Source organism: Cyrtonyx montezumae, unplaced genomic scaffold (assembly GCF_038088225.1).
Source record: "Cyrtonyx montezumae isolate F1298 unplaced genomic scaffold, pur_monq_1.0 scaffold_4, whole genome shotgun sequence".
Lineage (NCBI taxonomy): Eukaryota > Metazoa > Chordata > Aves > Galliformes > Odontophoridae > Cyrtonyx > Cyrtonyx montezumae.
Window position 1 is genome coordinate 25,264,254 of NW_027072045.1, and position 72,089 is coordinate 25,336,342.

A 72,089-nucleotide genomic window follows, 5' to 3' on the forward strand; every position below is an offset into this window, starting at 1 on the left:
CATGGATGTGCCGCTGCAGAGCATCCTGCTGCTCCACAGATCTTACAGGAACAGAACCGCAGGCTCAGCTGGGCAGAGGCCACAGTGTTGAGGACATCTCTAGTAAAGTTGCACTAGGTCTGAATTGTGAGAATCAGGGGTTTGGGGATGGGTGGGGGGTGGGGGGAGGGGGAGAGAATATGAGAATCTACAGCAAACACAAATGGGAGTGTGTGTGTTGTACAAAGCGAGCATTTCTCTTTCTTGTTTTGGTTAAATCTGTGTCCTGGGTTTGTGCATTTGTTCTTGCAGTATCCACTTTACCTTTGATTATGTCACGTTGGAGTTCAGTCGTAGCCTTTGTGAAGCAGAGCTCACACTGAGCAGGGCTGGGGAGGAAAGCAGGGAGGGAGGGCGAGCAGCCCAGGCCCCTCATGGCAGGGAGTCTCATGTGTGCTGGGTGAGACATCGGGACTAAGGGAAAGAAATGGTAGCGTAAGGCCCCAGCAGAAGGGGTGCGTTGTTTGTTTAAGAACTCTTCAGATAAATCTTGGAAATCTTTCAAAAGGCTATCGAATTCTCCAGTGGCTGACTTTTTTTTTTTTTTTTTAATGTCTTAAATGGGACTTTGTTTGCATTGTTTGAGTTCAAGGGGCCTTATTATTGAATGAAATTGCACAAGCCTCTCTTTGTGCAATCAAACCATTGTTATTGATAGGTTTGTAAAGGAAACTGCGGAATCTAATTGGCAATAGAGTCATAAACCTATTTACCAAGAACCACTTCCAAGAAATGTTGCAAGCCGAGCGCACTATGTCCAGCATTCATTAGGGATGCTAAAGGTTGTGAGATGAGGAGGAAACGGCCCAGCAGTGCGGCTCACGTGTGCCTTCTGGCTCCGGGCTGGGCCTGCCTTCACCGAGCAGATCTGCAGTAGCACCTGGCTGTCAGTGCAGCACACTCCCAGCAAGGCTAGAGGTGAGCGAGGACGTTTTGCAAGTCGGCCTGGCTGCAAGAGCCTTTTCCCTGGTATGACAGTGCCTGGGAAGTCACTTCTTGCAGCTCAGGACAAGCTGGCTTGGCAGCGCGTGGTGGCAGTGGGCTGTGAGGGCTGTGCCTCCCATGCTGCTGTGCTCCTGTGCAGCGCTCACCCAGTTGTCACAATTTTAGTGAGAAATAGGAATTCCTGCCCTGCTGCGAGGCCTGCAGCACGAGAGCTGTTACATGAGCACTTAACGGTGGTGTTTGCTGTAAATGTGGTCGATACTTCACTTGTTCTCTTCCTCCTCCCGCCCTCCTCCCCCCGACCCATAGTTTTAAATATGTTCTAATAATGGCAGCATACTCTACTAGCTGTTTATACTTTTTTAACTTTCTTTTGTTGTAAATATTGTATACTTTTTGTGATTCAAGTTATGTAGCCTATATGCTCTGTAAGGTGATGATTTGTATATATAAAAATGGCCCAGTAATATTATATAGTTTCCCATTTAAAAGGTTATTGAGTAACCTTTGTGTTAGTTTAAACACTACCAGAAATAAAGCTGAGCCAACTATAAACACTCAATTTTTGTATGTTTTCCAAATTGTACTTATTAATGCTTTTGATACTGTATTATGTGCCAATAGTTTCCCAATCACATAGCAGGCAAAAGATATTTTGTACTTTTTGATCCACTGTAATATTTAATAAAAAATGTTACTATCTGTTCCCTTTTGTGTTTGATTAATAATTCTGTAAACAGCCCTTATCACTGTGGATTACATATTATCCCATCTGACCTTTCAGCCCTTTTATATTGGTTTTTCTAGAGAAAATATTCCCTCCTGCAAATGATTAGATTAAAGAAATGGAAGTTTGCAATTTCCTAGAGGAGGAAGAGACAAGATCTTCAGTGCCCCACTATTTTCGCAGTGTGCTCGCATTGAAGCGTGGCTCAGTCAGGCTGAGCGCAGGAGCAGCTTTGGAGGAGACAATATTCACACTTAGGCAGTGGCTTCTCCAGAAAACGTGCTCCATTTGTATCTCAGAGCAGGGCTTTGTTTCCCACTGGTAGGCAAGCTCCAACTTGTGGCTGAAAATCACCGCGAAAATCTCAGCACTGCTCACACTGACGCAGCTGGAGCCCACCTTGGCTGGGCTGAAGAGCAGCAGCTCTCTGCTGCTGGTTTCCAGGAAAACATAACGTTTCTGCTGCTGGGAGGAGCAGGCAGGTGAGCCTGGATGGCAGCACGCTCCTGCAGGCCTTCCACGAACACCAAGCACCTTCCTGGAGCTGGGGCACACAGCCCTTGCCTCTGCTGCTGCTGGGCCCACCTGCTGCCAGAGCTTCCGCTGTCTTTCACTTCGCTCTTCAATTTGTCCTTCAGGGGTTTAATAATAAATTAAAAAAATATATTAAAAATGTGACATGCTCCATCTAGCGTCTTACCTGAGCCATGAGCCTGAAATGCCACAGGACGGGCCATGTTGGGGCAGATGGGGATGTCACCCTGCAGGGATGGCAGCAGCACTGTCACAGCCTCAGTGCCATGCGGGTTAACAAAGCTGCACTGCAGTGCAGGAGCAGCACTGGCGCGAGAACACACCTGAAGGACCTAGGAGGGCACTCCTTAGAGCACGCAGAAAATTAAAGGAAAAAAACAAACAGCTGTATCTGGGAATGGAGCAACAAAAATAAAAAATAGAAACCACCTTTCCCCTCCTCCCGCGCGGACGGAGCAGCTCCACACGCAGCTGCGTTACTGCCAGTAACGAGCACCGCGCTGGGCTTGTCCCCGCCCCGCGCAGCTGCAGTCAGGCGCTCATCTCAGGGCACGGCCTCGGCGTGGCGGCAGCGTGCGCGGAGCTCTCCTCGACGGACGAAAAAAGGTAGGCCAGGGAGGTTGCGAGGCTGCGCCCCGGCCGAGAAAACGTGCCCGAGCCGCCGGGCGGTGTCCTGAGCTGGCGTCAGGCCTTGAGGCGACGCGGTGACGGGATGCGGTGCCACGCGGGGCTGTGTGGCCACGCGGTCGGGCGCCGCCATGTTGTTTTCTGTAGTGAGGCGCCGTGGGCTCTGTGCTCTGCAGCCTGCTGGCTGGGCCTTCCCGCCAGAGCTTTCTGTGGCAGCACGTCTGCTTGGGAGCACCCCCCTCTCCCACGGTGTCCGCGGAGCTTTCAAATGAGGAATAAAGCCATTTGTTTCTAATTATATTTGGCAGATGCACAGAGAATTTAGGACTAAAGCACGCTGTTTTTTTGCTCCCGATTAAAGCACTTGACCTCATAAGCAAAAGGCAAAGATTTCAACACACGCCCACAAGTAGGCTAGGAACAAACTGCAGAGAAAAAGACCCAAGGAAAAAAGAATGCTTTGCTTAGATACGGAAAATAATTCATTATGAAACAAAAGGGAGAATATTTAGTGCGTAGCTTGAGCTTGCCTAGGGCTCATCTAACCACCCCAATTACTGCCTTTAAAGCGGAGCGCATTTGCTGTGATCTAACGCAAACACGACGAGGACCCCATGCTCCATTGAGTGCGTGGCATACACGTGACTGAGGCCCCGTTGCTGCCCGCAGGAGGAGAGCTGTGATGGGAGCCAGCGGGCACGGGGACTGCTTTGTTGCTGTAGGTTTTCCCTGTGTCGCTTAGATGAAATAGTTCCTGCCCATAGGAACGCAGGGGACGTAAACTGGTGTGTGTCTGTATATGAATTTTGAAACTGTGGGGCTGTTTTGCTATTATTTGGGCCTCCTGAGCTCAGGCAACTTAGGAAAAGCCTCAGGTTTCCCAAGGCCCTCCCTAATACCTCATCACAGCATAAGGTGCAGCATTGTTCCTCCCAGGGCGTGAGGGCCTGTTCCATCCCCATCCATCTGGTTCCTGTGCAGGGCAGCGGGATGCCCAGTTCAGGAGCAGGCCTGTGCTCCTGCCTCTCAGAGACTGCCCAGGGCAGGGCCACCAGCCATCTGCCCCATGGCCATGCCACCAGCTCAGCTTTCAGCTCCCATGTTTGCTGTTTGCCCACTTGCTAACAGCACAGGGACGTGTCGCAACTGCAGAGCAGTCAGCTGGCGCCCAACCAAGAGAAATAGCACTGATCTTGATGGCACTTTTTAAAATAGCAGAGAAACCAGCTCAAACAGAAATTAACTACCCTGCGAGGTTCTGTGGTCCATAAAATTCTTCCCCAGGCTCCACGGTTTTAAAATAACATGAAAGAAATACTTTCCATAAAATGTAGTTAACTAGCATACAGATTTTTTTTAGTCATAATTCTGAAAGTCATACCCAAACAAAATAGTTATACAGGTATTAAATTATACATTAAAGAAGGCCGATAAAGACAGTGAATTACAGAGTTACCGTGTTAGATTTCAGATATACAGATAGCAAGCATTATTAACATTTTTATTGAAGGTGACCTACAAAAGAGGTGCAAAAAAATCGGTGCCACTTTTGATTTCTTGTAATGCAGGAAAATGTGAATCTGCAGCAGCTCAAGCCCAGCAGCCAGCCAGTGCCCCATCAGGTCTGCCTCCCTCCACATTCTCCCCTAAATATCAAGTGGTGAGAGCAGAGGATGGCTTTCTGCTGGTGCTGCAGAGTGCCACTCTTTGTTTTGGAAGCTCCTTTGAAGAACACAAAGTGGATGTATTTCTCAGTGGTCACCTGGAATAGTGAGATGGTGAGTTTGTGGTGGAGAGAGGTTTTTCTCTGTGCTTTACAGAGGTGTGAACAAGCAAGCAAACGTGGAAACAAGCCATGCAGGCTGCGGAAGGTCACTTTCTGGTGGGCTGGCTTCTCATGGTGGGCTTGTTCTGCCATTTCAGAACGCATAGGTGCCTCACCCCTCTCTGAGCTGCACTGAGGGTGCTTCCCTGTCTGTAAGGGCACACTTGTGCTGCAGTTTGCTCTGAGTAGGTACGAGGTGTCCCCTCTCCCCCAGCTGCCTGGGCACTTTGCTAGTGCCCGTGCAACCCGCTCACCCTAACCGACTGCGTATGTCGCAGTTCCATAGGAAGTCAGCCTTAGGAAATGCAGTGGCCGAGCAGTGCAGCGTATTGCTTCGTCCTGCAGCAGCCAGTGCCCCTGCAGCGTTACAGGAACTGTAGCTACACAAGAGCTGAATTGCTGATGGAGAAAGCAATCGATAGAGAGTGGAAGATATTGATTTACATACGGCACTAATACACAGGGAGGGGGGAGTGTGCTTGGTGCTGCACGCATAGAAAGGGCCCTGCACCTTGGCTCACGCAGCTGGATGATGGGAAAACCTGTTTTCTAGACATCTCATAAACAAGAAGGTGAGAACAACAAAATAATGCAAAAAAGGCAAATTACGTGAACCCCTCAAACACTGAAGAGCCAGCATTTGCCATGAGGTGAAAAGGCCTTATGTGCCTCTGCAAAGGAGCAGTGCAGCCGTGAGTGGCATCAGTCCTTCCTGGCTGCCCTTACAAACAGAGCAGCACCGTTCCACCAGGGACATACCCAACTTTGGACGGGCATGCTGCGGGTTAGTGGGGATGGCTCTGTACCAGTTTTGTACCGGTGTGTTTGTGCAGTGCACGGTGCTTGAGCATTAACTTCAGGTCATACAGGGACTCCAGATTTCCAGCTGCAGCCTGTTGTCCTCTGCCATCAGCATCTGCTTTGTGAGCAGCACTTTTCAGATACTGTCATTAGTGGTTGTGGATTGGCTGTGGATGGAGGTAACCTGGGTGTAGAGCATAAAGTGAAACCAAAAGGCAAAGGCTTGTTCTCTGGCACTGCCTTTTGGTACTTACAAGAAGTTCCACCTATCATTAGAACCAGAACGTGCTGCTGAGTCGTTCTGTGCCTGAGCATCCACTGCTTTTCCATTACAGGCTTCTTGTCTCAGTATCTTACAATCTCACAGTAAAATTCTGTTTCTTGATGAAGAAGAACAGGGATGTATGGAAAATCAGTGCTGCACAGTGCTGTGTTTCCCTTACAGCAGCTTTTAAGGCAAAGCAGGTCATTCCTTCAGCTGTAGTTTTGTCTAATCTGAAAGAAAGAATGGATAGGGGCAGTGGATTGCATTCTCTCACTTGGAACTGTATTGCAACCTACCCAAATAGTGTCCAATAACGGATATAAAATAAACTTGAAATAAATAAGGCCTGACAATGACCTACTGCGTTATGAGCTTACCTTGGTGAGATCAGTCACATCCGTGTCAGTGTGGACAGGCTCCAAATCTGAACCAGGTTCCTGACGGGGCTGCTGCCAGTGCTGATCGTTTCACACTTGGACTAAAACAGCTGAGGAGCTAAACAGAGAGGTCTGTTCTGTAGCAGCAATGAAATAGACCTCTGAAGCAGAAATGGGAAGGCAGAGTAGCTAATTTGTATAGGTATTGTGTATGCCAATGAGATGGGGATTTTTGTTTCGAGTAACTTAAAATATGCCATGCAATGCATCCATGTTTCACTCTGCTGTGTATGCCCAGAAGGTGCGGGCAGACCCTGCACTCCTTTCTGTCCGTGGTGCTTTCTGCTGGCTTCCTTTGGCTGCATGTTTGTTTGTTTAGCCCCCAGTAGCTGAGGCGGGATGGCTCTGCTCAGAAGGAGCAGTTGTTTCCCACTGAGCACAGTGTCAAGCTACTTTTAAGCAGGATTGATGGAAGCAGAAGGAGGTCAAATGGTTTATCCAAGTTTGGGAGGAGGGCCGCTGAACAGCTCGCATACAGCACCTATTGACTGCTCATCCTGCCCACTTCAGGTGTGTATTCTGCAGGAAACATGAATGAAAAGAGTGGCAGCAGTAAGTCTGAGGTCAGTAGTCCCCAACCCCTGCCAGCTGTGGCTTTCTGGATGGGCCCTGGGAAGCAGGCATCCCAAGGAGGGCAGCAGAAGCTGCAAGGCTGCATCTCTGTGTGAATGACACAAAGGACTTAAAGCTGCACACTGAGCATTCCCAAGGTGTCATGGAGCCCTGTGCCAGCCAGCTGTGTTCCTGCCCTGCCCTCCCACTACCATGGCCTATGCCATGCCAGGACTGTGCCACCTCTGCTCTTCCAACCTGCTCTTCAGTCTGGAGTAGCTGTCTTTGGAGGTGTGCTTAATTATTCTTACTATTATTCTTTCCAAAAACAGTGGTGTTTTTTTAAATTCCACTGCACTGTTGTGTGCACAGCTGCTTTGCTGCCTCGTTGCTGACGCAGCTGTGCATGAGCTCTAGGCACATGTAGGAAGACCAGCACATTCTCCATACTTGCAGTCTGAGGGGGCATGGCAAGCTGCTGGTAGCCTCTGAATGCTGAGGAAGAGAGGGACAGCCACCGACACTGTGGTTGAAATGCTTCAGCAATGGAAAATAACTTGGCCCAGCTCCATTGGCAGTGATGATTTTCTTGCAGCAGTCACAACTTGCCCACACAGACACTCACTTACAAAGCTTGTGGCTACTAGCAATGGGAACTGTCTAGCAGGTTTGCAGCTGGAAAATCTTTTCTGGTAGCATCAGAGGCCGATCTGTCTGTCCACCAAAAAGAAAGTGCTCTGCAGTTTTCCTCTTTGTTTCCTGCACCCATCCACTGTGTGTTCCCAATGTGGTGCTAAAGCTATGTGCTCCAATGAGCCATAATTTCAAGCAGAGGGCTCCCTCGGTGCAGCTCTAGAGCCCAGTGAGGCTTTGGGGGTGTGGTGAGCACTGCTGAATGTGATCTCCTGGACTTTCCTGGTGCAACTTTGGCTTACCCAGTTATCAGTGTGAGTGTGGTGAGGAAAGAGAATTTTTACTTAGCCATGGCTTTGGTTGTGCTTTTCTTTTGTTGGTTTTTTTTTTTTTCATTTTCTGTTTATCTAGGTCTCAGTATCTAGAAATACGTATAAAGTCTGACCAGAGTAGGCTTCACTGATTTAGCTATTGAGCAACCTGCTGAGCTGCAGCTGTGTGTGTGGAGGGGCCCACCCCTCTAGCACACATCTCCACCTCTCACTTGTTGTGCAGCAGCTGAAAAGCCCCAGCTAACTCATCTGTTTGCTGCACACTCTTCCTGCAGCAGTGCTGGGGAGCTGCTCCATGGAGAGGCAGCTGGGCCTGGGGTCTGCTTGTCCCAGCAAACCAGCCTCCAGCACGCAGGTAGCATCAGTATGAGCCCAACCATGGCAGTGCTCATTAATGGACGTGCTGCAGCTTCTGTCATCCCAGGCTGAGTGAACGTGAGGAACTCATAGAGATGCTCAAAAATCGCCATCTTTTTGTTTTCATTGAGGTTTGTTATTACTCTTTTTAATTTTGTTTGCTTTTTAAGAAATTTTTGTAACCACGCTCTTGTTTCGAAGTTTCCTCTCTCTGGTGGGGAAGAATTATGTGTTTGGCAGTGGGGGTGAACCACACCAGCTGCATGCTAACCAGCACGAGAGCAGTGTGCAGGCACTGCAGCCAGCCAGTCCAGCCCTTGGCAAGCAGCTTCAGAGGGGAACTCCTGCTCCCACTCCTTGAGTGTAGTGCAGCTACCTGGAGGGGTGCCCTGGTGCTAGTCTGTGTTGAGCTGGCTTTGGGAATGTTTTTGCAAGCCTTGTGATGTTTGGTCATCTATCTCTTGTTGCTGAAGTCCTATAGCCACTGTATTTTTACATGTATGATTGTATGATGATATGGTTTTATGTATTTATACATGTTTATGCGTACAGTTTTGTGATGAGTTGGCTTATCTGCACACTTTTAGGACTGGCACCTTGACAGACTGTTAGGAACTAGGCTTGGCAAAAAGGTGTATTCCTAGCAAAGAGGAGTTGTACTTAAAAATCTGTTTTACCTGCAAGTACCTGCTTAGCCTGTAGGGCCAGTCAAACGATTAGGAAGAGCAGTGATGCAGTCAGGTTGAGCTTTGCCTCTCTCTGGCCTCCAAAAAGTGAACAAAACCGAGCAAGGATGGCACTACAAGCAGTGATGACCCCACAGGCTCTGCCTGTGTGTGGTGGCCCCAGCCCAGCCTGGCCCTGCCCATCATGGTGTGCCTTGCACCTTTCCTCTGGTAGCTAGGTGGTTAATTACTTGAAGGTTGCAAGCTGAAGTCTTATTTTTCATGTGTGACTTAGTAATTAAATTCCCCCAGTTGCTATTACATAATGTAAGTAACAGCGACATAATTTTAAAAGAATAGTCAAATCTGACAGACAGTTTAGAGTAATTTCACTTTAGATTGGAGTCTAATGCTAAGAGAGTGCACAGAAAGCAGAAAGCAGCTGCCTCAAATAGTTTGAAATTAGCGTGTGGTAACCAACAGCTATTATTATTGTATTACTGCTTGTAATTCCCAAATGGAGAATTAAATTTTTATAATAGATACAACTTCTAACAAAAAAAAAAAAAAAAGGAAAAAAAGAAGTGTGCTTTTTTTTTCCTTTTTTTTTTCCTGGGAAGGAACACTTCTTTAATAAATCATAGAGCTGAATGTACATTTCCCCAGCAAAGGGAGGAAAAAAAACCCAGCCTTGCAAAACCCCTCATCAAGGGGCTGCAGTATTTTAGCAGCTGTCTCTGTAAGGTTTGCTTGGGGTTTGTTCAAAAGGATGGACAAAAAAGGTACATTTCTTATTTAAAGATAAGAACAAGCAAAATAATGCCCTTGTTGAGCTTTAGTGTGCATTAATTGTAACTGCATTTAGCTGGGAATTTAGCACTTGCATGCCAGGAATGAGAGGTTCCCTCCCTGCCACATTGTGCTGAGCTGCAGCCCTCTGCTTGGCCGTGTCCTCCTCGCTGTGCATTTGACCAGGAGTGACAGGGGAGCAGCAGGGCCCATGGCTCGGATGGCAGATGTCAGGCTCTTGGAGCTTATGGCTGGACAGTAAACCTTGACCCTAATTCAAATGGGCTTTTACTTCTGTGTAAGAAGGCCAGCTCAGGGACAGGGACCCATGCACTAGCTCAATCTCCCATATTGACTTAAAAGTCACTCAGACAATCAGTGCATCTTTAATTTGAAATGCTTGATGGCTAATCTCTTGTTTTCTTTAATTAATGATCTATAGTTAACCATTACGAATGGTAAATAGTCTATTTCAACATTGACAGCAAGATTTCCTATGGGAAAATCTTCTCCTATAGCTTTAATTTAAATATGCACTTTCACATAACACTTAGCAAATCCTTACCTTTATGCTATTCCGTGATTACGGGTCCATTAACTAATCACATTTGACAAGTTGTTTATTGAGGATAGCAACTATTTTACATCTCTTGCCTGGGAAAGAAAATACTCTAACAAACAATTATTCAGCAGCTGCAATCACGGAAAGCTGAATTAATTGCTTTGAAGATCACAGTCAAGAAGATCTTGATAAAATCAAAGGAAAATGTGGTTTGACAGAATGCATGAATGGGAACGCTGGGAGGGAATCCAGCTTTGTCAGCTGCAGCCGTGTTCCAGGGGAGTGCAAAATGAGCATCACACCTCGAGACACGGGGCTGGGCAGGGAAGGAGGCCGTGGAAAAGCTCCTTTGCTTTAGTTGATCAAAACCAGAACTTTGATTTGATGATAAAATCCAAATGGTGCTTAAAGGGCGAGCACGATCAGGCCATAATATCACTATAAAGGCTGGTGCAAGGATGTTTCATACATGAGAACCTCTGCGGGCTACTTTTCCTGCCGTACAACAAGCTAAGCAGGGGTATTGTGAGGCTGGCTGTTTGCAGAGCACTTCAGACTGTTTGCATTGGAGTGGGACACGAGGCACAGTGTGTGAGGTGGCTGGGCTGGACAGGAGGTGTGTAGGCAGGAGGGAGCACATCCGGCTGCGTGCCCAGGGCACTGCCCCTGGCTTGGGCTCTTTGAGTGGTACTTCTGTGGGAATACAGCCAGAGAAAATAGGGATTGCTGCCCCAGGTTTCACTCAGGTACTGAGATCAGGAACTCTGATCTCTCTTCAGCTCCTGTGCTTGTGGGATGTCACAGGAAAGGTCTTGGCTGCTCTTGCAGCCTCTCAGATGAGGCAGGCCCAAACTGCTCCATGTCTGTTAGGAGCCACCCTTTGGCTGCTGCATCATCACATGCTTCAGAAGCCAGCTGAGATGCAGTATGCTCCTGCCAGCAGGGATTGACACCAAAAGGGAAGAAGACTCAAGGGTTCAAAACTCCTGTTGTAAGGGGCTTCAAAACGTAAGTATGAGGATGAAACAGAGTTGTCTCTGAGTACTGTCACTACAACCAGCTGAAAAAGCCCAGTGAGCTGAAAGGCAGTGAAAATGTCAGATAGCTTTTCTGAAAACATCCTAATCAGGTTGCTGTGGGTCATATGGAACTCCTCGTACCATCGTCCTTCCAAAACCACCTTGTTCTTACGTTAAAAGTACTTCTGTTCAATTAAGTGCTGTGGAAAGGAGAACTTCAATTCTTTCTTCTTTTAAAGCTTTCCTCCAGATCCCTTTTGGAGTCTGAGAAGGGGCAAGGAAAGAAAGTCGGTGGGAGCTTGAGATGCAAGTGGAGCCCAGAGCTGCAAGGCAAGGCAGTAACCCTGACGTAGAAGCAGCAGTAGCAACAGCAGTCACCATGTGCTAAATTCCCACAGTATTCCTCTACCGTGGGTTGCTTTGTGCTAGCTTTTTGGGTTTTTTTCTAGGAAACAGTGAATTGACTTTTTAATTGCAGAAAGTGGAAGACACAGGCCTGTTGGAGACAGGATTATGCTGAAACAGTACCGGAGGAGTCCAAATGGGGGAGGAAGTCTGTGCATGACCGGTGCTGCAGAGAGATAAATGAGCAGTGGGAACCAGGAGGTGGATGTGGCAACAGCTGAATGTCCCAGCTGCAAGGGTTGTAGTTCCCAAATGCCAGGGAAGAGCTATAATGATATATGTACTCATATAGCAGCTGTGCAATACACAGCCACTGCACCTTCTTGGTTCAGGGGAGCCTGTGCTGACAGCAGTATTTTGGTCATGGGGACAAAACGTCACACTGCCACACCAAATGTAGCATCACTAAGGAATGCCTCAAAGTGTGTGATGGGAGCTACTGTCACTGTTGTCTCCATTTACAGGAGGAGGATCTGAGCTGTGACCTTGCGTTGCTCTTGTTCCATACGGCCAACTGCCTGAACTGAACGGATGCCCTTGTAACTCAGTACTCTGATTCAGGTAGGAATTTTTTTTCTCTTCGATGCTTAAATTACAGACAGATGGATCCTGACTAAATAATTGGCTCTATTTGTAATTGGTTTTGGAAGTTTAGGTGACAGAATTTGCCCTGCTTAAGGAAGGGTGTAGAAAAAAGCATGTAAATAAACTGTTGCTGAAGTTTGTATTAATCAGTCTAGTGAGCTGTAAGAGAACAGCAAACTGAGCTGTTCTGTTTTATTCTTAGCTGAAACATAAATAATGAGTTACACATTAATGCTTGGAAATCACTAATTTTACTTAACGAGGAATTATACAGTTACTTTAATGGGTAAATGGAGAAGCATGCATTGGTCTGTAGGTGTAGCTGGCTATAGTAGGCACTGGGATAAAACTGAGTTGGTCTCAGAAAAGCAGAAGTGTTTTCATTGAAGAGTAACAGTCAAGCAGATACTTTAAAAACTTTCTACTGAGGTCACGAGCAAATTGTCATGCATTAACCACACAAACAAGCTTTTAATGCGTTGGGAGGGGAGGAACTGCTCTGGGTGCTGCTACAGCCAGTGGTAGTGACATGACTGATGTGCAGCAGGAGTTGAATTGTCCCTCCTGATGCCCTGGGCAAATCTGCTGCAGTTAGGTTCAGATCAATGGGAGAAAAGATGTCTACAGTATGCGTATTCCCATCCCTTCTCCACATTATGTGCTTCCTTGAAGCAGCCAAGAGAAAACGCATTCCCACGGTATCATCAAAGGAGTTCTGTCCCACACCGGATTTTCCAACCAGCCAGATGAGCAGGGTAAGAGTCTGGCAGCTCTGAACGCCAGCTCTCGTGACTCCAGCTGATACATTCACATCATGAGAAGGTCCATTAAGTTGCTTTCAGTTTATTTTAAAAACTCTCAACCCTTGTGTACAGAAATGAGGGACTAAAGAATAATGATCACGCAAAAACAAAGGAAGTAGAGCAGCTGCTACCATCTGAAAAACAAATGTTTTTCAGGCTGGACAAAGCATCTTATTTGTGGCAGCTTCGTGTTCACATTTTTCCTGCCATCAAGAAATCTGAAAGTCGGACGCTGAGTTCACTAGAGCAGAGCTAGGAAACCCCTTTCTTTCCTAAGGACTTTATTTAAGAACTGCTTGCAGTTATCTGTTATCAAATTTTTGGTATGCTTTTGTCTCCACTGTGGAAGTTACAGAAATCTGAAGCTACAATGGAGTGAAAGATGCTTCACCAGTTGTTATAATTATTCTCCCTTGGGAAGGTATGTAAGGAACATTTAGAAAGCTATCTTGATATGAAGCTGCTGAAAGATTTATTTTGATGTCTCTCTAACAGATTTTTCTGTGAATCTATAAATACACGTATGGGAAGATGGCAGTATAACCATTTGGCACGGGTATGTGAAGGATCATCATACCTTATTTATCTACCCTCGCTTAGAGCCAACTGCAACATCAGCTGTACCACAGTCTTCATTAAAACGCTCAACTGCATTGGCTTGTCTTGCAATTATCAATCATACTTTGTTTTTTTTGTGGAGCCATAAATCAGTCAAATGTTCTACAATTAAAACATCCAACAACTCCCTCTATGTTTATGGCAGTTCTTTGATGATAATTAGGCTGAAAGTATACGTCGCTTGAGCAGCACAGTTAGCTTTAAGCAAGCAGAACTGCATTGAACTCTGCCCAGCGAGAACAGGAGTCACTACAGGACTGCCCTAAGCAAGTGTTTGTAATACGGTGTTTGTAGCATCAGTGGCTCACACACACAGAGCTGCTGGATGCACCGGACTACTAGTTGAGTGAGTAATGCGCACTGCCACATGCTTTTTCCTCTCTTCCTTTATTTAGGAAAGCCAAGAGCAGTGCTGTTTGCTGCTGCTGCCCGCACTAGCTGGAGGCCACACTCCGCAGGCTGAGGAGGACACGAGCTCTTTGGATGGTAACCATAGGTCTCTGATTTTACAGCAGCCACAGAGAACAGTTTGAGGTAATTCTAGGAATGAAAGAAATTACACTGAAACTTTTTCTCTAGAAACATTTTTAATTTCAATTGGAATACAGTATGTTCGCAGCACATTACAACTGATGTTCCAATATTTCACAATACATTAGTTTCCTGTACTTTCCTATTAAGACGATCTACATTAATTACAGACCAGTTCTGACTGCTATGACAGTATTTCCAGATGCGTAAAAAGTACCATAAAAATAACTAAATGCTTATAACCACTACTATGGAAAAAAAGTAAAATTAGAATTCTGAAATGCAGACATTTTAAGCTAACACCTTCAAAACTGCAGAAGGCCACACCTACCATTTAGAGACCAAGTGAACAGCAGGACACAAAGTGCCATCTACAAAGTTGCTAACTCAAGTCTGTGTGCAGTCTGCGCTGCACAAGTTGTTTGTGCTCTGTAAGTCACATTCACAAAGTTCAGCCTAGCTTTCAACTGCATTTCCCAGCAGAAAGGTTGGACGTTGTCTCCACTCTGCTTCAAGGCCACAGTCCCACTACTTACTTGTTGGAAAAGCCAAAAAAATTTAAGTTATCCTCACAGATATACCATGCAGCTATACTCCCAAAATTTGCTGGCCTTACTATTGTTATTTTTGTTCTTTTGAGTAGACAAAAGCAGAGTACAAATGTATTGGCAAGAACTGACTTTACTGTATTGCTGAGATGAACACTCACTGGAAGCCTGCAGCTTCTAATCAGCAAAAGCATCCTGATGGACAGAAGATGGAAAGGCAGTAAGAAAAGGCAAGACAAAAGGGGGGAAAAAAGAAAGGAAGAGAGAGATAAGGAGATAAAGGGAGAGAAAGGGAGAAAGATGGCGAGGGAGAGAGTGAGCGGGGAAGGAGCAAGAGCAAGGGAAGGAGAGAGGGAGGGAGGGAAAGAGGGAGAAAGTGGGCAAGGAGGGAGGGAGAGAAAGGGGAAATGATGGATGATATTGAATGGATGTCTGTATGGATGGATAGTATTGGATGGTTGGTTGGATGATGGATGGATGATATTGGATGGATGGATGGATGGGAAGGAAGGGGAGGATGGACCCAGACATTCTTCCAGGATCCCTGCTGCATTGTCCTCTCGCACATCCATGTGCGGATTACTTACCCAGGTACAACATATGTCACTGAGGTACTTCTCTACTGCTAATGGAGGGACAGATGAATGCTCATCACTTCAAGACTGTTGTATTATATGCCTGCCTACAGTATGTCTGCTGCAACTCAAAAACATTGCTCCTGAATTTTACAGGTAAACTACTCATTACATTTAAATGGCCTGTTGGATTTAAACATGACTTTTTGTTGTACTGTCTTCTTGCCTCATATATTTTACATATTTCTTTCGAAACATAGCAGCTGTGTGAAAGGGGGAATTACCACAATTAATGAGATTCTCTATTTCCATAGGAGTTCTACATTTAATGGTAGATTTAAAGCTACATAACCTGCAGCAGCACCTTGGAAATATGCAGTTTTTCCCCCACCCACTGTTTGTTTTTCCTATTTCTTGTTCAGAGTTCCACAGTCCACTTAGTTGACTGTGCCTAATTTACATACTTGTGTCGTTATTCTTCAGTTTTTCTGTTCCTATTTATAATCCATTCACAAACCATCCACTTACTCAAGCTACAGCACAATTTGTGGCAAGAATTGTTACGGTTGTTTCCAAGGGGAAACTGAATGAGATTAAATGAAGAACGAACAACGACATTTTTGAAACAGAGGGTTCAAATCTCAAAGGGATTTGTAAATGAAACCTGCCCATCAAATTCTATCCCAAACTGCCACTGAACTGCTGAGGAAATCAGCAGATACCTTTACAGCTGTGCAGCCAAGAGCTTAGCAGAAGACGAGAGATAGATAAACCAACCAACCAACCACATACAATATCTTCCAGAGAAACATCAAAGCTCCCAAAGCCATCTGTACTTCCAAAAAAAAAAAAAATGAAGTGTATGTATACAGTTGCTTATACGACTCAGTACAAGTTTGAATACTAAGGCTCTAGAGGAAAATCTGCAAGCAAACCTTTGCTCCTGGCTAAGTTCCAGCTCCTGGGAGAGATGCATCAAGCCAGGCAAGGGGCAGATAGTTAAGCTGCAAATCCAGGAGAAAGGAATCTTTTCTGCACAAAATAGTATGTTTTCCAGGTGCCACAGGAACCATAATAATAACCCATGCTTCTTATTACAGTGGTGAACAGTAATACACACACACATCGAAGTTCAGTGTTTTCAACTGAAGGTTTTGTTCTCATAATTTCTGAAGTAAGAGTGGGGAAATAAAAAGAACCTATTTGTTTCCCAGTAATGCTGTCACCTTTACAAACAGCTGTCTGCCAGGAACAGCTGAGATGTTGCATGAAGGAGGAGCAATACTACAGAGCCTCACTCATCAGGCAAGAAAAAAAAGGATAGGTACCCCCAAAACAATCCCAAATAGGTACTCACTGGCAAATATTCACCGTATTTGTATCAGTCCAAAATAAACCAGTGATGGACACCATTCTTGTTTGCATGCTGACAAACACAGTCCATTCAGTGTACACGCAGCAGAGGACTGCAGAGATGCTCCGTTACGTTGGTAGACCTGCTCCAGAAACTCACACAGAGCCATTCAGAAGTGTGTGGTAACTGTTCACAGCACATTGTCCTAGAAGCAGTGGTTCTTAATCATTGAGGGAGATGAAGGCTGAAAAACTTCAAATTCCAGGGAATCCTTTTAGCTGGTAATTAAGTCTGTGGCTGCTACCACGTCTTGGGTCTAGCGCTTCTGTGATGCATTTCTGTCTAGGGATTGGTACTGGTTTGGTTTCAGATTCTGCCTTACTAACCAAAGAAATGGGATTCCTGTGGTCAGCCTCTTCTTACAAGGACAGATCTTGCGAGGAGCAGCAGTGGGTGTCTGCAACTGTTGTGTCTCAGTAGATAACGCTGAAGCTGAAGAAGAACTCCAAGATGCACCTTCAGGGCTCTCCCAGTTCTCCTTGTCCAGTTCCTCTGTGTTCTCATGTGCTTTTGCATTGTACTTTGGTTTATCAGAGGGTGGAGGTGAAGCTCTTCTTTTCTTCCCCCTGCCATCATTAGGACTTGCAGTGTTCACATTTTCCTCAATGACCATTTCATGAGATCCATCAAAGAGTGAAGCCCATAAGGAAGATGCAGGCTCTTTTTGCTGGCATAGCAGGAACTCACCGTCACTCTCTTCAGTTTTTCTTTGTGTGATATCAGCTGAGCCTTCATGTTTCACTGGAGAATCAATGCCTGTAATTTTAAGGGACAGCAATTAACTCAGATTAAAATGCTACCCATGACTTTACTCCTCTCTATTTTATTACTGTTCAGAATACAAAACCATATTAACTGTGTCTCATGAAATCTGGACTGCTATTAAGTGTATTAATGGAAGATATTGAAAAGATTACATATGCTTTCATAAGAGAAAGCTAGGGGATAGGAGAGAACTGTTTTCATGACAGCTGGCACTGAGAGAACAGGGTAGGAACTGATCCTTCTTTCCTAGTAGAAGCTGAAAAAATAGAAGGTAATACCTATATATATAGAGGGAGAGACATACATATACGTATGCACACAGACACACTCTACATAATAAATATACTTTGCTGTACAGTACTTGGAAATTTTGATTTTACACAGAGTGCATGGAAAAATGTGTGCCTCTGGCCTGCAGAAAATTGAACGTCTTTACATATACCATCTTTCTTTATGTGCTTTAAGACTGCTTTGCCCCACTTCTGATCTCTCATATTGAATTTTCTGAGTACACCGCAGTAATGCTATCCTTTAAAACAAAAGCAATATCTTTTCTATTTCAGATCACACGTTAAGGATTTTAAAAACAATTTTAAACACAGGATTTTACCCATGAATTCTGTCAGTAAGCAGAAAAACACTGGCATATTAAGACCGAAGCTCCACGCTGATATATTTGATTATCAGCAGCATTACCTTCATAGAATTTCTGTATAGGTGATTTACTGCCTTCCTGCTCTGTGTTCATGGCTGAGATAGGACTGACTGCTCAGTGCCCTGATGCACAGGGACTCAGTGACCCACGCAGCATTTTGAGCATCTTCATGATCCCAGTCTCAAGCAGCAAGCAGTGAGGCATTTATAGCTGTACAGTGTTTTTCAGCTATTAGGTATTAAATACATTAAAACAGTGACCTACTTTTTCTAGTCTGTAAATATTATTTCTGTAATGAAACTATTAAAATAATCTTGTTGCATACTGTTTTGCTCCACTAAACTAAGTCTTAAGTACAAGCTAGATATGTACTGAGCCTATTTTTCAACATCATTATCAAAGATAAAGTTAAGTAGATAAGTTAGGTAAGCCTTTAAATAGTGTCAAGAAGAGCAAATTAATTTCATGATAAAAGCATTATTGGTTAGACGATTGTACCTTTACATTCCCTGATCTTTATTTTTAGCATTCAGATCTCCCTAGTTACAGTTCACTTTGCATATTTTCTGATTCGAGATTAAGTAAATAACTAAATTTTTGCAATTACAAATTCAGATTTAACATGAACTCCTCGGTATACAATTATGTTGCTCTTTCTCAAGGAGTTGCCCTTGAAAAACTCGGTGTTTCAGCATCAACACCAGAAGCCATCTCAATGCAGACAATGTTGTTTCTGTTACCCTGCAACTTGAAAAGACAAATCCCACTTACTCATATCATGGTAGACAGAGGTCACTTCTTTTGTCAAGAACAAAGGTGGTTTCCGTGGTGACATAATCTCAATTCTCATAAGTTCTTCACAACAATGCTTCCACTGGCCTGAGAGAGAACAGAGAACAATGATTGGAACTTTAACACTTGAGCTTGAAAGAACTGAAGTCGTTAGGCTGTGTTAGAAAACTATCTCCAAAGCAGTGCCAAACAGTAAGCATCTACTTTTGCTTAGCAGGAATGCTCAGGATATGCTAGCAGGAATGATTCGGTATTTTCAACATTCAATTAATTCAAACTCTTGGCACAAAAGTTATGAGCTACCACCTTTAATTGAAGCATCCCAACAGTTCTGTTATACCATAAAGATTGGATATCATGATTTGTCTTCAAATCCCCAAGCCCGGTATAAATTCATCAGGAAAAAAAAACGTATTTTAAGATTAAGGAAGCTTTATAAACTTCTCAATGTACTGCAAGCTGGGTGTCACACAACCATTATAGTCAAGGAACAGTTCTGCCCTTCACAGAGGGTAACTTGCCTTTAATCTGTTAGTAGACAAGGAAACCTCTTTCTGTTAGTAGATTTTGACCTTAAGGAAAACAAGGCACAGTAAAATTACTTTTTTTCATACCAATCATTCCAAGTTTTCCAAGCACGTTAATTTTAAGAGATTTTTAGAACCACTGAAGAAAAAAGGCATTTAAATGCTAAGTGACCCATTTTTTCTGAACCTAAGGAAAATGTTTAAAAAAAATAAATAAAAAATACATGGGTATTTTATCTATAATGAATAAGTTGTAGTTCTTCTACCCAGCTCCACAGCTAATTTAATGAAGATGCCCTATTTTTTGCCTGGTGTGCTCTTTAATTGATAAAACCTCTTCTTGTAGCTCAGACAAAAAGGAGTAGAACTATAAAGTACACCACCCAGGTAAGAAAACTTGGGTATGGCCTCTGATTAAACACCAGCATTTCATCAGCTGAGGTGGTTCTGTTTTCTGGCCTGGTGAAAATGACTTTTAGGATCCAACTGTATTTTGTCAGTGACAGCATAATAACAGGCAGCTGTTCTCTGCTCCTAGTACCTGTGAGTCAAACTACTAAAGCAGAGGAAGAAGATAAAAGACAAATTAATCTACATAATTCCTATAGTTAACTTCTGGTGTTAAATAAGCACCACAGTATGCTACCTGAAAACCAATTTGCTGTCTTTTAACAAGAAACTAATTTCTTCTCATATAAGAACAGCATTGCTGCAGAGGTTACCAAAGTCAGTAAGGTAACTTAGTGGGAAAAAAAAACAAAAAAACTCTAACCATTGAAGATCTTCAAACATTTTAGCATTAAAAATAAAAAAAATCAGGGTATCAATTTACCTGGCTTGCATCATGTTACAGCTGTCACCAGTTTCCATTAGGCAGCATGTATATGCATGAATGGATAGGACTGTGGCTTCATGAGCACATTCCCCCTGGCAAGGGGTACCATACCAAAATCTAACAATTACCAGCAAAATCACATAATCCCTGATGTAGCAAACTGCAACTTAATTAATCTGCAATACTGCTGGGTAAGAAATACACTTGCAAGAACTGGCTGAATATGAAATCCTTGCCAAGGCCTCATGTTAATCCTGTATCCTCACTACTTCCCACTAAGGACTCCAGGTCCAAAGATTTCCGTCTTGCAGACTCTCACAAAACCAACAAACCTGATAAGGGTGCACGGGCAGAAGCAGTCCCACTCAACTGCAGCAGAGGAAAAGATGGTGAGAATCTAGCAATCCTTTACAAATCACCTAGAATGCTGCTAAAAGAGGTCAAGTTATATTGGATTGGTGGACACATTCTACTTCTGGTTTCCTGCAAAAAGTCCAACTGAACATGCAGACGTGGGTTTAGTTAAAGATTTGTCTTCCAATAGCTTTGACCACCACCCAATATTATTCCAGAGAACATTTTTCTTCTCACTGTTGCAAACAAAGGATTATGAGGCAATTCCAGTTCAGATTGCTCAAAGATTCCTTTGATGTTTCATAACATCCTTCAGGAAGGGCACGAGGCCAGCACTGTCTGCTTACTTACTCAGATCATAGAAGTGCTGCCAGAAAGCCTCCATCCACTTATGAAGCTCTTCCTTACTGTCCGCAGCGAAAAGTTGAGTCACAGCCTCTCCAGACACAGGGTTGATAACAGTGAAGGTATTGGTGCTTCTCTTGGAGTCTTTATCCACAGATCGAATTTGGGTTTCCTACGAATGACAAACTATGCTAATGAGTTATTGCTCCAGCTCAGCACTCAAAAGAGTGTGGCAAATGACAGTGTAACAGGAAAATAATCTGGCCATTTTGTCTAATTCAGATCAATCTCCAATTTAAAAAAAAAAAAGGAACTAAGGGTCAGGAATTATTTATGAAACTATTTTCTCATAAAGCAATTAAAATGATACTATACATTAAAAAAAAAAGGAAGAATTTTTGCAGTTCTAAATTACAGAATGTACGTTCTGTGTTTCCCATCCAGGTGCTTTCACCAGCTGTTCTCATGCATTGTTCTTTGCAGTTGTTGGGTAGAAAACCTAAAACATCAGCAAGCACCTCCTTTTCTCCAGGATCTTCATCTGGATAATCGCTGTTTCACAGGTAGGTCTCCTACCACACTCTTAATATTTTATACTTTTTATAGAATGTATTTATTTTACTTGAATTTCAGTGACTCAGGGGCGCTAAGAAAGTTCAGAATGGCCATCCATCAGTTGCACAAGAGGAGGTTCATGTTGGATATGAGGAAAAATATCTCCGCACAGTAGTGCAGTATTGGTACAGGCTGTCCAGCAGGGCGGTGTGCAAGAACCACGTGGAGGTGGCATTAGAGACGTGGTGGGGATGTGCCGAGGGTTGGACTCAGATGATCTTAGAGCCCTTTTCCAACCTGAACGCTTCTGTGATTCTCAGTTCTTCATACAGTTCTACTAAACAAATGTCCAACATGAAAAAAGTTTTGCTGTAATATCAAACAGATCTTATTTGTCATTTCAGAACTTAGTTTTGCCTAATTTAGGGCAATAGAAGCAATTAAAAACAATGATAAATAGATCATAAATCAGAACTAATGAATTGGTACTTCAAACATTCAACTAATATACAATATATCATGCAGCAGCACTGTTACAGCCAAGGTTGTCCCCTCTGGTGAGGGACATAGTTGAACTGATTTTGTCATCTAGACTACTACAAAAATAAAACTGGATCTAGTTTCTTTGCTCTGCCTTTACCACGATAAAAAGTAGCACCTGTGAGTGGAAAAAAAAATATTTTTCATATGTAACACACTGAAAAATGTTGGAAGTCTCTCAAAACACAACAGAACTGTTTCCCAGAAAGTAACTTGATCAACACTGCTGCTCCTGACAACATGATGGACGAATGGAAGTAATTAACACCGCTTTGTTTACAGAAAAATTGAAGTAGAACCCTTGCAACAACTCTGCATATACACTTCCACCTGACCGAGCAAGCAAAGACCTATTACAGCACTAGCACATCCAGGAGAGCAGCATAAGCCTGAATCCTGATGGGATGATGAGTTCCAGGGAACCAGACAGCACGCTAGTGGCCAGCAGTACTGGCAGGAAAGGGAGCTGCCTAACATGCACAAAGAACATGCAGAGCCCCTGTGCCACACAAGGCTGTCCCCCGCCACGCGGAGCCCACAGCTGTAGCCAGCACTGTGTTCAGTAGCTGGGCAAGCAGCAAATCTGGTTTCCAAAGTAGTTTCAGGATACACCTTAAAATACAGTGGGGGCAGAGCAGCCACCTTCCATATTACACTGTTCAACCAGATGTCAAGCTTGTGCTACAGATGCCAAATAGAAACCAACAGAAATTACGTTTACACATTAGAACCCATGGGGACAGCCTAGTTCCAGTAGTCAGAAATACAAAAATTATTCTCAAAAATATTCCCCAGATTTTCAATGCATTACTGAAGTAACTGTTTGAAATACTAACAGCTGCTTGTAGCATATCTGATGGATATGCTCATTTAAATTCTTCTGTCTAAAAATAGGAGATGAAGTAATTCATCCATAAGTGCTCTATATCCCATTAACTCAGGTAACCATAGATACCAGCAAAAAAATTAAATCAAATAGACGAACATTTGACAGGTAAGAACTTCAAGCATACCATACACACAAGTTTATTTAATGATGTTTGCTGCAGGATTTATCCCATAACTGCATTATTATTCAAAGGAGATAAATCCTCTAGCAACAATCTATACCTGATGTTTGAATATTTAAAAGGCTGATACAGGTTGCTGTTACAGTAATGGGCTGATGAATATAGCAAGCTTGGGTGAATTACACCACAAGCCCACTTCCTCTTCAAAATAAAAAAGAAATAAAAAGTAAACTGACGTAAAGTAGCAGTGCTCCACCTTTCACAGTCTCACAGACAACGGAACCAGCTCCGTTACTGCTCTTGTAAAGCCCAGAACAACCAGCCAGCTGTAGTGGGAGACACTGAGATGAACCCAGAGAAACTCAAAGGGCTCCTCTGGGGAGGCTGAGGCCAGTAGTACATCCTTCCTATATGCAAAACATTAATTTTCTTTGAAAGTGAGGGAAATGACTTATTTTTTTAACATAAGGTAAATACAAGTCTTCATTTATTAAAAAAATCTTTCTCCTTCAATTCCAATCATTTTTGCCTGATGCAGCTTACCTGGAAAGCTCATCTGTTAAGCAAGGTTAAACAAAAATAAAACAATAAAAGAGCAGCTTTTTATTGCTGAGGCAGCCCTTTATGCAGGGCCAATTCTGAAGCACTGAGGATAACAGTTCATAAAGACCATTGAAAGATATCAATACAAATAGCATTTCTTGAGAAAAATATCAAATAGTCAAAAATCCAGTTCTGTGCATCCTCTGTTCTAAGATGAAACAAACCAAATGCCTTCCTTTGTGACTTTACTAACAAGAAACAAAAAAAACATTGGATCAAAATAGAACCATTGGTTCCTGCTGTAATTAGTTGGTTGTTTAAGGCAGGCGGGGAGGTTGCATAGATGTAAGACTTTGACTTTCTAAAATATTAGTGTAAGGCTGAATCTGCCCTGTTCGCTACATTTCCTCCCTTCATCTCCACTGCTCTGTCAGCTTGTATCACCCTAACATTACCATTAAGATCAGTGTCATCTTGTCTGCCTTCAGTGACTCCATCTGAGCTTGTGCATTACAAGGTCCACCTTGTTCAACCCAAGCACTGTGCCTGCTTTCCCTGCCTGTACCCACCATCTTTTTCAAGCAATTGCAGAAGCAAGTTGATTGCCATGACAAGACACCAGATATCTGGGGACATTTAACTAGTCTTCGATTTCCCAATATATTTTCACCTGTGAATGCTCACGTAAACTAGCCAGTGGGACTTAAGTACCCTTACAGAACACCAATTTTCAGATCTGCTCTTGCTTCACCGGTGCTGGAGCTGTCTGACATACTGAATATTGCTTGCATTGCTTGCTGCCTGAATGTTCAAATTGCCAAGAGCTTGATACCCTTCCATTTCAGTCCCAGGGTGACCTTACTAGTTTCCCAAAAAGCCTGCAAGATCCCCCATGAAGTTATGCTGCCAGAGCCATCGCTACATTTTCCAATGTATTTATCTACCTGACCTAGCTCAAAACATATGTTCCGGTGAGAACGTAGCAGCCAAAGGCTGCAAACATTTGTTCCTCATCCTGCTCACCACCACCACATTTAGTGCGGGCCCAGAGACGGCTCTGGCCCTGCTGCACCACGTGGCAGCAGACCGAAGATTGAGCTGGCAAAATACGCCAGGAAGGAAATCGTGGGCCTACAGTAATTAGAAGCCACGTCCCAGAATTCCTGAAGCTTCCAGCATACAATGCACAAAGAAAGTTCTATAACTCATGAATAGGAAACAACAGGGTATGTATTCAGGACCCTGAGCATTAAGTGTGAGCTGCTGGCACGCAGACCAGTTTGCTAAACTATCAGGTGTGGGCAAAGCCTTTATCATTCACTTCAAACCAAAGAAAACAAACAAAAAATATAAATTAGGAATTGGTCCATTAGGAATATTCCTTGTTCAAGTCAGATTCCAGCTAATTTTCTTTGCTAGAGAAAATATAATTTCTCTACTTAGTTGTGCAATGTAATATGTTATAATCACATTTAGCTGGAACAATAATAGTAACACTTGCATAATAGGAACTGCAGAACTATTATTGCTCAACAGCGGTAGCAGCGAAGTCATTTGAAGTTAAAGTAATGACTCTGGTGGTCTTAATGGCTTCTTCAAGTCTCAATGCAAAGGGAAGGGAAATAAGACCATCAGTATGATTATTTTGCAGAGTTCCTCATAAATCCATGTGACTTCATTACTTTTCAGAAAGTATCTTTCAGTGGCATGCAGAGGATCAGCTTCACATTACAAGTAACAACATAGCACGCAACCAGAAGAGATTTAGTTACAACATCTAGAGTTGATTTTCAATCTCAACTTTGATTTTGAAATTGCTGTTTCAATAACAACGTGCAGCAGATAAGCCCATGATTAGCTAGCTTTCATTTATGGCACAAGACAAGTTTCACTACAAAAGAATCAAAAAATCCACAGCCATTACGTTACTTTTGTTTATGTAGTAAAGTATCCAAATATATTTTAAATGATTTTTTTTTCTTCCTGGCTTTTTTGCATTACACATAGAGATGATCAGACAGACTGCCACGAATGGCCACATTTCAGAGCCTGAGTGTGATGGCAACTCAGAGAAGCAAAAGCCCTTCAGAGAATGTGCTTATTTGAAAAGAAAAAGCAAAATAAGGAAACAGACCGAAACAGCAACCCCTCAGGAAAGAGCAGACAGAGACTGTGACAGACCATTTTCAAAAATACTTCTACATTTTAAAATATGGATCTTGTCACTCTTAAACCTTACCGTTTCAATTCAATCAGATATTGTCAACAACTGGAAAATACAGTTCCAGTGAAGTTCAACTGGCACAACTGAAAGTGACTGAAGAGGTATGCAACTAAAACTGCTCAAGTGTATACCACAGTCAAAACATTTTTTTAAACATAAATACTTGAACTAGAAGAAGTGGCTTTGTTTTAGTACAAGATGCTAGGAGGAATCAATTTGAATCTTAGCACACGAAATGTTGCAAAAGCAGGTTACACTGTTATCTCTATTAAAGGTTGGGTTTATATACAAGACTTCCTCCAGGTGAAAACACAGTCCTACTTTTCAGAAACTTTAAAGCCAACAAGAGCTGATCTGATGTTGTCAGAAGCAGTTCTTTGTTACTTTATACACCACCAGTCTTGCCCCAGCTCCTTCCTTGTACCACACAAGTGCTTGTGTGGTTACGTAGGGATTAAAGACTGTATTAAGGAGAAGCGTGGTTGAAGCCAGCCCTCCTCCTCCTCTTCCCCCCAAGATGATCCAATTTTAACTCACATGAGTTCCCCAGTCCAGCTCATCAGTCATCTGCCCTGCTGCCTGCCCAGCTTAAAGCAGCACAGAAGAACAAGTGACCGGGTGGGGGGAATGCTTCTTGCCGAGCTAGCACTGGCATCGAGCAGCCACACAAGCACCACACCAGAATCCAGATCAACCCATAGTTAACAGTTTCCAAATGTTTCTGTCTGCTTATGGAAGATGAATCCAGCTAGGCCAATTGCGAACAATCTTCCTCGGCTCATCCTTATTTGTTACTAACTCTTGACTGTGCAAAAACAGCTTTTAAAAGCATCTGTTCACTTTAATGCTCCCCATTCTAGAAGGTCCTTCCAATAGCATTCAGAAATTGAACACACAAATAGTTGTTTAGAATTAAATACTTAATGCATCTGTAGCCAAATAAAAGAATTCTAATGTTAAATTTTAAATCCAGACTTTGTCTATCAGGTTATGAAAAGCAGAATACCATCATAGAGAACAGAACTTCTAAAGTTACTTTGCACTGTACAAAACCAGTATTAAGAAAAGCAGCTTATTTTAAGACACTAAAATATTTTGAGCAATTTTCCAGTTCTCCCTCTAATTAAGACCACGGCAGAATGAAACAACAAAAAGCTTTTGTTAAAATTTCACCTTGCTGAGGACAAAAGCCTCCCAGAATATTGCTAAAGGACTGCAGGGAATGAGCAGTCACATAACAAGTCACGCATTTCCTAAAGAAAAACAAAATCCTATTTACCTTTATGTTAACCAGTTTAGTGCAATAGAAGCAACTTACATCTGTAGCTAAGAAACCTAACACCCTTGCAAAAAAAATTCAGTGACTGGAAATTTTGCTGTGGCATTTCCCACCGACACTCCACCTACAAAGCTTTTTGCATACAAGCAGCTTAGAGCCCAAATGACTGTATGCATCTTAAAACAAAAATTACCTTCCCCAAATTAATAATTAAAAATAAACACCAAAACACAAGCAAATAAAAAAACCCACATGCGACCATTTTTACCTTATTGATGGAAACTGTCAATGCTGGCTCCACTTTAGCCTCAGTTTCTTCTGGTGAGTAATAGCAAAAGAGCTTTCCACCTCTCAGTACGCAGTACAGCCTCCTCCAGCTGGTTAGATTTCCTATCATTTGCTGAAGGGAACAAATAGTTAGAAATTACCAGATACAAACTACAAGTTAAGAGCACATTGCAAGGTATGCACCAATCAGCCTGCATGATCAAAACTTACCCACACTGAATTAATTCTTTCCTAAAAGAAAGACCTTCTGTTGCAGAATGCTTCTGAATCAGTGGTTTTTGAAATGTTACCAACACTTCTAAGCGTCTTCTGGCATTTCACAGGTTTCCCACATTTATTGCCTTATGACACTCACAATACAGAATCTGCCGTTTCACACAGAACAAAGCCTAGAACTGGTGTCTACAGTGAGGAAAAAGCCCACCTTTATTAGCTGAATTAACAGCAGAAGTAAAAAAGAGTATTTAACATTGCAAGTAAATGGTACATTCAGAGATAAAAAGAAACCACTCTGGGAAAAACACGGGTGTTTTTAACAATGGGCTGTTGGTGACTATTACTAGAAGAGCGTCTAAACATAAGCATTTTACCTGCTGATTCAGAAATCCTGCCATCACATCCCTAGCCATGCAGGAAGGCTGAGCAACTAAACGGCAGCACATGTTTCCGTACAGGGGGAGCCAGAAAGAAGATTCCTCTGGGGGGAAAAGACGAGACAGAGAAATAAAAAAAATAAAAATAGAAATAAAAGAAGGTTAAAAAAAAAGCAAAGAGTTCTGAATATCGCCCATCAATACAGTTTAGCTTTGAATACTCATTTTTACTTTCAGATCATGAATATGAGTAAGCATTCTTTACATGTAAAGAAAGAGATCCTGTAGGATTAAAGTAAAAATGAATCTTAGCCCTCAGTAAGTTTTTCATTAAAAATCTAAGACGTTCTAAAAGAATTTCAACTAAAAACAGAGATACTGTTGTGCAAGAACAAGTTGTCCTTACAAAAAATAATAGAGCCGTAACTCTCACTTCACAGCTAAAAATGCTTTGGAAGAAAATCACATTGGCTGTCTCATCCAAGCAGGATCCCTGTGCCCTTCCCGCCATGGCACACCACTCCTTACACGTAAACATTTTGTTTCAGGTTGGGTTTTATGACATAGAATTCATATCTACCTTGTCTTGTGCACTAGAAAACTATTCATGATTTCAAAGAATTAGCAAAAAACTGCTCAGCTCTGCCATGTAAAAAGCATGCTCTTCTGTAATGAGAAGCAGGTAATGCAACGTTCCACTGACATTACTCTGTCTTTAGTCATGGCTTAGAAATGCTTGTAATGAACCAAAACATCCAGGTATGTCATTCCTCACAAGAGTGAGTTATGCAAACTAATGAAAGTCAAGAAGAATTTGAAGGAGAAAATAGTAATAAAGTAATGGCTTGCAAATAGCAGAGATGCACAGAATTATTCTAACATGCCGAGAAACAAATGCCCCATAAAACCTTCAAATCTGTACTTATTCAGAATAAATGAAGTATAAATAATTAAATTCTTTTTCAGGTCAAGTTTACCCAGGTAACAAAAAATGAAGCGAGTGAAATACAAAGTCCCACACCTTAATTCAACAAGGTGGATTGAAAGGTGGATTACAGGAAGGACTATGCTTTTAGAAATCAGTGGATGAAGTACGAAGAACTGTAGTTGCGTTGCTTGAAATAGCACCCTGTGCTGTCCCAGAGCAGAAATATAGCCATCAAGGCAAATGGCAAGCACACATTTTTGTCCTGTGTCTAGCTCAAATTGAATGTTTGTTGTTGTTGTTGTTTGTTTGTTTTTAAATACACTTTCATTCTGACTACAGAGGAAAAAGCTGTTCTTCACTCCAATACCCTTCCTCAGTTGTGAGTTGCATATATAGGTATAACTCACTTAAGCTCAAGATGCACATAACAGAAGAAACTCCCAAATGAATTAAGTTTTCATCTGGACTTGAAATTGTATTCAACTTACAGTTTATTCAGCTGTGTATAGATGCTTGTTTTAGAACAGTTACATATTTTATTTAAGTTGTTCTATATTAGGTATCAAGAAAAAGGATCTCTTTACGCCTGTTAGTTTACAAGAGAAATGCAAAATGTTATTGGGTTTTTATTTCCTTAAATTGGTACCATATGTACTCACCATTTCCTGTAATGGTAAGGTTGTGGGTCCTGAAACGGTCCTCAGCACTCTCCAGCCCCAAAGTGGCATACGCTAGCAAACTGTACTTTGCTCCACTAAATATGAAAGAAAAGACACATTTTAAGTCACTTCAATTACTTCCCAAGCAACACAAAGCAGGACAGAGCCCAGGGATGCCTGAGATTATATAGGGACATGCCAAGATGCAAGGTAACACCTGTCAGTGGCCACGGGCTGCCAGCCCCAGCCCCTTCCCACAGATCTTGGTAAGCCCCTCAGCATGCTTAGCTGATCCCGACACCCTCACCTCCTGCCTCCACCCTGCACAGCACCTCCAGTTCCCTCCCATCCCATGACTTCCAGGCCAATGCCATGCAGTCCCACCAGCTCAGGCCGTCCAGCTATCTTTCTGCAGCTGGCAAACCCAGGCATAAGCACTGTGCTTCCCCAGCCTCCTGCAGCCCAAGGACACTAAAAGGATCTCGCTTCGCTACTTAGACACTAAGTAACTTCTAATAGGTTTGCAGCTTTTATTCCTAGACCTAACTGAAAAATGAGTTCAAAAATGTATACTTAGGCAACAAACGACAAACTAACTGAAAACACAAGTTACAAAATTAAAATCTTCACAGTGCTTTCCCAGGTTGCTCTGATCTTTTGCTTTGACTGCGTAGACTTCATGAAAAGTCAGTTATACACACACACATACAGGATAGTATCCAGTAGTTTGTTTCTTTGCACGTAGAAAAAGAAATCTGTGCAGAAATCCTACAGCCAGTTCTGTAGCACAAAAGACTCTTTCACTTATTGTGCGTACAGGTATCACAGTGTTATATCTTTGGTTTACATTTTGCCTAGGGGGAAAAAAACTGGGAAAAAAAAAATCACATTTGCAATTCAGCGCAGTGAATGGGGAACGCAGTTCTTGGAATAAACAAGTTTAAATTTGGTACGTGTTTAACCTTTTTCCCCAAATACTCTTAAGACAAAGTAACAGATTTACAGTCTAGCAATGCAGTAAGAACTCCACCTGGCTAATGGCAGTTTAAACAGAGTTCACACAAAAACAAACCACTTAGAATCACTAGTTGCTTTCTCTAACAGAATCGAGCATAGTCCTCTGAAGGGCTTCTGTGCAGCATAAGATAGCTTAGTGGTATAAGAGATGGTAAGACACTGCTGGATTGACATCACTAGAAAATAAATAGTCATACTTTCCAAGTGTTAATTTTCCTAATGGCAGAGAGGGCACAGTTTTAAAACCCTTGCAGAGGAAGCAGGCAGATGCCCGCCCAGCCCTAACCCTAATGAAAGAGAGGAGACAAAAGATTAGCAGGGAGGTCTGTTACACATCTAATTCAAAGCAATAAGTAGAAAACTAAATACGATACAGCACTTGGGGCAAAGAACCACCACTATAAAACATTTAGAGGGGAATCTGAACAAAACCTCATCAACACTTGTATATATTCCCTGTAGACGATTCCCTAACAAAAGATTCCCCACTGATTATGTTTTCCTATTCGGTTAAGCATTAGCACTCTATTTAAATGGCACAAAGTAGTTCAGTTTCTTCTCACAGATAAAACTTCTGTGCTGATTTAGACATTTTTCTAAAGTATGACTAATTACCACAACAACCTTGCCAAGAAAACAGCTACTTCACTTTGAAAATATGCTTCCCCAGTAATATTTTCTTTCTAAAACAGAACAGTCATCCCTTTCAGCCAACTTCAATATAACTTAGAGAAGTTATCTACAACTGTATTTTATATTTAACAAGCTAATCAGGATTATTGAGCATGTTTTGCCCAAACACGTGACAGAATTAGCTGACTGCCTTAAATGGCAGCTTCCCTGTGTAGCAAAGAACACTGCCCACTGCATCCCATACAGCATGGTAAAGAAACTGATGTTGAAACAGACACTGGGGGCAAGGCATAATTATCTCACCCCTCCTATCAGTGCATACTGGATTAATACAGCTCAGATGGCAGAACCTGCTCCTGAATATTAATGTTAGAAAATTCTCTTATTTCATTCATCCAGATGCACAGAGTGGAGGTTGTGCAAGTCAAAAAAAATGCCTAATACCTTAGCCTCCAATTGCATCTTGCATAATAAACGATGAAAACAAAAGTAATCATCAGGTCCTAAAAGAGAAGCCAGCTTCAGAAACGAGGCTGTTAGATTAGAATATGTACTTCTACCAAAACATCAACATGAATTTCCGAACACAGGATACAGAAGCCGTATCTCCAGCTCAGTGGAGGGCAAATCCACGGAAAGCAACAGCAACAAGTCCCCACATAGACCAGTACTGCCAGCTAACAGAACGTGCACGTCTCCAAGTGCGACTTCTGGAATTCAGTACTATACCTGCACTATCTTTCTCCTACAAAAATGCAATCATAGTAATGACAACAGAAAAATGAAGTGGGCAAAAGACTGCATAAAAATGAAAAAGGATAACTAAGACATCAATGTAGCTGATATTAACAAATAAAGCAGCCATTCAGAACAGCTTGTCATCAAGCTTTTATGATGTTACGAGGCTGACAGGGAGCCTCCTAACTTCTAAGGTAAGAGCTTTGGCACATGAGGATCATACAATATCTGGAAAAGGGACAACTTCATCCCACGTGTGCTCTGATAGGAAAAGGGCCAATACAAACGAAATCTGCTGCAGAAAAGTGCTCATAAAATACAGCGAGTTCCTTTTTTATTGTTGTGCATTTATTTCACAGGCTGGACTGGTATACTTCTTTATTCACTTTAAAGATGAAATATCCTCACCTCTAAGGGCTACATACCAAGGTCTTAATAATCTAAATCTCAAAAGGGAGGCTATATTAAAAATAATAATAAAAAATACCCACACAGCTTATTTTCAGCCTATAGCAAGACATTCCTTCCCAATAATCTTTTTAATCACCTAGAAAAGCCATCAGTGAACACATCACAGTAATTCAGTTTTGTTAATAAACTTAATAGCCATGCTGAGATGATGATTTAAGGTACAGGGAAAAAAAAAACATCTAACTTCAAGACGGAAGCAAGTAAAATACAAATAATTACAGCTGAGAAACCTGAAACAAAACCCAAGTGAGGGGACAACAGTGAGGACTGTCTACAGATTCTTCTTCCTAAAAAAATGAATTACCTATATTCAGGTGAGCAAGGCCAACAAGTAAGCCTGCATTTATATCTGAAGCAAACTGTACCTAATGGCAGCATGTCAACAGCCAGCCAGAGCTCAGGAAAGCACCTCCACGATGCATGCTGAAAAACATTGTCATTAGGTGGAATGTACTGCAGAGTTAGCAATGAAATGGCTTTGCTCTGTGGCTAAGACATCTTGGATGTGTGTTTTTCATTGAAACTCTAACATTAGTATATAGAAATATTAGCTTGACAAAGGTAAACCGTGATTTAATATTTCCTCCTATAATCCAGGCAAATAGACATACAAAAAAGACTTTCCTCAAAACGTGGCAAAAATTAGACATGGATTTTCTGCTGTCCAGCAAAAAGAAAAAAAAAAAAGAAAGCAATATCTCGGAACATTTACTTTCTAAAAAAAATAAAGACTAAAAAAAATCAATTTAAAAGCAGTTACAATTTAGGTACTCGGACCACTTAAATCACAATGAAATTAAAGTAGCTGGGAAATACCAGTAGGCAGTTCACTTCATTAAAAATACATGAAAGACTTAAGACCATTTTTTAAAGGAAACATAGGTGAATTACTGAGAAAAGCATTTATTTCTATGAATGTGGAAAATCATAAGTCATTCCAAAATGTTCTGTGCTGGAGCCAATTAAGCTCCCGTTAAGCAGCAAGTAATTGTAAAATGCCCCAGCCAGTCCAGAGACTTGCTGAAAAGCCAGCAAAAGGAAAGGTCCTCACATGCACAGCAGCACAGCACAACGGCCCTATCAGCTTCATCAGGGGAAAGGCTACGAGAGGCTTCCCCAGCCCAGCACCACTGTTTGTCACTTTGCCAAACCTGCACCTTTTATAAATGTCTACCATTCTGCAAAGAAAGCACAAAATTGCCTAGGTGCCAAAACAATAAAGGGGAGAAGTAAATGGGAAAGGGGAAAAGGGAAGAGGAGAGGTAGGTGGAGGGATGCAGGCACATCACACAAGTTTGATCTCCTCAAACTGAAGCGTTCCTGAGTTTGCAAATAACAGTGGATCTACCAGCCGTGTAGAAGAAAGATAAAGTCTACTCATGTATTTAAAGATCAGAACTGGGCCCCAAGGCTGAGCTACGTAGCTGGAATTCACACCTACTTTCTCATTTCCTATTTAAAATGTAAATTCTTTTCCACCTGGTTAAGTATGTAAATAATCACATTCTTGGCACTTTTCCAAATATTGACAACATAGTTGGTCTATTTCTATTAAAAATCATAATAAAACCAGAATACCCATGTGGATATCTTACGGGATGTCTGGGTGAGAGAGCAAAATGGAGTCGGTGCCGTCATCTTCCAGTGCAGCTTTGAGTTTCCTCCCTGTAGTTTTGCTGAGGGATGTTTTCAGCTTCTTCACTAGTTTCTTAGGGGTGTTTGCTATGAATAAAGACTCTTCCGCACAGCAGCTATACACTTCAACCTTCACCTGGAAATCTGGTCCTGCATCATCACTGAAGGGGGTGGGGAGAAAGTTTCAGAGTGTTTGTTAGTGAATCGAATATTAGCCAAGGCTAATATACTGTTGCTACAATATATTTATTAAATAACACATATTGCTAATCGAGGAAAGGAATTACATCAGATTCAGGAAAAGACATACATTAAAGTAAAATTAAAGATTAGAGTACACAGCGGTAACTCAGAGTTGAAGTCGCGAGATGGATGTCATAGTTAAACCATAAACAATTGCAAACAGGAAATTCAGTGTTTAGGTTAAAACCTAAAGAAAAAAACCCACACCACTCATGTTATGGAAATACACAGGCAAGACATATAAGCACACTTCAATCTGCCCTCTACTGTTACGCAGATACAAAACATGCCTATGATCCCAAATCAGATGGAACTGTTACGCCCTCCCCTTTGTCTTAGTAGAAAAAAATTCTACCTCACTCAAGCAATAGATTTGTCATTCCTACTGTCTATCTGCTGCTGTGTTCTTCTGCCCGCACCCTGTTTCTTTTCAGTTCTACCAGCTCTCGTGTTCTCGAGCTGAGTCATCAAACCAGAAGCCTAACCTCATCTTTCTGGTACAACTGCTTCACTACATATTCATAAGGAAATTATCCCAAAGCCTGTTAAGGAATTTGTTCTTTATCTCTGGGCACACAAGGGAATTGGAGTGCTTTTTCTGCAGTACTTTACAGAAAATCATAATGATAAATTCTCAAGAACAGATGCATCTTTCAAGAAGCAGAGTTAAATCCCTGTCCTCACTCTAAACTTGAGCAAGTGTTAAAAAAGGAAGCTTGATTTACAGATCCATGCTTCCTCAACTACTCACTTTTTATGTTCTTGATTTAAAGTTTTCAGTAGTTCTAGATTTCCAGTCAGTCTTCCTCAGGAGACTGAATCTAAATTGCTAATATAAAAAAATAAAGCAGCACACACATACACGCACATAAAAAAACAACCAACACAACCCTCACAGAAACAAAACCTCTCTCAAGACTCTTAAAAATTTATAAAGCAACAGAAAAGTATATGTGAACACCTTTCTATTCTTTTCTAGGTTATAGTTAAAGATAAGTGAATAATTTCTTGTCTAGTATTCTTCAACTATGAGGGTTGTAGCTGCAGCATATACTCCTATGAGCGTAACAGACCACGAGGTGTAGAAAATGAGTGTTTGATATCAAGAGAACAGTGACTCTAGGGAACACCAAAAGAGACCATAGTACAGATGAATAGTTATAACATTGGGTGTAACACCATGCCTACAGAAGTGCACTTCTATTGTGCTTCCAGTTTTTAGTATTGATGCAATTTTGTCCTTGAGTTACTAGTTGATCTCTTTAAATAAAAAATGTTTCAACATGGCAAAAAAAAAAAAAAAAACCTGAAAGAAATGAAGTTCAAATGGCATATCTACCACTATGATCATCATGTACATAAAAAATAAACACCTGCCTTCCAGACACGGGGATCCATCAACCACTGAAATCGACAGAAAAATTTAGAGGACCTCAGCCAGTCATATTCATAATCACATCCACTTTCAAAAGAAAACAGGGATATTCGTACTTCATTTAACACAGATAAGTTATACTCACAATATGGTTACGTTTTCAAAACAGACATCTGTCACTGCTTTATCCACAATTGCCACCTCTGTATCAAAAATTTCAGCTCCCATTCTGAACAAACAAAACATTGCATAGCGCTGTGATTCTGGAGAGAGCCAAAGAAACGTATTAACACATTACACATCACAATACTAAATGCTTACAGTAAACAACATAGAAGAAATGGCAATTCAAGCCTCTAAGGAACTGCCCTCAAATTATTCCCACCAAAAATTCCACATTTTAGGATTTTACAATTGAAATTTCAAAGCATAGGTTCAGCATTCACATACCTCCACTCAACTTTTTTTTATCCTGCAAGATAACCTGTGGCAGTTTGTGCTAACAACATCAGAAATGTGAGTAGAAATGTAATTTTCATTAATAAAACTGATTTAAGGTAAAAAGAGAATTGATCCAAAGTCTGTATCATTTTATGAATGTATATATAGGATTAGACCATTTTGCCAGCCTTAGCCCCTCTGACCCTATTGAAAATCAAACTGAAATCAATGCCAGGTGACAGCTGGAACAGATTTAGGGTTAATCTCCATGACACAGCAAAATGCATGTACTTGAAGACTATCCAATAATCCACTCAAAAGCAATAGAGAACTTTCCTTTAAATTTCTCACTAGAAACAGCCTCCAATATTGCTCTCCAGAGCACAGACGAGACACAGAACATCATGTTTAATTGGAAGTTTCTCAGCTAGTTAGTTAACAACGTTATCCTCTGGAGGTTCACCTCTGGAAAGGCTAGATTTTAAACTTACAGCCATATGACTTTGAACTTTCTCAACTTGCTACAATCAACAACTTCAAGTTAAGAGCTACCACGCAACAGAGTAAAACACAGATCTACTGAAAGATCAAAAAAAAAAAAAAGATTTAGGTCAGTATGGAGTTCTCCATCCAGTTTCCAATTTGCAGGCTTAACTAATTGCTTATCATAGCAAGTCATTAGATCTTACATACTTTCTTTATTGCCGAAGTGATCAGAGTCTTTCCACATTAATGGTATTCGAATATCTAAAGGAGAAAAACAGAAAGGGAAATTAAATTATAACAATACCTTACAACAGGGTTCAAAATTAAATATCAAGTTTTCTTTTTTTCTTTTCATGTTGTTCTGGAGGCAATAGGGCCATCTACCCAATGAACAGTAGAACTATTGCAGTTGTAATATCAATGTCAAATCCATCCATTAGTTCTGTGTGAAGTGTCATTTTCTTTCATAAATTGTGCTGGAATAACTACTTTAAATCTCATTTGAAAGTACCCAAAAGTAACATTTCAGAGTGTCTGTGTGACATAACTCTGAGAGGTATTTTAGCCCATGATTTTGTAAAGACATGGGCTGAGACTGTGTGGCTGCTTCTGGAAACCACTCACTCGACAGCAAGAAGAAAAGCTTCCTGTTTTAATTGAAAGATCAAGATACTTGTATTGCAATCACTCGAGTCTTGTTTTGCTAACCACAGAGAAAGTATTATTTGTTAATCATGCTTCTAGTCAGACTTGTCGTAGTTGACATAAGACGACTGTAGTTAGTTTGTCTGCTTAATTAAAAATATCTTTCTACATCAGGACTGTAGTAGAGATGCAATTACAGAACCATTAATGTAAGTCACCTGGCATTTTAGTGTTAGGAAAGTATCTTCTTCAACAGACTTTCCAATTTATCTACACATCCTATACAATACTGAGTTATATTTTTCTCCAGCTTTGATGGCACAAGTTTAGGCAAAGTTCCTTACTGGTCCCTTCTTGACAGATAAAAGCAGTGAGGGCTCGATAAATACACAACTGGTTTCTCAGATACACAGTGCTGTATGAAAGCACATGCAATATATGAAGTGACACAGGATGGCAGCAGTGAACAGCAATACCTCAGCTGCCCGTTGATAAAATCTTCAATATTGTTATGCGGGAGCTTTGCTGACTCCTGTGTTTATCTTCACAGAAGGCAAATGGAAAAATCCACATAGAGTATGCAAAACAGCAGTGCTATTTTGGCAACAGATTATTTGTCAGGTTTTCCTGCAGGGTTTTATGCACTCACCTCGTTCACTTCAGCAAAGCTACATAAATATAGTCCTTCTATTTGAGAAGTTATTTTAAATAAAATGATTTAATTTAAGCTAATTTTGATTCTATTTTGAACATCTCATTACAGATTAAGTTAAAATTCTGAAACTTGCAAACTCATCTGATTTTAAAAATGCTCATGAACTCTAATGAATTTTCAACTATTAGTATGTAGCATCAGATGGACACAGCTTCCTAAAAACAAACCCCCCAAAAAAACAAAACCCACACATCACCCTGTTCTCACACTGCCTTTCTAAAGATGCATTTGCATAGCAAGCATTTTTTTAAGCCTTTAAATATTTTTAGACTGGGGAAACAGATAAAAAATGCTTTCCTTTTTAAGTCTTTCAAACTCTAAATATATATATGCAGATATAATAAATATATATATGAATATACGTCACAGAAGAAGTACTGAATTCTTCTTTCCTAAAAGATAAATGGCCTTAAATTTGCATAAATGTAACAGTAAATAACTGCAGCAAGAACCTTTTTGCACCCCTGTTTATAGCAAACCTCAAATGAGGATGTTAAGGCACTTGACAGTTCTTGTTAACAATTAGTGTAATACTGAATGTGGCGTAAAAAGTAATGTTTACTCTACTGCTCTAACTGAAATCTCTACACCTTAGTGAAAAAATCATCAAAGCACGTAGGCAGACGATCGCACCTACAAGCACTTGTAAATCAGTTTGCACCTTTTCCAGTCCTAGAAGGAATTGCAGTCTATCAAAAACAACAATCAATTTCCACACTTGTTAATTTAAGTTAAAATTAGCTGTAAAGCCCCTGGTTTAAAATTTGATACATTCAAGCACTACAGTTAATCACTCTTAAAGACAATGATTCCTTCTGACTTCACTGGAATAACTTTAATTATGATTATGCTTTTTGACAAAGTAAATGATTGGTGAAAGACAGTAACGTCATAATTTATTCACAGACACGGGGAATGAGAATTTTAGTCTTTGGGAATGCATTCCCACTTAGCAACCGAGTACTGATAGCTGCTTCCTGCAGGAGTACGCTCCTCGGTGCTCCGGCAAAGCTGCTCCTGAACTTTTGGTGTTGGCCATGTGATCACTCTTAGTTTTGGTAATAGCCTAAGCTTCTGACCTATACTAACCATGCAACAATAAAACATGTAGGTAAATTACTTTCCCCTAGAATAAAATCTTTCCTCTACCTTCAGCTCTCAAAGTCTGTGCTCAGACATATTATTACCATTAACTCCTCACATCCAACCTCTCCCATCCAATACAGTCTCAAAACCTTGCAGTTCAAGCTGTCTGTGCTCACAACTGCACTCTCAGTAAGGTAGGCACAAGAACATGCACACGTGCTTTCTGAACGTGCTGGGCAGCTCCAATTGCAAATCCATGGAGAGCCACTATACAACAGAGAAGAAGTGCAGTACGTTCAACTTCCTGCACAAATAATGGGAAGGACAAGGCATGATGAATTATGGCACATTACAGATGTGAACACACTGCAGCTGTTGAAGCAGGCAGGATCTGATATGGCATACTCACCAGACACGAACAGTGGGTCATAGGACAGTGTAAAGGGGAAGGAGGGAGGCACATGTGTCGTGCCAGGATCTCCCAACTGTGAATCTTGCCCAGAGGCTCCTGCCCTTGCCAAATGCACAATTCCTTCTCACATACCTCAGTTCTCTGCTTTCCAGACACAGAGTGGAAAACAAGGAGCTAACTGATGATCTTTAAAAGGCATAAATCTCTAAGCAGAAACCACTTAGGCCTTTCTTCTGTAAGCTGCACCTGACCAGGGTCCCTGGCACATAAAGAGGGGTGAGACATGGCAGCATCCCACCACTCACAGACTGGAGCTCAGAAAAAGGTAGCTGATACTCACCACGATCCATGCTGTAACCTCCAATTTGAGGACCACCATATCAGTAACACAATAAAATAATCAAAAGATCACAGATAATGGCAAGTAACCTCTTGTACCATCAAAACTAGCTAAATATTCCATTTCCAAACAACTATGCAATTCCAGTGTTCTGAAGATAGCATAAGTGTATTTTCTCAAAAGCCTTCACAGCAGCTAACTCTATAAATCCACTGACAGGTAGAACCTCAGCACAGAAAGGCAGACAGATGCTTTCATTCCACTACCATACGGAAGACAGATAGATCTACACTCTGCAAACAGCTGCGCTGGCAGAAAACATCATTGTATCATGTGATCATCACTCACTAACAAGAGGTTACCTTTCTTAAGGATACGTCAAAATACTCAGAATTAACTTAAACAGTCTGAAGTAGGGGAGCCCTTTTACATTGTTCTATCTTCAATGCAGCAGGCCATGGAGCACAAACAGAACTGGTAGCCAAGCTACCAGAGCAGACATAAAGTGATAAACTCAGCGCAGAAGCCTGCAAAGAGGCTAGGAATCAATGTACCAACCTACCCAAACTCACTGGTGAACATTCTTGTTCCTTATTTGCATTGAAGCTGTACTGCTCTACATTTACTGTAGCAGTCACCAGCACTATCTAAAAAATGCTTGCATAGTAGCTACAATTTTGCCCTTAGTTCATTAGATTGGTACAAATTTGGGGCTGGGGAGGGCAGCTCAGCAAATACAGCTTATTTACACTTAGCTTTGAAATATATTCAGTGATTAATGATAAAAAAGTGCTTCCCACTGTGAAAGTCTCTGACATAAAAATAGAAATGGGAGGTATGATCTTTTTAAGCAAGTCTGCAACTTCAAAGTGTAAGATACCTTCAAGCACTAGGGGATTAATGTCCCTGAATCACAATGTAACTTTAAAAATAATATCATTGTGTTTGTGTAGTTTTTTTTGTTTGTTTGTTTTACTACAAGCAGGGAGTTGGACTCTACGATCTCTTGAGGTCCCTTCCAATCCCTACAATCATGTGATTCTGTCAACTGGCTGCTACAGCTAAGTGACAACCCAGCCACTTACCTGACAGAGCAATTTTTGCTCTACATGCCATCCAGTCCTTTCTCCCTTGGTCTGACAAGCTGCCAAAATAGGGGAAAAAAAAAAAAGAAAGTCTGAGATCTGTACATTTTGTTCTCTGTAAGTCAGCCTTTTAAACATTAAAAAACATCAGGGATACCATATAATACCTTATTTCAAAGGATTTTCTTCAAAGTTAAATTTGGTCTCTCTGGTTTAAGATACGAGTCATTAAGATTCTTTAAGATAATACGGAAGGAAGGTACACCATCAATTTTCTTAATTCCTGGAAGATTTTATTCCGAAGCTTATTTAACCTGAGCATTAAAAGTAGATTCATCTTTGATGTCTTTCCCAGCTCCAACAGAATCAAATATATTATCAACTATTCTCTTTCCGTACACATGAACAAGCAACTTCATTTACTGGTTCTATTGCAGGTTACAGGGAAATGCCTCCTCCTCTATTAACAGAGCCCAATTTCAAAATGCTGTATTGCTAGTATTGTGATTTTAAATGTAGGCAAGCAGTTTGCTAAGTGGATAGAGCCTGAACCTTAAGTTCAATCAAAATAATCTATAAATAGTGACAAACAGAAATCCTTCTAACTGCCACCGCTCACAATGCCTAACTGAATAAGGTTCTAATCACTACCTGTATCATGACTTCTTCATAAATAACAGATCACAGACATACATAAGGACAATATACAGTTGAAATCACAAAGCACTTCCAGAATTTTCTCTCGCAGACATCATCATCTTATCTCGATTAAGTTTTAACAAAATTCCAGTACGATGACTGTAAGAAAACTTCACTGGGATTGCTCAGGCTGGAGGAGGATCAGAGGGAACCTTATTGCCTTCCAAAGCTACCTGAAGGGAGGCTGCTGCAAAACAGGGGTCAGCCTCTTCTCCCAGGTAACTAGTGGCAGGACAAGAGGGAATGGCCACAAACCGTGCCAGGGGAGGTTCAGGATGGATAAGAAAAACAACTTCTTTGAAAGAGTGGTCAGGCTCTGTAACAGGCTGCCCAGGGAGGTGGTGGAGTCACCACCTCTGGAGGCATTCAAAAAACTTGTAGATGTGGTACTAAGGGACATAGTTTAGTGGGCAATACTGGTGGTAGGTGGATGCTTGGACTGAATGGATGACCTTAGAGGTCTCTTTCAAGCTTAACAATTCTATAATTCTAAGCATCTGTGCCATGTTCTAGACACGTGCTGTCCTGTGGTCATAGACATCAAAGACCAAGGATTGTGTAAATCAGCACATACTCCATATTACTCGGTTATTAAAAATGTAAAAAAAGACAAATCACTATAAAGATCATCACTACATAAGAAAACACAATACAACTGGAATAATTACACAAATTACAATGCTAGTTTTCAAAATCAGCTGTCATGATCATAGTTGGCAATCAGAAAAGATGCAATTCTCCCCTTTAATACATTTCTGTAATAATACATTTCTGAAAGCAAAAAAGTAAAAATAAAAAATAAAAAAGGGTATTCTCCTGATACAATTTACTGGAGCTAAGTATGTACTTGAAGAGTTTCTATGCTGAATTGCAGTACAGTTATTTCATGAAATTAATAACCTGAAAGCAACTGTGTCTCTGCACCACAGTTCATAACACTGCCTTGAAAATCTATTCCATCAGGGAAAAAAAACTCTAACGCAAATAAATAGCATATACAGTAGTTCATTCAAGAAATATAACATGAGGATATTAGTAACTAAACTGACTTTTCATGGTATTCATGAAGTTGCACTTATTCTTCTAATGTAGTTAACGAAGTGGCCAGCAGAGGGAACCAATTAACCACGATGATTCTGACATTAAGGAGACCTCATGAATAGAAAGAACAAAAAATAGATATGAATGTATTTTGATTGGGATGATTTTGTCTGGTTCCTTCACAGCAGGTTAGACACCTTTTTATATGCTAAAGGTAATCAAGAAAATACGTCTATCATATTAGCTGATTTTCGTAAGTTGAACTTGTTTAATGTCAATAATAAAATCCACCCAGAAAATGATGACTTGTATGTAATTTTCTAAAATAAAAGCAAGATCTTGGAATGTTCTTATAAAGCAGTGAGTTACGGCAACAACAACGTGTGTGCACGTGGTGGAAGACAATTCACGTACACAAAAAGCCCACTTTCTAACACCCCGTTTCAATTAGAAGTTTTACTCACCATCCTCCAGTTCTGCATGACACAGACTCTTCTTTCTGGTTCTGCAGCTCTGTCCTGTATGCATGTATCCGAGCATTGCAAACCATCAGGTTTTTAACTGCTTGTAAAAGCTGGTCTTTCTGTGTGCTCACTGTAAGCAGTTTACAGATGCCTTCCCGCATGCGTACTTCAAAGTTAATCTTTTCCAGGATGCTGCATTCCTAGATATACAAAACAACAAAGACCACATATAAATCCAACTGACAGTACCTGACTTTTTAAGGAGCTCTATTTATTATACAGTTGGGATAGAAATCCCTAGTTAAGTTATACACAGCCATTACATTAGTTACTGAGCACCCAACTATTCTCTCTTCACACACACAAGAGAATATTGTCCAGCACAGATTTGATATACACGTTACATAAGCAGATTTCAAACCACATGCTAACAGTAATTCAACACAGCATCTGAAAGTTACTAAAAAGCTATGTGGTTCAGCGTGTCATTTACAGGGCCACAGTATGTGGTCCTCCCATGTGGTTACTGTGAGGCCTAACTGTTCAAGCTCATAGAAGAAGTTGTTTTTGGGTGGGGTTTTTTTTTCAGTGACCTCAAAATAATCATAACACTCAGGACCAATATTGGAAATATTCTACATCTGAAACATTATCCTGTTACTTCTTTGGCTACCTTGAATAGAGTTGAAAAACCTGCTTTTTTTTTTACTTCTGGTTGACATATGATTCAGGTAACAACTAGATGTGAAAAAAGGAGAATATCCCAACATTTGATTGCTTCAGGTTGTGAGCCAGGAATCGGATAGCTGTAACTTAACATGACACAAGCACCATGCCTTGCCTGATGGCACAGTCACGCACCCAATGATTATTCATTCCAAAGTATGACTTGTCCATCAGTCACCAGAAATGTGCATCGCTGTTTTTCTGAAGGAGTGAATATTTTTAATGCACTATAAGAACATCTTGGAAATCAACTTTTTTCCCATTTCCTCACAGAGAAACGAAATGTTTATAAATTTGCATTACTCTTCACTTGCAATTTCAAACAGTTCTACACTGACCAGGTGAAGGGCCATAGATTGTTCACTGCCTCCCAAAGGTGTGCTAGAGGCCACACAATAACCATTTCCTCATGATATACCCTGATGAAGCACAACATATTCTGGCATGTGAAAAATGACTTGTTATCTCAGTAGTACTGAGCTTGCGCAAACGTTGCAGATCAGTGATGGGGCTTTTTTGACACTGAGGAAGAGTGTCTCAGCTACCTCCAGAATTGAAAGCATCCTCTATTTTCAGCTGTATAGTGTTTATACATTTGAAGTCAAAACAAGTGCTCCAGGGACAGATCTATAAGTGATTTCTTGAAACTGGCACAATAATTTGAATTGTCAAGTTCAGTATTCTACCAGTTGGAAGAGTATTGACATCTGGCTCTAATCAGAACAGAAATAGAAGGGAATTAATTTCTCAACAACTCAAGTACCAGAGAAATCCAGAACCCGTGAAAGGAGTGAGGCAGATTTTCTATTTGATTGGGACTTGCTGTCATTAGCTGCCTTTGACATGAGAAAGCAACCCTTTATAGCAGTCACAAGCAGCAGGTGGAAGCTCACTGCACAGCCACCAGCCATTCTCTCCTATCTTTGCAGGAATAGCTTTTATTGCTTTTGAAGGCCTGATGCCATCATCTAAAGAGACTTAATGTTTCAGCTGTTCTTCCATCTGCTCACAGAACATTTCTGTTTCCAAACCACCCCCATTTGCTAACCCTGGTCCCGAAGACACAGTCAGCACAGCGCAGCCCAAGCTGTAACGCTCCGTATTGCTAGCCACCTCAGAACCTTTTTGCAGTATAGACCTCTTGTTCTATTTACCAACCCTTCTGCTAGAGATAACAGCTTCATTCTTGTTGAAACGGGACCTAGAGCCATACAGAAATCTCTTCTCCCTCACCTCAGGACAGCAAGTCGCTAAGCCTACATACATGAGCGCAGTTTCCCATTTTCCTCAAGTAACACAGGAGGTGGTTTTTTTTTTTTTCCCCTGACATGCTAAAGAACCTGAGCTTGTGTAATTAGGCAAAGCAGAACAAATATATGTTCCTCTGAATTTGTGTTTAAGACAATTAAGAGGCACCGGGAGAACACAATGACCAGACACTGCCACAGAACAGAGGCATCTCTGGCCCTGAGAGAAACACTTGGGACGTGCACGTACTGAGGGCTCCACATCTGGACTCAGTAGTCCAGGTTGGGTCTCACAGCACAGAGGGGCAGGATCACCTCCCTCGCCTGCTGCCCACGCTGTCTGGATGCAGCCCAGGATACGGTTGGCATTCAGGGCTGTGAGGGCACATAGCTGGCTCACATCCAGCTTACCATCCACTGTATTTTCGGCAGCCCTGTACCCCATCCTCATCTCCCCCAGCTTGCACTGATAGCGGGGGCTGCCGCGACCCAGGTGCAAGATCTTACACGTGGATTAGTAGCAGCTCATTACATCCACCTGGGCCCACTGCTCAAACCCGCATGGCACCGGGTCCAACCCTGCGCAGCCCCTAAGGAACCGTGAGTCACTCCTGGAGCACCGGACATCACAAAACCGAAACCCATCGCACAAATCTCCCAAACGCACAGCGGAGCGGGCTCCCCCGCGGCAGCACGGGAATGCGCATAACGCCCCGCAACGGGCAGGGCGACCCGCCCCGACCCGACCCGCCCCCTCAGCGTCCCGGCGCCGTGCCCGCGCCTCACCCGCTCCGTGCCCGCCGCCATGGCAGCGCCCGCCCCACGCCGCAGTATCCTCCTCGGCGGCACCGCCGTTCAAAACTCCCGCTCTACGCAACGGCTGCGGCGGGACAACCGCCCCGCACCCCGACCCTCGCGGCGCGGGTATCCCGAGCAACAGCCCGGAGTGGGCGGGGCGAGCGAAATATGCCCCGCCTCCTGGAGCTGCTCAACGGAAGGATTTCTTCAGCTGCATCCCACCTTCACGCATCCTTTATTTGCCACTCTGTTTGCACTGCAAAGTGTTCAGCTTCCTTCTAGCACCGGGGAAACTGGATAGTCCGGAGGAAAGTTCACCGTGTGCCTGAATCACCCCTCCTCTTGAACGTTACATCGGTGTATTGCTTTCACTGTTAGGCCCGTCGTTTTAGTTTAGCAGGTACAAAATGCCTACACCTACTCTTGACAGCGCTGCAATATTTTTCTTAATTTCTTAGTTCCCACAGCTTGCTACACCTCCTCCTTGAATATCATCATTGTGTGCCAGTAGAAATCTACTCCTTTCCTGTTTAGATTTCACCTAAATGGAAACATAGGAAGATTTGTACCGGATGCTTGGAAAAGAATTTGCAAGGCTTTTAATAACTGGTTTCTGCTTAGTTCATTTAAAACTGAAAAGCAAACCCTCGGTTAATCAGGCAGAAACTCTGGACTTCAGAGTGCTCACCTGTGTGCTTAGTGGGCCAACCTAAAAGGCACAGCTGTTACTCCCATTAATAATTCGCTCATTTCAGCCACCTGAGGTCACTTAAAGCCTACCCAGTGATTTATCTGGACAGAAAGACAACATTTAGTCCTATAAAACAAATTAAACAACGCAACTACCTTATTGTCTTGCATTTCTGCTTCATTTTTGAGTGGTTAACGTGAAAATTAATCATCCAGCCAACAGCAGTAAGCTGACACCTAACCCTGCTAAGGTCTCACAAAAGCATCGTTTGAAGGCTGCACTTCACCTGAGCAGTCTGAAAGTAGGCGTCCTCTCCAGGGCACCCGTGGGCTCAGCCAAGGAAGATATCATCCTAAAATGTGCCAGTGCCTGAACTGCATTGTCCATGCCTTTTTTCTGACAATTAGAAACAGAAGCCGAAGTGGCTTAGCACTTATTATTTCAGGTTTACGTAGATGAAGTTTACCTTGAGAGCTTCTTTGTCTTCTGTTCTAATTTCATTTTTCAACATTTTACAGCCCTCGTTCTGCTGCTCTAGTGCTCCGAATGGCACTGGGGTCAGCTCTCTGTGCAGTGCTTTTCTGTAATAGTTATGGCACCGTTAATGAAACATAGATACAAGGTGCCTCAATGAACTAGTTTGCTGACAGCTTCATATTCCCAGTGGATTTCTAAAAGAAACAGTAAAAGGCTGAAAAAGAACAAGGAATTGGTTTTCCTTTTTTCCAGATAAGAGTCCAGAAACTATCTCTGCCCAGTATTCTTTACATCAATCCCATCTTCAAGTGCCTCCCAGATGAAATACTGGTTCTCTGTGTTTCCAAGCTGCTCATGCACAAACAAGTTAGGAAGCATGGTTAGCCAAGGCAGACCAGTCACATGTGTTCTTGTATTTCTCCCTGGAAGACCTGGGACACTGGTTTTGAAGCTGATTCAGCTGCAGTCCTCATGTAGGTGGCAAAGTCACGTTCCTCAGAAGTGTCCTGTTGGACAAGGATCCTCACAGGGGTTAGCAGCTCCACTAGAAGCCTTCCTCCAGCTGAGAAGACACTGAATGTGGACACAATGTCTAACAAAGCATGAGTTTAGCATCCTGTCCTTACTTTTACAAATTCATAATCTCCCTTTCCAATACGATTTCCTGCCTTCACAGAATTTGAAGGACCTAAATTATATTTAATTCCTTTAAACCTCAAAGTTAGTTGAAGCTGGCTACTTGGAACCATTGCTAACACGGAAATTTTTACATGCACATCCACAGAAACTGTGGTCATAGTAAACTCAGAGTGGTCCCTTCCAGTGCTCAATTTTAGAGGGATATAAAATATTAAAAGGCTTTCTAAGAGATTCTGTGCTGTCATTTCCATATCATTCCCGGGTTTCTTTGTTGGGTATACAGTTCTGCTTTGATGTCTGATGTATTTACTGCAGGTGACATTTGGTGAGTAAAATTCCCTCTCCGTGACAGCTGCATCCAAACACTGGCTGGGCAGCCTGCTGGTGAAGTCACCACTTTGTGCTGCAAGAGAATCTCAAACAGCATTTGATGTTCCACTTTTAGCATCGAGTTTGTTATGATTTTTCCATCTTGCGTGTGCAAGTGAAAAGTCACCAGATCATTTAAACAGTTTGTCATGTCAAATTTGAAACGGAGAATAAGTGCTCTGAGAATATTGCGAATATAAAGATAAACTCCTATATGAGAAAATCGTGACAGAAAGCACTTTCTCTTTGTTACCCACAGAACTACCATCTATTTCTGGGAGAACAGTTGTAAGCCACTTCTGACAATAATCTTGCAGTAAAAAGGAGAGATTCTCCATCTAGCTCAATAGCAGGGCTGTTGTCTGAAGGCGGATACAAGCCGAGTACTTGCAGATGGTCTTCTATTTATTTATTTATTTATTTTAAATACAATTCTGAGTATCTCTGAAGCCCACAACACACAGCAAATGGTCTCTGCCTGAAGTGAGTCTGCCGTATGGTCTGATTTTTTCCAGTCTCCAGATTACAGGCATCTAAGGAGCAAGGAATGGCAGAGCTACGTGGTGTCGAGCCTGAGCAACACCAGGTACTGGCTGGGCAGCCACAGGCGTTGGAGTTCCCTCTGTGATGCAGCACTGCTGTGGCAGTAACCAGGGACTATCCCTTAGCAAGGCACATTCTGAGCTGACAGCTGCCATCCTAAATATCTGATAATAGCTCATTTCTGGAAGGTCCAGCAAAACCACAGCAAATCAGCGCTATTTCTTTGCATTTCACACATTTCTAAATTGTTCTGATACTAACTCAGAGAGAATATTAAGAGGGGCATGGGTAGGAACCTAAGTTTACTGAGATAGTTTTCTTTATCCTAAGTAGTGTTTCTCACCAGCACGCCATTGGTTCACCTGAACATTTGCCCAGTTAGGCAGGGGGCTGAAAGTGTCTACAGTTCTGTAACACTTCCTGCCACAAAGCTCTCTACTCCTAAAACCAACAGTTGGAGACAAGGTAGCGCACTCCTTCAGCTGTACTGAAGAGTTCCAAGGCCAGATGGAGGAGGGAGAGGCTGTGTACCGTTCTGTTTGTTTTTCTGAGTTTTCTTTGAGCAGTCTGCAGAGGGAGTTTCCCTCTCCCTTGCAGACTGTCACAGTAGTGTGAAATAACTTGCCCCCACAAGACCTCAAAAAGAGACAAAATAGGAAGCATGTGTTGTGTCGCACACTCCAGATTCTGGGACCGAGTTTAGGGACGTAAGGCTCTTCTGGGGGACAAGCCTAGGATCAGAGACAGAGCCTTTTATACAGGTGAGGATTTTTTGTTGACTTGCTCAATAGTCAAAATTGCTCAATTTCACATAAGAGGGCTAAAATGTCTTTTTGCAGAGGTGGAAATATCTAAGGACAGAAATGTCCTGCATAGCAAATGAGGTCTTGTGAACTCCTCACAGACAAAGTGAAGGCAGGATGTCTTCTTCAAGTCCACTATGACTCCAGTGTAGGATGTGCCAAATACTTTTTCTGTTACTTCAGCTCCCTTTGAAGTCAACCCAGAGGAAGGGAATGGAATTGGACAATGCCTGTACTCTCCCCAGAGTGAGATGGAAACACCTCTTGCTAATAATGGCATGATTTGCCTAACAGGACAACCAAATTTCATTCATCATTATGAAATAGCAAATATTAGTACTATATTCCACCAGAGGTTGATTTGTCAAGAGATTTCTATCATCCTCTTAGCCATTTTATGGTCTGTTAAATGAGCTGAGAACACTTCATGTCATTGTTAGTATTTTAAATTAGAGGTAATGGTAACAACAAAGAGCACCTCATGTTTTTACAGACAATTTAATTGAGAAGAATAAAAATTACTAGCTGTACTTAGATGCATGTATGAGCTACACACACGCATATATTTAATTGCTTGTTTTAAAAAAGCAATATGTGTTGCAGGAAGCCATTTCTAGCACTTGATCTATGTTTGTACAGTATCAATGAAGTGGAATCACGTTGTTTAGAGAAAAGCCAACAAACAGGATAAAAGGTTTCAAGAGAGAAAGGGAAGCTAAGAACGTGCCCTAACTCAGTTCTGAAATGCCCATAAAAGTCTAACATACAAATTAGTCAATGACCCAGGAGACAAAAGCAAGCCCCATTTGGATGAAAGCAGTTTACATTCTGTTTCTGCTCTGTACAGGTGGATCTGTGGCTACAAATGATATACCTAACTGCCACCTGGGTGCAAGAAATGTGAGGAAAAGATAGAAACCCCATGCTGCAAAACTCCACTTTTTTTTTTTTCCTTTAGTCAGGGCATATTCAATTTCCAGTCTCATACTGCACAAGAAGCACTGAACCACAACAGAGCCTTCAGGCCCTACTATCTGAAAGAGAAGTTACGTGAAAACATCTGTTTTCAGCAATCTTCTTTTATATCAGCTGTCACATACTTCAAATAATGTGTTCTCATGTTTTCATTGCAGATGTGGCAGTGGCAGGAGCACAGCACTTTCCAGAGCTGCATCTTTTATTTATGCAGTTTTGCAGGTTTTTTTCCTTGTATAATTGGCCAGAGCACGGCGCTGCCTGTTTGCTACCTGCAGATATCTTTAGATCTCAGAAGTCCTTTGCACTTTTAGCCCCTATCAATGAGGACATCATCAACCTTAGAGCCTTCTTTTGAAAAGAATCTGAATAAAGCCGTCAGCTAAACCTGCTCGAGTGCGCCTAGTTGGTGCCTTCAAAGTGATAAATATTAAAGGTGACACCTCATGTTGTTTAGAGCTCTGTGGATTTAGGATCCACAAAGAGTAGTATTCATTATAATAAAAAACTGTCCTTCGAAGGACAAGGAACACACACCTAATTTTTCACCACCCAAGACTTGTATATACGCCATTTGGCACAAATCACTGGATGTAAATAACAACCTTTTTCTGCAGCAGATCAGGACTCCCACAGTCCATACCAGCTAGAGGAGAACAAGACTGTAATGAGAGACAAATGATGCACTGCCTCCATGCTGGCCCCCTGTGCCCAGGTGAATTTCAGCCCATGTGTCTAACAGATGTCTATCATTAACACATACAATCTACTGTGGAAGAGGCAAAAGACTTCAGGCTGCCCATGCAGCCACATTGCTCTTCTCACTCAGCCTAAGACAAATACTGAATGCTGCCCATGAAGCCAAAACACTGTAGAGAATGATCCTCCACTGCACCCACTCTTAGGAACTAAGCCCTCTCAACTTTTTCCTTTTACGCCCACCTCTCCACTGCAGATCGTGTCCACCTTCTCTTCATCATACAGGAAGCCTGTTGACTTAAATGAGTAGTTTTGAAAGACCTCATGATCTCATCCTCTATTTCAGTGTCCTGCTCACACAGCAGCCTGCAGTCTACCTGACCATCCAGCAGGGCAGCAGCTGCCACCCCCCCCCGAACTTTCACATGCAATGCAAACTAGAAAATGAACTGTTTGTATGAAAGCCCAAAAAAGAGGAGCAAGGAGGAAAGAACATAGAGCAAAATTGCCTCTGAGCATCCAATAATATCAACAGACTTTCAGATAGAACTTAAAGATGCAGGCCTGAATTGGCTTCTGCGTTTCTGCGTTACATTTGATGTCTATCTTAGCAGACCAGGTGGAGGCTTTGCCTGTTTGACTCAGTGCTCATCGTCAGCTTGTTCTGCTTTGTTTTCACATTCTGTTGATTTATGCTGTTCTGTTAACTCAACGTTCTGTTGATTTAAGACAGATTCCTGACAGTTCTGATGTGAGCTGCTATCACATGGCCTTTAATGAGTGCTTTGCCATAAAAGAGGTGAAACATTTCTGCAACATTTTCTCCCTCCTGGAGAAATGCAATTTTCTCTTCCACAGCATGTTCTCTACAGCAGGGGTACATATCTGATATAGATGCACCAGCACAGCACTGGCACCCGCCAGGACAGTTTCCTACTTTTTATTTGTATGCAGATAAAACCCCCCTGATATCATCTTTCACAGCTCAAGGGATGCTTAAACAAGGCTGAAAAAAGAGCCATGCCTGAACACAGCCACTTGCTGCAGTGCCTCTCTACGCTGGTACAGGAGAAAGGAATGCCACTGCTGTAAAAGCAGCACTCCCACCTCCCTGACAACAGGCGCTGCTGCAGGAGGCAAAGAGCCCCCAGAGCAGATATTAGGGATGTGGCAGAGGAGGGGAAGGCAAAGTGCAGACCCACTGCTTCCCACAGGACCTAGACATGGCAGAGGACTGAATTTGCCACCATAGCCTTTCAACTTTTTTTTTTTAATGTCTCTGCTGATGTAAATGAAAAAAAAAAAAACCTTTAAAAATCCCAAGACATAGGATTAGGCATCAAGCAAGCTAATTAGGTATTGATGGCAATCCTCAGTCCTTCCTAGGGCCTTTTTGGATACTTTTTTCAGTTGAGAAATCGGTGTGATTTATTTCACATGGAAGGCGCTTGGTACAAGCTTTTAAAAGCAATACTCCTAACCATCCTGTGTCAGTTGCAGAAAGATCACCAGAATGACATAGCTTGAACTTCTGCTTCAATTGTATGCTTTGTACTTTCTATCCTTTGGAGAAAATATATTTTAATAAGTCCCAATGAGGAAAAGGCTTTGCTGTAGGGTGAGATCTTCATTTAAAGCTATCCTGGTATGTTTTTTACTGTATTTCACTCTGATTTGTTTTTTTGTTTTGTTTTGTTTTGGGGTTTTTTTTGGTGGTGGTGGTGGTGATGGGTTGTTTTTTGGGTTTGTTTTTTTTTTTTTTTTTTGAGTGGGACAGCTTCATCCAAAAAAAAAACCCTTCCTCCAGCAGATTGCAGCTCACTTTGGATGAGCTCTGGGAACAGCAACTACTCCCCACCTCTGTTCCATCATCTCATCACTCAAGTTGAAAATCTGCTGGCTAACACTACAATTAATGTCTGGACTGCACCTCCCTTGCTGTACAAAGTTGGCTTAAGTAAGGCCACTTTGCTGTGGCCATGTTCCTACTGAAGTGCACACACTGCCACCAGCAACACTTTGACTCTGAACTGCTACTACCTGTCCCTGTACCAGACCTGGAGGTCTCAGTGGTGTTGCCAAAGGGGCTACTGCCCTGCAGAGCATCTTAAAAGTGCAACAGTGAGGGGAGCAGAAAAAGACAGCTTTGTTACAGGGATCTGATCATTCTGGCGCTCATTCACAACTTACAGCTCAGACTTTCATTCCCCTAGGAAAAGCCGGTGGAAGCTAAAGATGTTCTTGTCCCTGAAGGCCTCTTCCCCAGGGTTAGGGTTTCCTGGGACTCCTGCCTGCAGCAGAGCAACAGAGACAGGTCCAAGCATGGGGCTGTTACCAGAGCAGCTTACACTGCCCACTGGAGCATGCCTGACATAGCCCAGGTTGGGTGTCCCCATTTTTATATGGAAAGAGAAGCCTCAGCATGGGAAGTAATTTGCAAAAAAGGGGCTGCATCAAGAATGCAGCCAGGAGTTGGCACCCAACCTTGCTCTGCCTTTACATTCTGCCAGCTTTTGAGCCCAGACAATTCTTTCCCTTTATAATGAGCACACTAAACCCAACATAGCTACCCAGCTGCAAGGCAAGTTCCTCCAGCTCCTTCTCTCTCTGGAGGTATTAGCTATATGTCCTAGCTAATCAAAGTAACTTTTTTTGAGGAAAACAAAATGGCTGAAAGGCAGGCAGTGCCCACTGCTCACAGTCAGCCTTCTCTTATCTTCTGGAAAACATGCCTGCAGCCATCTCACCACATCACATGCCAAACTGCCATGACCTGACAGCTCTCATCGGGTATGGGAAAAGCAGTGCTAATTAACACACGTGAACACTGCACTAATTTTCTTACCAGAAGACCATGAAACAGTACAGTTAGAGAAGAGTAAAGTTGAACAACTTCAAGCTCCAGATAGGGCTGGCCTACAAGATCACGAAGGAGCTCCAAAAGTCTGCTGGAAGCTGATGTCAACCCTGGCCCAACAAACTGCTGCAGGAGCAAGAGCAGCCACATGGCACGCAGCATCTTGTTGTCGTGACAGCAAAACTCATTTGAAAATACAGACTTTACCTTTAAAAAAATAATCAAAAGAAGGCAAATTGACATTCTATGATCAGATCTAAGGCTTCCCTAAAGAGGAGCAGCAACAAGCTAGCCAGCACTGGGCAGCCACACAGAGCCAACGCACACATTCTTCTTCCTTTTGATTCACTGTTGCTGTAAGTATTGTGCTGCTCAACTATTCCACCATAAATGCACTGCAGGAAGTCTTTTTCCTGCTATGTGGGTATGAGCACCTGTGACAGCAACATAAATTTTGTTGTATGCTTGATCCACCTTGAATTTGTCAACACACAAAGCTAACATTAATCCTGGTCACTGAAGTAAAAGCCACTGAAGTAGCCCCTACAGGTTTCTAAGGATTTTCCTTAGATTTTATTAATTCTTTTTAATAAAAAGAGAGAGGAGATGATAAAAATTAAATGCAGGTAAGTTTCAGCTTCTCTGAGTAACAAGTGCATGTTTAGTTCATGCTCAAACACCGAGAAAAGCACTGTACTTTCCAGCATCCAAATGAATGGAGCTGGAAAGGCACACCTGCTCCATGCACAGATTTACATTGCAGTGAAGGAACTGTGGTACTTGCCAGAGCCTAACCCAAAATCCCACCTGTATGCAGCAGTAAGGCATGTGCATTTGTGTGCATGTAACTTTACATACCTACACATAATTCAATAAAATGTCCACAACAGGAACTCTGCACAGATTCATGTCTCCTGCAGTCCAGCTGGATCACAGAGTAATGACCAGAGTGGGGAGAGGTGGGCTCAATGAGCATAGACACTCTCTGACACTCCTTTCCAAAGCCAACCAGTGACCAATCAAGGGAGCAGAGGCTGATGAATGCAGCCAAACTGATAGTAGTGAATCCAGCTCTCTGCCACAAGAAAAAAGCCCTTGCAAACATTTCAGCGTTGTGTGCCAAAAAGCCCTTGCAAACATTTCAGCGTTGTGTGCCTGAAGGGGAAAGTGGCTACAAATAAAAACAGAACTGATTCACCTATTTTCCTTGTCTAGGATGGGAAAAAATGGGAAGATAAGCAACCTGCATAGCTCTTGCAAAGCAAATTGTTTTCTCTCAGCCACGTCCAGCAAAGCGGAATTGTCAGCCAAACAAAATTTACTTCTCATGTATGATTTTTTAATGACTTTTGGATTTCTTCTCCTATGACTTACATAGGAAGAGGTCAGCTTATCAGTTTCCACCCCAAATCAGCAACTACAGGAGAAGGCATGGCAAGAACTGCCAGAAAAAGCTAAATACTGTGAACGTTCCCCTCTTCCACACAGCACCAGGCAGACTGGGACATGCTGGCTTCACTTTAATATCGCTAATCCTTCTGGAAGTCTTAATGCAAAATGTTTAAAGAGATCTTGAAAGAAAGAGATGCATACAAATAAATGTGATAATGCCTCCCTAGCACCTGGCAAAGTTTCAGGGGTGAGTCATACATGATAGCTGTGTATATTTGGGCTTTGTGTGAGGGATGGTGCTGGGCTCTACAGATTTAAATCACAGGGGATGAAGCTGAGATGTGTAATGGATGATGCACTTCTCCACTGTACAACACACATGTAACTGTTAGAACAAGGTGAGACTGCTCTTCAGTGACTACTGAGAAAACAACTGAACTGCACATCCAGAAGAAGATGAATAGAATCCCAATCCAGCAGAGCAAACATCTACAGCACAAGTTAACTCTGAGAAATCTCAGAAGAAGAATTACTGGGGATTTCAGATGTTACTGACCCAGGGCACATAGCTCAGCCTGCAGCTGACCTGGCTCCCACGCAGCCATCAGTGTTTGCTATCCCCAGGACCACAGGGGCTAACATTAGGGTCAGTGCTGCCAAATGTGGATGGGACGCCAGGCAGCAGCCCACCAGGCTGAGTGTACCTCACTTCCATCTGCATCTCACTGCATCAGCACTGACCTAGAGAAGTAGTGCAGGATGGAGACAACAAAGGCAGATAACGGAACAAGGGACAGCAGCTGAGAAAATGGGTGCCAAAGTGGGCTCACAACTGTACATCTGGTCCTGCTGAAGTTTGCCTCCATCAAAGAAACAGTCAGCAACCCCAGGACCTGAGACAAGCATGGTTCAAAGCTATCCCCCTGACCTCCCTCCTTGTACTTCCGTAAGTCATAACAACAAATAGGGCAGCTGCAGCCAGGCAAGTTGACACAGGACAAAAAAGCCGTGTAAGAAGTTGCAGTAGCCCACACACTTCAGAGACTATCTGAAGCACTGAAATGCTATTCGAGCAGCTTCCTTTGAAGTGCCATCTGGTGAATCATTTATAGGGAATGTCTTAATCACATCAAAGGCACACAGTGGATTTCTCTATGTTTAGGACCCCGCCTGCAAACCACTCAAGGAAGAGATACATTAGCACAGAATTAAACTTTACTGTGCTGCTCTTTCCCACAGTAATAAAAAAAAAATCTGCAGCATCCTGCCCTCGGCACGAGGTTTCAGAAGAGTATTGCAGCAGTGCCTCAAAAATGCTGTGACTTTACCATCAGCCTTGTTCGTGTTTGCAGGGATTTATAAACATGCACGCATCAGCGGAGCAACATATTCACCAACTGCAGGGCAGCGTGCCCAGGCAGTCTTTCCTTCTGAGAACGAGAAGCCCTCCAGCGTCCGCTGCCTCGAGCGCTGACGACTTAAAGCCACCTTTACAGGAACGGTCTTCCAGGCTGCTAAACCTAGGTCGGAAACAACTTTAAGGCCGGGCGCAGTAGCGGCGAGCTCAAGCCCAGCCCGGGCAGCCCTAAATCCAGCATCCCCGGCCCGCCCTTCCCCGCCCCTCCCCGCCCCGCGGCCGAGAGCGCGTGCGGCGGCGCTCGACTGATTTACGGCTCTGCCGCAAACGGCTCCCGGCGGCGGCCCCGGCGAGCCGGCTGAGCGCGGCCACCTCGCGGCCGGGCCGGCGGAGCCGGGGCCGACGGGAGGCGGAGCGGCCGCGAAGTTTGGCGAGTTCGCGCCGCCGGGGGGGCCGGCCAGGGATGCAACAAGACGTCGCGGAGCAGAGCGGCTTCCCCTGGCAGGACGCGCTCGACGATGCCAGCCTCCGCCTCCCGTTCCGCTGCCCGCGCTGCGGCGAGCGCGGCCGCTTCCGGAGCCTGTCGGCGCTGAGGGCGCACCTGAACCACGGCCACGGCTACGAGGAGCGGTGCGCCCCGCCCAAAGGCGGCCCGCCGTCCCCGCGGAAGGGCGCGGGCCCGGCATCGCCGCCGGAGCCCTGCGGCCCGGCCGCCGCCACGCGGTACGCGCCCCGCGCCGGCTGCCGCGACGCCTCGAGCGGCAGCGCCGAGGGACGGCGGGCGCCGGAGGCCGAGCGGGGCCCCGTGTGCCGCCTGGCCGGGTATGCGCCCGCCGGCTCGCGGCTCTCCTCGCCCTGCCTACCCGCCGCCGGCTCCGAGGCCTCTTTCGAGGCGCACGTCAGGGAGAAGTTCAACAGGATGGTGGAGGCCGTGGACAAAACGATCGAGAAGCGGATCGACAAGCTTACCAAAGAGCTGGCCCAGAAAACGGCGGAGCTGCTGGAGGTGCGGGCGGCCTTCGTGCAGCTGTCCCAGAAGAAGCAGGAGGTGCAGCGGCGGGAGCGCGCCCTGAGCCGGCAGGTGGACGTGGCGGTGGAGATGATCGCGGCCTTGAAGCAGCGGCTCACCGAGTCCGAGGAGGAGCTGCACCGCAAGGAGGAGTAAGTGAGAAGCCCGGCGAGCCCGCTTCGGGCTCTCGCTGGCTGTAGAAGGGCCCGGCGGTCCCGGTGCCTGTAGGGCAGGTAGGCACGGCTCTGAGCGGGTGGCTTCCGCGCTTGGGAAGCCTGGCCGCTCACCTCCACGATGGCTGGTGCCTGTGACGCGACCCTGCTGTCGTGGGGTTGAAGCACGTGGGCGATCATCGGCATGTAATGTGATTTACGCTGACACCTCTGATCCGTTATCTTTGAAGGAAAAGATGCTTGGATAAGTGCTGTAGGAAATATGTAGCAAAACCAAGTGGCATCTTTTCAGTGAAGTCATCCACTGCAGTGAGGGATGCAGTGCAGGGAACTGGCCTGTGCAGCAGCAAAGCCACGCTGGAGGCAGTGCTGAAAGGCCACATCCTGGTAGGCGGACGACAAACTACGAAACTGGAATTGGTGGCAAGACCAGGAACCACCTGCCAGAGTCATTCTGACTAACCTGGTCCATTTAAAAAATGTGCTTGGGGCGCAGCCATTAAAAACGTAGCGATAACTAATACATTATTTATACACGATCTACTTAGTGTATTCAGCACTCGATGAAGCCTGTAAGGCTTTTTGGAGCAGCACAGCTTATTTTAGAGGAATGCAAATGAAGAGTCTTGGTAATGGAATGCCTCTAGACCAATTTACCAGCTTATGAAGAGAGATGCTAGTTGCCATGACGCTGCTCTTGGGAGAAATAAGGAAGGCGGTGTAGGAGTTTAGTGTGGGAAGTTTGGAGGGCTTTCATCGCTCCTTCCTGCAGCTTAAACTAAGGAAGGATTAGAAAGGAAAGGTGCTGATGATGGCTCCCGTATCTGTAGGAGTCATCTACAGAGACACCATGCTACAGATTGCCTGGGAGAGCAGACAGCAAAGGTGGTGGCATTTAAATCTATCTTTCTTTAAGGGATGTTCAGCAGTACCACTGATTTCTGAACTACCAGGTGATCTTCACAGACAGTACATCGCAAGGACTCAAGATGAAACTAAAGATAATAGTGGAATTGAGGGAGGGATTTGCAAGTACAGAGCACAAGGCTGTGAAGATAACTTAAGAAGTAGTTTTGATATTCCCATCTAGCCACATTCCCCTTATGGGCTCTGTCACAGCATGATTCACCCTACTTGTTCTAGAAAAATATCCCAGCATGGAATTGCTCCATGGAGGTCCTCGTGCAGACTAGAGAGGGCCCTTAGGTAAGCAACCACGTTAGGCTTGGAATGCTGAACTTCAGACACCTAAAGTTAAATGATAGGAACCATTCCCTGAACTAGACACAGGGTATGTTGAGAAATGCAAGGCTTATGATCTCCAGGAAAAGCACATTTCCAGAGACAAAGCAGGGACTATTCAGAAGACAAGACCTCCTGGAAAAAGAGCAAGTGGGGAAATGGAGGTAGAATGAGCAAAGGGTATGACAGAGTAATTTCTGAGACTTGTCTGTACATTCATTCCTTTGTGTTCAAAAATTTAATTATTTGGTGTGCCAGAAAGACCTTCTCCTTCAAAAAGGAGTCTGAACCTTGACTTTGATTTCTGGAAGAAGTCCAGATGATTAGAAAGCCAAACAAGACAGCTTAATGGAAATTGCAGAAGCAGGAGTTCTTGCTGCAGATTGTGAAAAGTCAAAGGCACCCCTTAGGGACTGCTCTGATACTTGCTGACCTTCAGAAATAAATGCTTTCATCAGTTTCTTTGGAATTATTTTTTTTTTCCTATAAGCAGCCTTGTAAATATGGATAACTTCTTTCAGAAGTAGTATTGATGTTGAACCACTATAACTGAGAATTTATTCTTCTTTCCTCTTTGTAGAACAAAAAAGAAAACAACTTTCTCTGAGAAACTTTTTCTCCGTGTCATGCTTTTCCTAAGAAAGGAAACCAGTCTTTGGTTTCTGAATGATTATGCTATCATGGAATAGGGTGCATGCGTAAACCACAAATCAGTTGTTACTGTTATTAGGTGCCTCTAGATCTCAGTGACTGAACTGTGGCTACTCTGAATCAGTCTGGGGATAAAAGAAAATACATTTATCCACAAGGGGAAAGAGATTCTAGCTCAAATCTTAGACAAGGTCACAAAACTTCTTCTGTGGAGGCTTTTCTACAGGAAAAAGTTGACATCTGGTGAGGAAGGGGTAAGGTGCAAGTACGGCACTAATAAACTAATACATTGTTAAAGTAGTATTACTCTAAGCACAGAAAAGTCTTAACAGCAGGTGCTGTAGTCTCATCAAATTTAGAAAGCTGAAAGGCCAAAGCTTGTTTGTTTTTCTTTTTTTTTTTCCTTTTTTAATTGTTATCTGGTGGGGAGTGGAAATGAAAACTAGATCTTCTAGAGAAGCGGGCACAGCTACCAAGGAGAAGTTCCAGCTCACCCACCTGCCTCAGTTGGGCCCTCTGCAGTTCTGGTAAACAATGGCTATAGGGTCAAGCCTTTAGCAGAACAAGCGAACGAATGACTTAGATTAATTGTATGCCTGGAGAGGGGATATTTGCTGTCTGATGAATGAGCATGCAAATCAGCGTGAGTACTCACTGTGATCTTAATGCTGAAACACAGAAGTTTTCCCAAAAGTGATAAGGTCAAACTAAAACCAACTACAAAGTCCTCTTCTAGAGGTCAGCCAGAAGCTTGCTTCTGGATGTCTTGCAAACACAGCGAAACCTTCAGTGGTGACTTAATTTCACTTTGTCTCTTAATTAGGGCATTCATGCAGTAAGTTGTCATCTCTGACAGTATGTTCTTTAACGGGTCTAATACATTTGTTTTAAGACTGTCTGGTCATGCCTCTGCTCTGCTCCAGCCTGCAATAAAAGGGCTATTTCAGAATAGCTGTTGTGGTGAGTGATTATTTTTGCCGTTGCCTTTACCTAAAGTTTGCAATTAATGACACTGTGTACATAACAGCTTGACAGTGAGATTTAGAGTTAGCTCTTAAAGACCACTACAATTGATGCTTTCTCTAAAATACCAGCTTTTCTTTAAGTACAAGCTTCAGTTGTACAACAAAACAGTTTTGATTTTGCTCTAAGAATATGACCACGGCTAGATGTCGTTCTTCAACCCTTGGTTTCAAGCCATGCTGCTCCCTCTTCCCCATCTACTTTCATCTTCCCACTCAAGGGATTATTCCCCCCTTGCTTGCGCTGGCTCAAGTGTCCCACAGAATGTGTCTGTGAATGAAAGCATTTTAATCTTCACAGCGTCACCCTGATAAGTTCAGGGCTCAGATCTAGACCACAACCCAGTGAATGGGTGCAACTGATAGGACAGTGACTCTCAGAGAGGAGGAGGTGTGAACCTCTTAAATCAGATGTGCTGATACTGGTGCAGGAATGTGAAACCACAGCCTAATGAGAAACAGATGCCAGCCTTCAGGCAGTAACACCAATGGGATGGTGGAGCAGGTCAGCAGTATTAATACTTAATGAGTATATATGCTTTAAATGTTTTCACAATGAAAGCTTGCTTTGGTAGGAACTCTGCTGTCCTCAGGTACAATGACGAAAGGATTTGTTTCTGCATTCACTTTAGGCAGAGGTATTCAAAGTATTCACATTCTCTAAAGGGATTTGATACTTGGGCATGGAGTTGGCACAGGGCCCTGTGCTTGTCCGCCTACAGAGCAGTTGCAGGTGTCAAAGTTGCTGTAAATAGTCCCAGGAACAGTGTTATCTATCTGTAGGAGGGTTTGGTTGCAATGTGTGAAACCATTATCCCTTATTGTCAGTTGTTAAGGAGCTGGAGCTGCCCCAACCTCTGCATCTACTTTGGGTATCTCATGTTTATCTACAGACACTAATGGTAGCAGCAGGGTCCACTTGACAACAACTACCCTGGTAACACAAACTATAACTCAATAGTTTGTTGTTCCCTATTGCTTTTCTCACCTTGATGCCACAAGCTGCTGCCAGTTGGACATGCTCTCTGGGAAGGAGCTCTCATCCCTCCTAAAAGATTTTGTCTGAAGGAGGTTGCAGCTCCTGAGACGAAGGAGGAAACAGACTCTTCTCCCTGCTGTCTGCTCATAGCCATTCAACAAACCATTATGCTGTACAACATGTGCTAATGCAAGTCTTGCAAACTGTAGGCAAATAGTCTAAATCACTAACTCTGCTGCCTGTTACAGAAATTTACGTACGTCCAAACTGCAGCAAGCATCATCTACTCCACTTGGAAAACGTGGCAAGATCTAGACCTTACAGACCTCTAACAGTGAGGGCTGGGACGTAGTGGGATGAAAAGAAGCTGGAGGCTGACAGAGCAGAGGAAAACAAAGGAACAGAGGAGAGTGGGAAAAAGGTGTCACTGAGAAAAGGAGAGCTAACAGCTCTGCATAACCTTTCCTTAATGTGGCAGCAGTGCTGCAGATGTGGAACAGTCAGCGTAGAATAGCAGAGACCTCTAAAAAGAAAGGGCAGTGCTTCAGATCTGAAGATGATCAGAGGACTAAAGCACCTCTCTTAGGAAGAAAGGTTGAGGGAGTTGGGCTTGTAGAACCTCATTTCAGCCTTCCAGTACTTTAAAGGACACCGTTTACTCAAAGTGAGTAAACCAAATCATCACAGCTACTAGAAGTAGATATTAGAAATAAAACAGAAGCTAAGAAAAAGTCTGCACGATCTGAAGTGATGCAGTGTGAACTCTCTGAGGAAGAGGCCTTGGAGCTTTCAGACTTAGCAGCAATCACTCCTTGGAGCTTCTGAGAGGTCTGAATGAAAGCAAAGAAAGTAGCTGAAGTAGGAAAGGTGCTGCTTACAAAGACAAGGACAAGCTGAGTTCTAGTGACTGGGCATTTTCTGGCTCCTGTCTTTATAGAAAGTATTTATGGAGTGGTTGTAAAGGAAAACCTTTAGATAAAAGTTCTTAGTAAGATTCATAGAGGTGATAATAAAGCCTTAAATGCAACCTCAGTGAGTTTAGATTTGCTTCTTCCAAAGCGTTATTTGATGGCTTGTTATTACCAGATCACTCTGAACAAACACAATCACAGCCCTGAAAATAGAAAGAGTTGGCAGAATTTAACAAATGGGCACCTCTCGGTTTCTTAAGCCAGATTTTGTGGGTAAGTTAATATAAACTAGCATTCATGAACGTTCTCATCCAAATAATATACGCTGGTTTATAGCTCATTTGTACCACTAGATCATCCATGTATACAACCCGTGGATGCTCTCTGCTGTGAACTAGAGCAGATTGATGCAGCTTGAAGTCTAAATGGCAGATTTCCATAGCTGACCACTTGTGCTTCACTTCATAAGGCAAAAACAGCACGCTGTTAAAATAATTGTCTACAACGCTGAGTTAATCTTTGATGAAATGCAGAGAAGCTTTGGATTTGTTATAAACACACAAAGCTCTGAAAGGCTATTACTGCTACAAAACATTTCCTAGCTTAAGCTTAAAATGCTTCCTATCTCAGGCACTGTATTTCAAATGAATATGAACTAATCATGCTCTTTTTCATTTGGCAAGCGTTGGTTCTCCCCACTCCCACACTCTAAGTTCTGTACAAAGCAAAAATGAACGTGGCTTCATTGGCAGAGCAGAAGCTGTTTATCCAGGCGTTATTAACTGGGGCAATCCTGCATGCCCAGATGTGCCATTTTTTGTAATACATGGCTCACTGTAACCAAACATCTCCCACTCGTAACTCTTAAAAGAGGCCCAAATGGCAGCCCATGTATCACCACCAGTATGCAGAGCCCTTCAAATTGAGCTCTGTCTCTGTATGCAGCTGGGATCCTTCCAAGTCAGCAGTGCTATCTGTTGCTACCAGTTGTGTTACCAGACAAGAAATATTTCAACTTGGTCTTCCCACACACATACTCCTTGCCTGATCATCTCTGGATTATCTCTAAATCTCCTTTGCTCCCAGTAGCTCCAGATCCCAACACTGCATTTGGAAGTACTTGCAGGGTTGCAGCCAAAATGGAGCTTTAATGGCCGCAGTAGCTCTTATAAGTCAGGAACTACCACAGCAGCTACATTAAACTTCCATTGTAAGATTACAATGAACAAGGAAGATTTCATACACTTCATGTTTCATGTTGGATAGGCACATTTCTAAATAGAAAAGGGTGGATCTGTGACTGTGTCCAGGGACTATAAGAGGTGGATGGTGATTCCTAGCAATAACATTTCTGCCCAGTGGCCTGCAGAGCAACAGGACTGACTGTTTTCAAGAGATCCAGTAACATGACAAAAATACCCAAACCCACTGCCTATAAACTTGAATTCAGCATCCAAGGTTCCAGATCTTTCCTCAATGTTAAAAAAAAAAATACTGAAATCCTTTAATAACAGGGAAGGACAGTAATTAGTCATCACCATGAAGAAAGGGGGAAGCATCAGTAGTTGTTTGACAGCAGCAAGACCGGGGCCCTTCCCATTATTTAAATGTTACCTCTTTGCAATATTTTTGTCTTGCAGAGAAGTTGTTACTTTCAACCACTTCCTCGAGGAAGCAGCAGAAAAAGAAGTGAGGGGAAAAGCCAGGCTCCAGCACTTCATCGAGAACTTGTTGCAGCGCGTGGATCTGGCAGAAAGGCAGCTAGAGTATTACCAAAATCAGCAGATTGTGTGCAACCACACTGGTGGCAGTGACCACGTGATAAACCAGCAGAGTTCTGTCATTCAATGTCACTCAGCACTGAGGGGAAAGTGCTCAGCTTTGAATGTGAGTAGGCTCAGTGGGACAATCTAATTGTTACACCAGACAGGTTTGGATTTGTAAGATATTTCTTCAGACTTATGTTTATTTATGTTTTAACTTTTGCTTCACATATTGTCATGCCTCGTGCAGAGCATGAGTTATGCAGTCAAAGGTGAGCTTCGCACAATTCTGCACCTCATTATTGAAACCTGAAAAGTTTCACTCGTGTGCATTTTGTTTGCTGCTTAGAGCTCTGATGATCACTGTAATGTGGAAGACAATCTCTAGTTGTAACCTAATGCAACCAGATCATAAGAGTGAACAAAGGTAGCAGACAGGATGAGAACTCCTTTGTTCCCTTACAGCTGCAGTCAGATACCGCTATGTTAGGGATGGAAAGAATAGTGATTACTGTAAATGCTGCTGCTACACAAAGGCACACAAAACAAGGCTGGTATATCCTTCCTCCTTACTGATACTGATGCTGCATCTGGCTGTTTGTGGTTCCTGGTGGCCACACAGCAGAAAAATTAACCCTGCAGAACAACTAACCTGGCAAAGAGTGGGAAAGGTAAAAGCAGTGGGCAAGGCACTGTGCCACGTGAAAACCACGGTGCTATTGGAGACCAAACATACCCCATATTCCTTGCCCTTACTGTGATTTCCTGCAGAACCTTCTGTGGGACTTGGACTAATGAGGGCAGACTGGAAGTAGTGAACTGGGAATGAAAAGCAGGGTAGATCTTGTGCTGGCTTAGGCTGGCCACGTGGGTAAACCTACTGACCAGAGAACACTTTCTGAACTCTTCTTAGGCCTGCAGCAGTGTGGAAAAGGTTGAAGGAGCAACCTACAGAAGCATAATTTATCCCATCTTGACTCCACTGAAGCCAGACTTCATTTACTTTTGAACAAAGAAAGGAGCAGAGAAGATAAGAGCATTCAGAGATGGGAAAGGGAGAAAAGATAATGAAACATTCGCCAGATAGTTATTTTTTTCCAACTTCAGTTATTTGGCTTTGCTGGAAACACTTTCCCTCACATCACATACTGACTTGGCAGCTTTTTGGAGATCCCTGAAGATTTTCAGGAAAGAGGTGCATCCCCATAGCAGACATGTAAACCTGATGGTAATTAGGTTTGCTTTCTGTATTTCCTGTCAGAAGACTGGTAGGAAAAATGAGCGGATTCCCTGTCAGACTTCACAGACTAGAAACCACTGCTGTCAGAACATTACTTTTAAAAACGACTGTTTCTGGAAAAGCCCTCATTATTGCTACTAAAACTCAATATCTATATGGCAAGTTTTATCCATGTGACTTCCACAGTGAATTTCAATTCCAGTGAATACCCCATATTATCTGTGTTAAATAGTTGCTTATCTCTGTGGAGGTGAGATGAGAGGCATTTGGTCATGCACAGCAATAAACAGGCATGTACTGGTGAAGAGCAAAGGTTCTCCTAGCCACTCAGAAGGCAAAGACCTATAGGCAAGAACCAAATAAATGTAGATGTGCTGAAACATCACTTAAGATGTCTCAGCCAGTATCTCTGAAAACGCTGAGGGGGCTGTAAAGGTGGTCCAGTATTAAATCTGCTCCCATGCTCTTGATGTGTTTACCGGGATCCCTGGCTTGGCAGTGTTGCCTGGGGAAGGCAGTAACTTTTAAGGCAGCTGACCTGCTTTCTGAGTGACTTCAGCATTCCTTTAAGGTCACCCATCCAAATATTGACCAGCCTGACCTTCACGAAGTAATTACAGAAAAGCACACCATGGGATGGCTCCAGACTCCTATCCAAGACAGATGACAGCAAAGTCAAGCTGGGCACGAGTCCATCTGCAAAGTGTGGACAATACCAGGGACATAAGGGAACATGTGCTTGGCTCAGTGACTTCATTAAATGATACTCAAAGGCTCAGTGTAGTGATACTGACAGGAGATCAATACAAAGAAGCCAGGCAGTACCCAGACTGCTTCAGGCTGAGCTGGCATTAAAAGCTTCCTTTCCTGAACCCCAGTGAAAGAGGGACTAGATGAAGTGATACCAAACTGTCAACTGAACTCTTGTAATGAACAAAGCTCTGCAAATTAGTACTCTGCCGGTACTGAAGCTATGCTGTCCCTACTTAATATTAAGATTTGGGATGGGAGGGGCAAGAAACACTTGTGTTCTTGCCCTCCAGACTTGAGTGCTGCTGCAGGAGAGCCAAGGGCTGGTAACTGAAGTTTCCCAGCTGTTCATGTAAAGGAAACGTTATCACTGCAAAATAAAGGGCTCTGAGGGAAAATTAATTTAATACAGCTTATAATACAGCTTATTCAAGCTCTGTCCCTTGTTAATTATCTTCAGTGCAATAATTACTTCTTATTGTTCAATACTGTTTAATCTAATGTGAAGCATCTCTGCTCAGCCCACACTTGCTTAGTGGTTTACTGTGATTTTCATTATGATAAAAATAGTGGGGAGAAATCCCAACCACTAAGTTTTAGAAACATAGTAAACTGGAGCAATAATAATCTGTAAAAAGGTTTTTTTCTGAAGGGTCTTTCAAGAATATTCCTCTAGTACTAACAGGAGGTGGGAATGGAAATGGGATTTTGAAGACTGGGTATTTTTATCCCTACATCTTAGCTTCTTGATAATTTAAAATTAATAACCTGTTTCTATTTCCTTTGCAGTTCACAGACATTTCATTAAACAAGAAACCCAGATGCCTGTATGTATCTCTTCTTGTTCTTTTCTTAAAGATCTAACTTGGTGTGCTTACACTGTTACTTTTGCGTTTCAAATAGAACCAAAAGCCTGAATCAGGTTGGGTGTGATCAGATTCTACACCTCAGTGCACTCCATCATTATGTGATGTAATAGAAGAATAACAGATTACTGCTAAATCAAAATAAAATGAAATATTTTTAAAGGAAAGAATAATAATCATTTTATGTAAAATCAATGACTCTTTCCCGTTGGATTCTAACAGCCTGGTGCACTCTACAGTTAAGGAGTCTGTTCAGTAAACACAGACCAAGCTTCAGCTGAAAATATCTTTAACATTCTGTAGGTAGGGGAGAGACAGTTGTCACTTCCTAACTGACAGTAACACTGTCAACTTAAAAATCACGTGTAAACAAACAAGTGTCCTCAGAAAATATTGGTGCTGACATCTCAGGTTACTGAAGCAGCTGTTCTGGGAGCAGCAAAACTAATCTGGCTGTTTTCCTAAGGTATGGGTGACATTGTATTTACTCTTCAGGCCTGCAGATGCTCTATGATTGCAGTCAAGGTAGACAGAAATGTAATAAAACCATTAAGTGTTACTGCCTTGGTGAGATGAGTCCTCCCACTTGAGAGGTCTTTGGTCCAAATGTAACACAATTTAGTAAAATCCATTAATTGCTGACAAATAGTGGGAGTTCAAAGGCACAAGTAAAACTGTTCAGAGGTTTCTGTTTAACTACTGATACAGTTCTCCTTTCAAAACGCACTGGCAGAACCAGCACTCACTGGTAGCCCCTTTACTTGGAATGATCAGATTAAAATTATCTCAACTTGTCCCATGAAGCAGAGAGGAGAAGAGGCCTAGAGGGGTAGGGGAGTTTTACTTTGCTCCGCCCATTCTGTAGATAAAAGCAAATTCTGATTTTTCAGAGTGCTGCCTTCGAATGGTGCCAGACTTGAAGGAAAAAGACACATGAGGAGGAAGACATTTTGTTGGTATCACATTTGTGATTGAAACAGAGGGTCCCCTGTGAAGTATGTGAGGAGGAGGGGAACGGGCACAACCAGGAAGGTGTTAGGTTGGATGGTACAGTATTGGTAACTTGCTGTAAATCAGGTACACCAGGAGAATGGCACAGAGAGAATGGAGAGTGAAGCTGTACATCCTATGGGAGAGGGCTGCTGCTGTGGCACTCACACAGCTGCAGCTTTTCCCAAACTGGCTTTGTCAGTGTGCAACATTGCTTAACTCCCAGGACAATTAATACCAGATAGGTGGTTTCCAGACACAGTGAGCTATGGAAAATAGCCCTCTGGGAACCCTTACAAGACAGCACATCTGCTCTTCACTTTGGTCATAGGAGCTGGTTCCTACATCCACAGTACTGCTGTTATGCTACATGTATCTGTTGTAAAACATTTCAAGATGATGTTAAAAGGGACTGCAATATTCCTAGTTGAATTGTGTTTTAAATATGACTTATCCTGCACAGCACCACACATTTATCTGTCTGAGCTCACCAGTTTCTTCATCTCCTACTGGACCTGAACCATCGCAGAGAGAAAAAAGAATTAGCTTACTTTGGCCTGTAAGATTTTGTACCCTTCTTCACACTAATTTCATTATTCTCCTTTCCTGTTCTCCCCTTTCAAATTGCAGCCTAAAGGAAATCAAAAGAATCAGGAGCCGGATTGCCAGCAAAGAGGCAGTTGATGTTCCTGAGCTACAGAGGTATCCTGGGCTTGGCCAAGTCCCAGGCAGTACTCAGATCCCACTAGCAGCCCCTCCACAGTTCTTGCACCCACTTTTTTTGGAGCCAACGTGCTCTACCAAAGACCTGCAGGGACATCTGTTCTTTGCAGAAGGTTGCTGTGAATGTTAACATCCCTTTAGATCAACAAGTTAAAGAAGATGTAGACCTGAGCAAGGTAACAGTGCTCCAGTATCAGCAGAATCCTATCCTGAATGCAAGTCTAGATGAAGATTCATGAGGAGTCCACCAGTAACAGCTGTAGGAGCTCTTGTAATGAGAGATGCTTTTGAATATTGAGAAATGTAATTCATATTGCAACTGATTTTACCTTTCAGTCTGGCCTTGTAAAACAAGGCTGTTTTCTGCCTTCAAAGTTACATGGGTTTAGGACATTCTGGAAACCTTTCACTATGAAAGACTGAATAATAATTACTGTTAATTATTATTAATTTCAGGAGCCGAGGAAGTCAACACGCTTCATATAACATCCCTGATGCCAAGCCTCATTCCTTTCAAAAAGGAAAAGGCTTGCTGAAAAAAGCAAAGGAAGAGAAAACCAGCTTGCAGCCGACCAGATGCTTCTATGAACCTGTTGATTGCCCAAGAGAAATATGGAGAGCACAAAAGAAGGGTGAACCAGTCTGCTGTGCCCGGAAATTGAGTGCAAAGTCCAAGATGGGTAAAAAGAGCAAACAGCTATAGGAGCGGCTAATGATATTCAGTAACGCAGGAGCTTGGCTTTGGCAGAACAAATATTGAATGGAGTTAATCATCCCACTTTTTCCTATCCATCTGGCCACACCAAACGTATCAAATATAAGGGAATATCTACAATATGGCATATTTATATTATTTAGTAATGCCATTCCCTCTTTGGGTACTAAAAGAGAAGGGACATTTTATTCAGTTTACACGGAGGGTTTTCTATCTATTTATTTATTTACAGAGCTTATTTTAAATGACTGCAGTCATCTTGCGGGGCAATACTGTGGCTGTATGTTTAATTATTTTAGTGGCAGCATGTGGCTTGGTAATTTACTTTCTATCTATGCTGTTGCTGAAGTTCAGAAGAATCCATTTAATCGGCACCCAAATAATACTCTTCCAGCTTAGGCAGGTATAAAATCAATGATTAACTACTACCTGTACAGGCATACTTAGATGCAAAAAGCTCACTTGAGTTGCTTGGAGGCTGTTAATAGCAGCAGATTGCTACCCTGCCTGTTGGGCGCTTCTCCAGCCCTGGCAGTGCAGCCCTCACCTGCACAGAGCGTGCTGAACCCCAGAGGCAGCTGGCAGCAAGCAGCAGCAGCTGGTGGGTGAGTGGTGGACTGGAGCAGCACACTGCATTGCATGGCACCCTGCACGAGGCTGTGCTTGGTGTGGGGCACGAGAGGGCAGGAGCGGCTGTGATCGGAACTGAAACCCTTCAGATTTTTATCTCTACGAAGAATCTTTCCAAGGATGATGAATTCTGGAATTACAACTGCAATCCCAAGAGTAAGGAAGACTGCAGTCTGGGAATACCTGTGTTTACAGTGGTTTGTGCCAATTAAAAGGATCCTTATTCATCAGAGTATATATCAAGATGATTTTTCCACGTGTACAGTTTTTTGGTAACATGAATCCTCATGCCATGTTTACAAATAGGAACATGCTGTCCATGTTACCAATGAGATTTGTCTTCTCAAGAAAGAGAATAGGTGGGACAAGTCTGCGTAATTTATTTTTAAATGCCCATATAACAGATGGAAATTGTTTTTGTGGAAGGTGATTTTTACAGTATGCGTCTAGAGATTTGTGAGAAATGTTTTTCATTTTTATAACTGACTGTAAGCAGAAATGAGTTTTAAAAGACAGCGTGTCACTATGATTACTGCTGCAATAAGCACCTGAGTTGCAATATTTTTAGAGCAGATGACCAATCTGTTAGCTCAGATCAGGTAACTACAGATGTCATACATCTGTCAGTGCACGGAGCTCCCAGGAAGTAGCAGAGTGAAGAAAGAGTATTACTCCTCACTTATATTTTAAATGGTGTTTGTGGAACAATCAGATATATGTTTAAAGATTTTCAACACTGTTTTGATATGAAGTCACAGTGTGAAACATTCAGGTATTTAGTTTGCAATGACATTTTAATATTTAACTGTCACAAGGCCACACTTGGTCTTATGCTAACCATTGTGGTGGAAAGGATTTGTCAGTTGTGTTGCATGGGTTTTGGTCAGATCGTGTGTAATGAGAACATTCTTAGGCAAACCACGTCATAGAAACCGCCTTTGATTTTTTCTGCTCCCACTTCATACAGACATGAAAACGACCCTTTTTGAGGATAATGGAAGTGATCTTTAGAAAGAAAATACATCATTCAAATTCCTGTATTCACTTGACACTGAAAGTATTATTTTTACATGCTTATCTACTCTGTTTGTCACCAAAGTTAAGTGCAACTACTAGTTCACTAATTAGATATTTATTTTATTATTTATTGCGCCAAAATCTTGACTGTAAGTTGCCCTTTTTTGGGGGAAGAGAAAAAAGAGTAAAAGAAGTTGCATGTTCTTAAAACTTCAAATCCTAATTTATAGTTACTTGCTGAACAGATGCTGGTTTTGTTAATTGGAGAGAAATTGGATTGCACTGTAACCCCAGATAAAAGTTTTTAGAATATAAACATTCTAATAATAAAGTTATATTTCTCAGTTACCGTGTTGTTTAACTCTGTGAAAATACAATGCTCCTTAGAAAAGCCAATCCAATAGCAGAGAAAGAGACAACAACGTCACCTTTGGACTTGGGCCCACTCCTCACACAAAAGGAAATCCAGTAGGAGTTGGATGCCCAGTTCCCAGACATTTTTAGATCAACACATTGCCTACAACTAAAGCCACCTCAGAGCAGTATGTGTGCAGGCTTGGCCTCTACAGGTGACCTTTGGTTGAAACAAAATGTTCTAACACACATAATGTTATCAACCAGGAAAACAAGAGACTAATTGAAACCCAGACCACTAATGAGAGCTTTTCACGTGCAAACCACAGTAATTCTGAGATGCTCCTGCCGCCAAAGAGAGCACATTTTTGAAGCACTTGATGGCATCTGTCCCCTCTTCCCCTGTCTCAGTAGTAAAAAAAAACATCTTTCACCGCAGCAGATCTAAAGATGGTTTTGTTTTCAAGAGTTATTG

The 72,089-nt window shown here is 42.6% G+C and overlaps 2 protein-coding genes across 2 annotated transcripts; one reads left to right on the forward strand and one right to left on the reverse strand.

Annotated features, from left to right (window-relative positions):
• Positions 1-16,782: 16,782 nt before the first annotated feature.
• RTKN2 (rhotekin 2) lies at positions 16,783-46,855 on the reverse strand. Its single transcript, XM_065746675.1, is given in 16 exon segments — positions 16,783-16,943; positions 16,946-17,344; positions 18,780-18,887; positions 20,868-21,033; positions 26,907-26,959; positions 26,962-26,986; positions 27,281-27,412; positions 27,891-27,997; positions 29,481-29,575; positions 33,935-34,135; positions 35,738-35,855; positions 36,727-36,780; positions 40,803-40,861; positions 43,007-43,206; positions 45,766-45,814; positions 46,755-46,855. Coding segments are annotated over 16 exon segments (2,028 nt in total).
• Positions 46,856-56,932: 10,077 nt separating this feature from the next.
• ZNF365 (zinc finger protein 365) lies at positions 56,933-70,136 on the forward strand. The gene is made up of 4 exons (XM_065746988.1): positions 56,933-57,740; positions 64,207-64,453; positions 67,109-67,146; positions 69,355-70,136. Exons 1-4 carry the CDS (start codon positions 57,043-57,045, stop codon positions 69,599-69,601), a joined length of 1,230 nt encoding a protein of 409 aa, XP_065603060.1. The 5' UTR covers positions 56,933-57,042; the 3' UTR covers positions 69,602-70,136.
• Positions 70,137-72,089: the final 1,953 nt, after the last annotated feature.

Excerpts from the sequence above, each read along its gene's own strand:
- ZNF365 (XM_065746988.1), top strand. The coding sequence starts at position 57,043 with ATGCAACAAGACGTCGCGGAGCAGAGCGGCTTCCCCTGGCAGGACGCG. Across the intron at positions 57,741-64,206 it reads GAGCTGCACCGCAAGGAGGA|AGAAGTTGTTACTTTCAACC; the intron begins GTAAGTGAGAAG and ends TTTGTCTTGCAG. Across the intron at positions 67,147-69,354 it reads AACAAGAAACCCAGATGCCT|GAGCCGAGGAAGTCAACACG; the intron begins GTATGTATCTCT and ends TATTAATTTCAG.